We start from the raw sequence: 72,089 nt of genomic DNA on the forward strand, positions 1-72,089 counted from the left end.
ACCCTTCTACTGGGCAGTCATTTATGAGTATAAACTAACCTAGTTAACTACACTAAACAACATGTCCAAATTCACAAAATAACTAGGGCTGGTTTCATTTTAACCTAATAGATATGGTTTATAAACTATAAGCATCTGATCTTAAGATTAAGATCTGATGCTACAAAAATTATAGCAAACAGAACAAACAGAATCAAAATTACCCTAAAATTTTCAAAACATTTTATGCAGCAAATAAATTAGAAGAATTATTTCAAACAGTTAACACCTAGAACATATTTTATTTTTACAAAACAAACTACTATAGCACTGGGGTTGAAACTTTTACAGCTACAGATAAAGCTATGTCTAAGCTATTGTAAATTTATCAAAATTTTATCTTCACAGAAACTATGTCACAAAAATAAACAAAAACAGCACTAACAGATTAAGAGTTATTAATAACTGTAGATATACACAAGATTTTGTTCTGGAATTTGGTGAACAGGTTACACTACTCAAGTGCAATACCTCAAAATATTTTCATAATTTTTCATAAGCAAGAACTAGCATGAATGAATTATCTTTGAACACAAGCATAAATCCATAACTTGGTGTATAGCCTACTACTAATCCTAATACTTTTACTATGGATTACGCATGCAAAAAGGAAGCTAGGGTATAAATTTCAGATACAAATACTAATAGAAGCATCCTTAAATAAATCCTAAAGGGTTTTCTCAACATAAAACAAAGGCACTTAAATGTCTAAGCAAAAGAGGAGTAAAGGACTTGAAACTTTTACACAGATCTATTCATAACACACACAACCTAAGTTTCAAGTTTCAACTACAGCAAAGATATGGAACAAGAGATTCAATTAAAATACTCCTTTCCTAATATTTAATCTACATTAGAAATGACACACATACAGCTCAAACTCACTATATAAAAGTAGTCGAATTTAACTTAAGGATTCAAACAAAACTAGTTTGGCATTTTTCTGAATTTTCTACAATTTTCTACACATTTTTGAAGTTCACTAATTTGAATTTTTGGGAAGGGACTGGAAATTTGCAGAAAGAACCCTAGAAAGATTAAAATCAGAGCAATTGGGTCCTTGCTCATCATGGAAGAAGGGCAGGGACATCGCCGGCCAAATTCCAGCGAGGGGTGGTGCCGGGGGTGGAGAAGGAGCGGCCAGCGAGCACTAGGAGCTCAAGGCGCACCTTCTGGCGGTCTTGGGAAGGGGAAGGGATGACCGGAGGTGGGGTTCCCACGGCGGCCGAGGCGGCGGCGAGGGGGGCCTCATCGGTGAGGGGTTTCTCGACGAGGAATGCGGCCAAGTTTTGGTCCAGTAGCTGCAGCAGGAGGAGAGAAAGCCACTGGGGTGGTTGGATTGGACGGAAAAGGGGCGGAGGGATGGGTTTGACGGGAATAGAAGCTCACCGGCGAGGAGGTAGCGACGGCGAGGTGGTTCCGGTGGGGGTCCGGCCGCGAGGAGTGGCCTGGGAGTGTCAGTGGGGTGAGGGGAAGCTCCCCAGGGGGCTGTAGTGGTGCGGGGAGGGCCGGGGTGAGCTGCCCACGACGGCCAGTGGCTCGCCGGCGTGGAGGCAAAGCGGCGGCGGCGTTCCGGGAGCTCGGGGTGTGCGTGGAGTGCAAAGGCGAGGGAAATGGATCGAGTGTTACCTGCTGGTGCTGCTGGGCAGAAGAGGGAGGGAAAAAGAGCAGGCGCGAGCGCGGGACACGGCGGCGGCGAGGTGGTGGCCGGCAGGAGCTCTGGTGGCCGTGGCACTCGCAGAAGAGGACAGCAGGGGAGGGGAGGAGGACCGGGGAAGGGGGAGGGCGACGCATGGAGCGGCCAGGAGCTGGAGGTGGCGCCGGAGACGGCAGTGCTTGGCACATGGCCGCGGAAGGTGGCGGCGTCAGACGCGAAGCAGAACAGAACAGAGCAGAGCTGGAGGTTGAAGACAGGGACTGACTCATGATTTTCCAAAAATGCAGGGACTCCACTGTAAAGTCTAGCTAACTTTCAAACCATAGCTCAAATGAAAATATGCCCAAAAGCAAAAGTGTAGAGTTCAACAAGATCTACAAATTTGCTTTAAGGTTCAGTTGCAAAAGAGCTAAGAATCTGAAATTAACATAAAACTTGGCAAAGCTTTAAACTTTAAGTAAATCCTATTTAAAATTCTACACTACACTTGCATCCTATGGGTAGTTTCACCTCTATTTGCGGTTTAAAAGTAAGTTCTTGACTTTTGCAAAATAACCTTCATAAGTTTTGATTTTACCTCCCATTCTCACGCATTTAACACTAAAGAACCAAAATTTCTTGCAATTACACATATACGCTTTTCCCTTTGCATTCTATTTTTAGCACACACACACAAAATCAAATACACACGCTTTATACTAGAATCTAGTGTGTTATAATCCTAAGTGCGTGAATGTCACAAAAAAACTCAAGGGATGGAGCTTTATTTTAAAACTTTGGACTCAACTTAAACTTTTCAAAGTTTTTGTCCTAAGTTAGATAAATTTCATGTATTTTTGGACTTAATTGCAAGTTCAGGTAATGTAATGATGACAAACATTTTTACACTTTGACCCCTAGTGAAATTTAAGAGTTACCTTTGTAATTCAAACATTTTACACAAAAGGACTCATATTTTTGAAATAATTACACACAAGTCCTTATTTTCACATGTACACTCAAATTTCACACATTTTAATATATAAATTTTACATCCTTTCCTAATATTTTATGATTTTAACACCTAGGGTGTCACAATCCCAAGCGAAGTAATCTGCATATTCCTTTAGCAAAGCTATCATCAGCTCTCGTAAACATGGGTGTAATTGCTGACAAATGTTGGTCGTGGCTTATCCCCAGGACCAATATCTATTTCTTCGAGTTCGTCAGCCGATGTAACCCCATATCCTAGTTTCCCATCATCTGTTAAATCAACACTGTAGATGGACAAAGAAGATAATAAACAGAATTTCGGCCGATCGTCGAGATCAACCGCTTTAATTCCTTCATTGCCTTTTGAAATTTTACAGTAATAGTATGGCCGGCCGACAAAGCGGGCCTTCCTGCAACTACTATGTTCAACACTCAAAATCAAAGGTTTACACTTTATTCCTTGGGGCTGATTGTGGGAATCGGCCTCATTAAGTGCGTCGGAGCATCTCGTCCTCCGTGACTCATCTACTCTGTAAGGCCAGTGGATAAGACCAGCCTCACCCCATTTTTTGTAGCTTCAATGCGGTCGCAGCCTTCCAAACTGATCCCTGAGATCGGCTCCTGGTCCTCCGCGTCCCAAATGCTCATGGCCGCATGTGAGATCTCAATCGAGTCATCTGCGTGAACCACCTCTACCTCATCTCCATCCCACTGAATTAGACACTGATGCATTGTGGAAGGGATGCAGCAGTTGGTATGGATCCAATCCCTGCCAAGCAAGATATTGTATGTGCTCTTGCTGTTGACGATGAAGAAAGAAGTCAGGACAGTCTTATTCCCAACGGTTAGATCCACACTAAGAACACCTTGAGCTTCTGATGTCTGTCCGTTGAAATCACTTAGTGTGACGTTGGTTTTGATCAGATCCCCAGTCGACCACCCCAAATGGCAAAGTACTGAGTACGGCATTATATTAACTACCGCTCCCGTGTCAACCAATATCTTGTTGACGGGTTGGCCGTTTATGTAACCTTTGAGATATAAGGCCTTCAAATGCTTGTAGTTCTTTGCTTGTGGTTTCTCAAATATTACCGGCCATGGCCCCAAGTCAAGCTGGCTACCGATAACTCCTCATGGGCTCAAGCGTGGAACTCTGCAGGGAGCACAAATACCATATGTGTATCAGCCGATTCCTCACATCGGCTCTTGTCGACTTCAGCCGCCACTCCTTCCTGGGAGGGCGCGACTCCCTTTTCTACACATGGTGGACCTTATCCTCCAAACGCTCAAGATATCTAGCCTCAGCTTCTTCCAGGCTGCGCAACCGCTGAACCCTATGTTTTTGAGAACGATTGAACCCATCAGGGCACCATCGCGGACGATGATATTTATCTTCTTCTTCTTCAAAGTCCACCCTCCTTTGTGGTGATTGTATCTGCTCCTGCTCAGTTGGAACAGGTCCCAAACGCTGAAAAACCGAGACCCCCTTTTCATCTGGTTTCATAGGTCCGCACTCTGGGCAGTCTCTGGTAGTAGGTAATCGACTCATGCCAAAATCACAACAATACCTGAAGAACGGGCAATGCAAATGATCGCGCACGTCTTCATGTTTCTTCAAACACTTTCCAGTATGGCGCTCATACTCCTCTTCCTCTGATTCTCGCCGGAGACGCTGCTGGTACTGGTACTCGTATTTCTTGAGGAGATCAACGGCCGCTGATTCCTGACATGCCTCACCTGCTCCTCTGTGATATATCCCTTTTTTCCTTCTTAGGGCCGATCGCAAGGATCTCCTCTTCATTCTTGTTTTGGTGGTGTGACGCTAACCCTACCATATTGATTCCGAGCGCGAAATCCAATTGCCGCCTCATAGTGCGGTCATAACCTTCCACCATGTTCACGCTCGGGAAGGGCTGGGTATCGACTTTCATGGCGGTTTGGCCCAAAATCAATCAGCCTTGCTCGATAGCCGATTGGATCTGCTGACGGAGTTCCTTGCAATCGCTCGTGTTGTGGGTAAAAGAGTCATGCCACTTGCAATATGATCTCCCCTTCAGTTCCTGCGCTGTAGGAGGCTTATAACCCTCAGGCAACTTCAACTGTTTTTCTTTCAATAACAAATCGAATATCTGTTCAACTTTGCTCACGTCGAAGTCAAAACCTTTCGTAGGTCCTTGTTGTTTCACCCACTTAAAGGACACGGGGTTTGCACCCCGAGTCCATTCTGCGACCGCCACTTCCTGCTTATCCCCAGAGTCTTCAGCTTCCTCTGTGTCGATCACTGCCACTTGACGCTTGAACTTATCTTGGTATAGCTCTGGGTGGCGCTGCTCATGCGTTGTTAGCTTTTGCACCAAATGTGCCAAAGAAGTAAACTCCAACTGGAAAGCCAGATCCCTGATTGGCTTTAGTAATCCCAAAGATGCCAACTCGACCGCTTCCTTCTCTGAAATCCGAGTCGAGTAACACCGGTTCTTCACCTCTCTGAAGCGTCGAATATATTCCACCATGGTTTCCCCACGCTTCTGCAGCACTTGCGCCAAGTCAGCAATTCCTGCTTCTGCAGCCTCCGAGTGATACTGAATATGAAATTGTTCTTCCAACTATTTCCAGGTGTGGATCGAATCAAGGCCTAATGATGTATACCACCCAAAGGCTGGCCCTGTGAGAGATTGTGAGAAAAACCTCACTTGCAAGGAATCCGACACCGAGATCATCCCTAATTGCGCTAAGTATCGGCTCACATGCTCGATAGAGCTGGATCCTTCTACTCCATTGAATTTAGTGAATTCAGGAAGCCGATACTTAGGCGGTAGGGGAATTAAGTCATAATCACTAGGATATGGCTTAGTATACCGATCGCCCTCCTCTTTGGTAGAATGCCAAACTGATCTCTCAGGATGGCACTGATCTGTTCCACCGTCTGTGATCCTGGGGCCGAGTGCGCACTATCATGACTCGGCCCGGTGGCATAGACTGCTAGCCAAGCTTGTTTGTCTGCATCCGTTCCAGGAACTCCTCCAGCCGCCCTCTGCACTGAGTGTACCAGATTATTGCTATCTGGTATATAGGCACACATATATCCATGCGAGATCTCCTTGGGCGGCTCACTGAAGAATTGATGATCTACAGGATCACCTCCCACCTTGTAAACAACATAGGCTGGAGAACCATGTGATTCTGCAGCCGCAAGTGTATAAGGCAATGGTGGCTGGCCTGGAATGGCAATTCTCCCTTGTAACTCCCCAAGTTAGGTCCCGTTGGAGAGTATTGATGCTTCATAATTTCCTGGACCACGCGCAGTGCAACACGCTCAAAAGCATTAACCAAACTCTTGGAATGTCGGTGTAGCGAATGGGCTACCACATAGTTTACTTTCTGTCGTAGAGCTCTGGTACGATCTTCTGACGGGGTGGACAGATCCACTCCATCAAGGGCGCCTTCGGGTGAAAATCCTTTCCACCTGACGCCGTGGTGGCGGGTCTTCTCAAAGGAGCCGATGAGATCGGCTTTGAAGTGAGCTTTAATCTCATCATATTTCTGCTTATGTTCAGCAGGCACCTCCTCATAGGTGATCGGCTCGCCCCTCGTCATCCCACCAACCAAACCCGATGGAGTTGATGAAGATGGTGAAGACGGTGAAGGTGATGAAGATGATGAAGACTGTCCCACCGAGCGTGCCAGAATGTGTTGTCGGTCAAAACCCACCGGTGAGCAGCAATAGGCAACACGAGGAGCAGGGAAGCTCCCGGGACTGTTGGTGGGCCCCGGTCCCTCGGTCAACGGACCGAGATCCGGCACACGTCCTGACTTCTGGGTCGCTAGGCGTGCCACCTGACCTTGTGCCCGATCAGGAAGGTGTTATGCGTTAGCTTCCTGCATGCATAGACATGTATAAACATTAGTCCGAGCCGTGATCGGCTCATCGGATGATTCTCGGTATCGGCTGTAAAGAGCCGATTGTGTTCAGTACCGGATCGGATCTTATAAATACAGAAAATATATCCAGTGGTAATATGAATCTTGCTTCATGAACATCGAGTTAATCCAATCTACGACGGTTAAAGCTCTCACAACATAATCGGAACATCCTGCACGTAATCGAGCCTAACAAATACGGAGGTGACAAAACAACAACCTAAGCAAAGGCCTAAAAACCAACTAAAAGCCGATTCCCGGAACAATCCCTTCTTACGTTATTATGAAGTACCCAGGACACTGCCGGAACATTCAATCTGTTTACAGGGCCTAATCATGTAGATATTGAACTAAATCCTCGATTGACGAAGACCAACCGGAATAGATTGGATCTACTAAACAGATATGAAACAAGGCACTGCTCTTATACCCTAAGTTGGGTACAGGGGGAATTAGGCGTTTACAAGCAACAAGCAAAGCACGATTAACATGTGGAAAAGCTGATGCTTACTCTATAAATGCTAAGGTAACTAGTGTTACTCGCCATCAACAGCACTTCAGAATGAGGAACACGAAAAGTGAATAAGTAAGAACGATGCTACCCCGATCACGCAGAACGTGATCGGGGTCGCACGGCGCTTACCCGAGAAACCCTAGAACAGGGATGGTGATGCGCCGAGAGTTGTTGATGAATGATTCTATATTATTTTTTATTATTTACCCAAGGTACATATTTATAGTCCGTAGACTTGCCTCTCATAACCAATCCAAACTAAACATGACACAAATCTTAACTATCTCTATCTAAACTCTTTAAATATACATGCCTATCTAGATACACGGCCAACCTTGGCCCCAAACACCAGCATAAGGTCTGATTCGCAAGCCCATTATGACTATCCTTCAAGCCCATCTTGCTCCACGGCCCACCTTTTTGGCCCGCCTAAATTATGGCGATAACAGACTCCTACCTTCTAATCCTGCTAGGAACCCCATCCCCTAGGATATATAAAGGAGGGCAGGGATACCTAGATAGGCAGAGAACCAGCAAAGAGCCAATAGAGAGCAGCCAACAGGCAACTCAACACCTAAGCGCAGGGTGCAATATACAACACCCCAAAACAGGACATAGGGTATTACGCTACTCTGGCGGCCTGAACCTGTCTAAATTTGTGTCTTGTGTCCTTGCGTTCACCTTCAAGTTCCAGATCCGGTGATCCCTCACCAAATAATCACCTACCTTAGGGTATCTCTAGGTAGGCCGACGGTAAAAACACCGACACCTTTTTCTTCGTTTCCCACGCGCGGCCTAGCTTCGCCGGCCCAGCTCCTCCGCGCGGCCTGCTTCTTCCTTCACTTCTCTCCCACGCGCGCGGCCCAGGTTCTCCCGGCCCAACACGCCCGCATGCCAGCCCCCTTCCTTCCCTCTCTCCCTCCCGCTGACCGGTGGGTCCCGCCTGTCTGGACCTTCCCCTTTCGTGCGCCCGGCTCTGTCTCGAGCCCGAGTCCGACCATGGTCCGGTGCCGCCCCGCCCGTGCGGCATCTCGAACCCGCACGCCAAGGCTGCAGCCGCCCTATTTAAAGCCCCGCCCTCATGCCTTAGCTCCTCCCCAAGCCGCAGCCGCCGCCTTCACCCAGAACCCTAAGCGCCCGAGCTCTTCCGCGCCACCGCCTCCACGCCTCAGCCGCTCGCTGCTCCATCGCTCTGCCGCTCCCCGGCGTCGAGCAAGCACTCCAGAAGCTTCGCGTTGCGGTGACGTTCTCGCCAGCCGCTTCTTCCCCTCTTCCACGCATTCCCGTGCTCGCATATTGCTCATCGTCGTCCCGAGCTGCCCCTCGCCGCCGGCCGCCGTCTCCGGCCGCTGTCGCCGCTCCCCGAGCCTCTTGCTCCCAGGCCAAACCCAAGCCCAAACCGTGCCCGGAACCGCCGCCGCCCGCCGCCGCATCCCCTCACTGCCGGCGCTCAGCGCTGCCGCCCCCGCGCTATCAGCCGCTCCCTGCCATAGGATCCCGATCCAACAGGTTAGATTAGATCTAACCTGAGCCAAGAGAACCAGATACCAGTCAACCTGAGTCAACTTTGCACTTTAGCCCCTGAGTTTCATAGAAATCAACCCGCGGTCCACGACAGTTCAAAAGTATTCGTAAATAGATCCTTTTTCTTCTGTTTAGACACCTATCTTTTCCAGAAATAGAACCCACCATCCTAAACCCTTCTGTTTTGCTATCTAGACCCTAGATCTAAGATTTAATTATGTTCTAGCCCTCGATTTCTTTGTTCAGAGCCCTTCTAGTTTTAGATCTTCTACAAATAAGCCCCTAGAATTATGTTTTAGCCATAACTTCTCCGTTTTGACTCCATTTTCATCGATTCTTGCGCTCACGCGATCCTTGCGACAAATACAGTAGCTTTATAATGTTATTTTGCTCTGTTTATATTATTTAGTGTACTATTTATTAATTATTGAATTGTTTGCTTGTATGTACTTGTGTGTTACGATAGACGGTGCGCAGTTTGAGGGTCCGCAAGAGCCAAGCTTTGAAGACGTTTTCGAGCAGCAGCAATTCTTTGATGAAGGCAAGTGGTCCTTGATCATACTTCAGTCCCAACAACTTTATAAATACACACATTTACTTTATATGCATGTGTCTAGATTATGATGGATCCCAAATTAAGGATATGCCTAGTTTCTTTTCAACTTCCTTGATTAAACCTGGGTTATTATAGTTATGTTATAGCTATGCTAGTTGCTATTACTTAGACTTTGGTTGGATAACCTGAAAATCATGATAAACTGGTTTGCTCATGTTCTGGAATACTTTATTGATGATAATTAAGATCATTGCATTAATTGGAACATGGAGAACCACCTAGGAAAATAGTGCAACCACAATACTATATAGCTCTGGTCTTAGCTAATTAATTAGAAACTTTAGCCTATGATAATCTTATCGAAAGGACAAGAGGGGTTGCATCGACGGGGTATAGCTCGGTCCTCTTGAGGCTTTATTGTATGTGGTCCTTGGCTAAGGCACTACCTCATTAGGGAGGGTTATGACCGCTTTGACTTGAAACCTTAGCGGATTGTCATAAGTTACGGAATCTTTGTAAAGGCCTCGTAGTGAATTCCTGCCACTCATCTTGGAAGTGTTTAACGGCCTTGCAAACCCGGGCATCAAGGAAAACACGAATTGTGGGTAAAGTGTACAACCTCTGCAGAGTGAAAATTGATCTATCAGCCATGCTCACGGTTAAGAGCGGCTTGGACACTCACATGATAATAGAACTTAAAAATGATCTAAATAAAATTTGATCAACTAAAAATGCTTATCGCAGTCAAACCATATCAGCTTTTCCTTGATTTTGGCCTTGCATGTCATATAATTTACTCCAGTTGCTGAGTACCAACCATAAGTGTACTCACGCTTGCTTTATTAAAACCAATGCTGCTCAGAACAAGATAATTGTCCAGAGTTCCCCAAAGATTTTGAAGAGTACTAGGCGTATGTCTCCCAGTCATCTACGTGTGAAGTTAAAGTCCGCTGCTAGTTATAAATGTTTATTTATTCACTTAAGATTAAGACTGTCGATCATGTAATAAAGTACTATTATACTCTATTTGTATTGTTTCGGGTATACACTTGTGACGTCTATCATATGTGTGGAACTTGATCCTCGCACACATATGAGATGCATTCGGTTACCTTTTCAAAACCGAGTGTGACAGAAGTGGTATCAGAGCAGTGATGACTGTAGGACGTTAGCCTAGTTAGTAATGGTCGAATTTTAAGGCTTATCTTGCTTAGTAACCTAGCTTCTGCTTGCTTGCTTTTGAAAACTGTTTATTTCTTGATTATATCACTATTATCTCATCCTTGACTTCATACTTGCCTCTCAAGTGTGTTGGTGTTTTCCAAACTTAATCTCATTTTAAGGTCACCTATAGCATTTTTTAAATATCCTCTATCTTGCGTTGTCCTCACTTTTGCTACAGATGGCTAGAACTAGGCAAACCGCCCGCAAGAGCACCCATGGACCGCCGCATCCGATCCACCATCCTCAGGAAGTGCCTGACCAGGAGGAGCCCGAGCAGCTGGAGCCCGAGTTTGTGATATTCGAAGACGATGATGACGATTACTACAGCTACCACGAAGGAGGCTGGGTGGACACCGACTCTGAAGAGGAGCCCATGGAGCTGCCTAAGGACCACCCAGACGCCTCAAGTGACAGCGATGAGTATGCTGCAGGAGGAGATGGTGCCGATCCAGGTGCCGCAGGCGGAGATGGTGATGACCACCCAGCCGCACCAGATGGTGGTGACGAGGACCCATATGATGATCCAGAGCCAGCTGAAGTAGCAAGTCCACCACCACCTGAGCCCCACTACGAGAAGCAGATACATCGCCTGGACTTTGCTGAAGGTCCATTCCTAGCACTTCTCTGGAGAGCCATGCAAAGAATCAGCTTCCCACTGAATGCCACGCTATGAAGCTTGCTTGTACAAGAATGCCCAGCAGGAGGAGGAGTGGTTGATGGCAGTGGTGATCAGTGTTCCGGATGAGAGGTATGGCAGCCGGATAGAGTACTACAAGCACTTTGATGACATGCCCAGGAGGACTTTGGACGCAGGGACTAGTGAAGCTGCCAGGAGAGTGCTCTACTATCTCTGCCACGCTTACAGGGATGACCTTCAGGGCACTGAGTTACAGCAGTTCCCACGGTGCATGAAGGGTGCCACTAGTGCAAAGATTCCTGCCCCACCCCCTGGGGAAGGAAGCTTGCTCATGGACACCACGCAGGAGTTGGTCGCCGCTCTCAGCACAGACTTGGATGCTGCCGGAGCAGAGATCCAGGAGGTCAAGAGGAAGCTGAGGAAGACTATCAGGGAGAAGGCGATTCTGGAAGCTCAACTGAGGGGAGATCCAGAGTTACCCCCGGAATACAACAGCGATGAGTCCATTGAGTACCTGCCAGAGTCACCTCCTCGCAAGCGCGTTCACTATGGAGAGCCCGGCTACCGCACTCGCTATCGTTATAGATGATAGATCTAGGAGTTAAGTTAGGAGTATTTCTAAGAGTCTTTTGTAATCGCTAGTTCGAACGGTCTTTATAGTTTGTTTAATTTAGATTAATGTGCTTGTGTGCTTGGTTTTGTGAGAACAATATGATTTTGATCTTTGTAATGATTGCGATAAATTGTGGAGTGATGACCACAATTATATCAAGTTTATAATAAAGATAGATAGTTTAGTAAAGCTTGGGGTTGTCTGTCTTCTTTACTATCTTTATCTTATCCTTGCTCCTACACTTTTTCTATGATTAATTTCATGAGTCTCACTTTTCTAACCGATCATATGGTGAACACCAGGTCTGGGTCGGGAGTTGATCAGCCTACAGTGCCATGACAGGAAACGAACAACAGTACCAACCCCGATCCTCAGCAGAGTCAACAGCACCAGGCGCCACATGCAGGATGGAGCAGTTTCTCACCGCCCAGACTCGGCTGCTTACCAACATGGCGAACACTATCGCCAACATGCACGCTCAGATGAATCAAGCTCCACCACCGCCACCACCACCAGCAAGAGACAGGCACAGGGAGTTCATGAGTCACAAACCTCCCTCATTTTCTTACTCACCTGATCCTCTGCAAGCTGACGACTGGATCAAGACGGTGGAGAAGATGCTGAACATCATCTAGTGTACTAACAGGGAGAAGGTTCTTTATGCTTCGGGCAGATTGGAAGGAACCGCTGTAGATTGGTGGGATGCTTACACCACAGCTCATGACACCCCCAACACCATCACCTGGCAGGAGTTCAGGAACAAATTCATGGAGCAGCACATACCCAAGGGTCTGATGAAGCTCAAGAAGCAAGAGTTCCTTGCACTGAAACAGGGATCAATGTCTGTGAGTGAGTACCGGGACAAGTTCATCCAATTGTCTTGCTACGCTCCCGCAGATGTAGCAGATGACGCAGAGAAGCAGGATCACCTCAGGGATGGTCTGATTGGTCCTATCAAGTATCAGCTGATGGTGCACACTTTTGAGAACTTCCAGAAGATGGTGGACAATGCTATCATGGTGAAGCATGCTCTCAAGGAGATGGGTGAGCAGAAGAGGAAGTTTGAGTCGTTAGGGCAGCTCAGCAGCAACTCCCGCCCTCGTTTCGCGCCCCCGCCAGGGACACCTTTTCGCACTGGAGGGAAAAGTGTCAAGTACGGACAGAATCAATACCAGCGCCCCAACCAACAGAGCCAGCAGCAGCAAGCTCAGCGAGCTGGACAATTAGTGCAGCGTCCCAACTTTCCTCAAAATCGCTAGAACACCACTACTGGAACGCCTATGAGGAACAATGCCCCTGCTCCCACCGGTGGTAATACGTGCTTCAGATGTGTTGAGGTGTGACACTACGCCAATGATTGTCCCAAGAGGAACGTCCAGAATACCCCAGGTCAGTTCAACAACAGTGGATAGAGCCAGACTCCACAGCAGCAACAGCCCAGAAACAACAACCAGACGCCCCAGAACAACAAGGGTCAGCAGAATTTCGTCTGCGGGCGTGTGAATCATGTGGCCACAGAAACCGCTCAGGAGGCTCAAGACGTTGTGTTCGGTATGTTCCTCGTCAACTCGGCCCTTGCATCAGTTTTATTTGATTCTGGAGCATCGCATTCCTTTATTTCTGCTCAATTTGTCGCAAAACATGGCATTCCCGTGCATTCCATGTCCAACCACATGCTAGTTAGCTCGCCTAGGGGAAATATGAAGGCCATGTATCAGTGCCTAGGCGTTAGTTTCAAGATTATGGGCAGGGAATTTCATGCAAATTTTGTGGTGCTGGATTCCAAGGGAATAGATATCATACTCAGGATGGATGGCTGAGCAAGTTTGATGCAGTTATTCAGTGTGCCAGAAGGTCAGTGCTCCTCACAAGCCCAGAAGGTGAACGGTTTGAGTTCATTGCAACACTCCCATCGGCAGCAGACTGTGTAGTGAATCAGTTGAAGACAGATTCAATTGAGGACATCAGAGTCATCTGTGAGTACCCGAATGTCTTCCCCGATGATTTGCCAGGTATGCCACCTGAATGCGACATTGAGTTCATCATAGATCTTTTATGTGTACTACACCTATTGCTAAAAGACCACATAGAATGTCAGTTGGTGAAATAGAAGAACTTAAGAAACAGCTAAAAGAATTGTTAGATAAACAGTTCATTCATACTAGTTCTTCACCTTGGGTGCCAGAAGACCAACCGGTTTGTTACAGCCATTGAAGGTGCCAGAGTGGAAATGGGAAGAAATTGGTATGGATTTCATCATGGGGTTACCACGCACACGAGATGGTTATGATTCCATATGGGTTATAGTGGATCATTTGACCAAAGTAGCTCACTTCATACTGGTGAAGACTACCTACACAGGGGCACGATTAGCAGAGTTATATATCTCCCGAATCGTGTGTTTGCATGGGGTACCTAAGAAGATAGTGTCAGACAGAGGTACTCAGTTCACATCTCGGTTTTGGCAGAAGTTGCATGAGTCGATGGACACGAAGTTGAATTTCAGCTCCGCTTATCATCCAAAGACTGATGGGCAGACAGAAAGGACAAACCAGGTATGGGAGGATATACTTAGGGCTTGTGCTCTAAAACACGGAGGCAGTTGGGATAAGAGTTTGCCATTTGCAGAGTTCTCCTACAACAACAGTTATCAAGCCAGTTTGAAGATGGCACCGTTTGAGGCATTGTATGGCAGAAAGTGCAGAAATCCGTTGTATTGGAGTGAGACAGGAGAAAGTCAGTTGTTCGGGCCTGAAATCATTAAAGAGGCCGAATGACAGATGCAGGTTGTAGGTGAGAATCTGAAAGTGACTCAGTCGAGGCAGCAAAGTTATGCAGATACCTGACGATGAGAGTTGACTTTTGAGGAAGGAGACTATGTGTATCTGAAAGTATCACCTATCAGAGGTTTGCGTAGATTCAAGGTCAAAGGGAAGTTGTCACCTCCTTACATTGGCCCGTTCAGGATCTTGGAACGGAAAGGCGAGGTAGCTTACCAGCTAGAGCTACCTGCGTGACTATCAGATGTTCATAACGTGTTCCAATATCACAGTTGAAGAAGCGTTTGAGGGTACCATAGGAACAATTGCCACTGGAGGAGTTGAACGTGCAGGATGATTTGACATACACCGAGCATCGGGTCAAAATCCTGGACATAGCAGAGAGAATCACCCGAAGTAAGAGGATACGGATGTGTAGGGTTCAGTGGGGTCACCATGCACAGGATGAGGCTACTTGGAAACGAGAGGACGAGTTACAGGTAGAATTTCCCCAGCTCTTTGCTAGCCCAACCGAATCTCAAGGACGAGATTCCTTTTAAGGGGGTAGGTTTGTAACACCCAAATTTTCAAATTAGAAACCTAAATAAATTTTGCTAGATTTCTTTTACGATCCATAAGGTTTTATTCCATCATTTTGATTTTAGAGCATTTACCATGAATTAATAGCAATTTACTAAACCATAAAAAGAAATATAAGGAACTATAGGTTTTGTACATTTCATACCCCATTGCATTATTTTATTATTTATCTTCCATTTAAATTTAAATTTTAAATTCAAATTCAAATGTATTTGAGTGCAATTGTTTTTCTCCCTCTTTTTCTAATTGGGCCCGGCCCACTCTCCCTTTTTCTTTTTCCTCTCTCTTTTTCCCCTTGCAGCCCAGCCCAAGCCCGCCTTTTCTTCTCCTCCCGCACGGCCCAGCTGGCCTGGCCTCTTCTTCTTTCCTTTCTTCACCGCGCAGCCCAGCAGCCCGCTGGCCTTTTTCTTCTTTTTCCACGCGCGGCCCAGCTTCGCCCGGCCCAGCTCCTCCACGCGGCCTGCTTCTTCCTTCTCTTCTCTCCCCCGCGCGCGGCCCAGCTTCTCCCGGCCCAGGACGCCCGCACGCCAGCCCCCTTCCTCCCCTCTCTCTCCCTCCTGCTGACTGGTGGGTCCCGCCTATCGGGACCTACCCCTTCCCCACACCCAGTTCAGACTCGAGCTTGAGTCCGACAGCGGTCCGGCACCACCCCGCCCGCGCAGCGTCTCGGGCCTGCACGCCAAGGCTGCAGCCGCCCTATTTAAAGCCCCGCCTCATGCCCTAGCTCCTCCCCAAGCTTTAGCCGCCGCCTTCGCCCAGAACCCTAAGCGCCCAAGCTCTTCCGCCGCTGCCGCCTCCATGCCTCATCCGCTTGCCGCTCCGTTGCTCTGCCGCACCCCGCTGTCGAGCAAGCACTCTAGAAGCTTCGCGTTGCGGTAAGGGTTCTCGTCAGCCGCTTCTTCCCCTCTTCCCCGCCTTCCCGTGCTCCCAAATTGCTCGCCGTCATCCCAAGCCACCCCTTGCCGCCGGCCGCCGTCTCCAGCCGCTGTTGCTGCTCCCTGAGCCTCTAGATGCGTTCCTCGCCTTGCACTGTTGCACTATCATGTGTGGCCGTTAATACGCCAGGCACAGACGCGCCCGTGACATACGCCGCGCGGCCGAGCGCACCGGGCGGGCGCCGCATGAGCCAGCTTCTAGTGGCTAAAAGGAAACTTAGATCAGCTAGCTTCTGTATGGCAATGCCTAGAATTAAGGAGAGCCTAGAATCAAGGAGAACCTTCCTCATTTGATTGAACCTGTGGCCATATAGGCTTGTAATCGGTGACAGAAGGAGGGTAAGCACTGAGTTATCTCCAATCCTCTCTCTCTCTAATTAAGCCTGCGGTAGAGGGGTATAACCTCACCGGAGAAGACAACAGAGCGCGGCTACGAGCTACGTAGCCGGGGTCCGGCCAGTCAGGGGTTCGACGCCCTTAACAACCTGGTATCAGGTGTTCGGCGATCCTCGCCTGCTAGATCCCGCTCCACTGCTTTCTCCACTACCGCCATGTCCTTTCCAGCCGCCGTGCCGCCACCACCAGCCTCCACCGCATCCACCTCTATGCCGTCGGCCATGGAGGAGCCCACCCTCGCCGACCTCGCCAAGCTGCTACAGAACCTCTCCGCGGAGCTGACGGCCATGAAGGTCGACATGGCGGATCTGAAGAAGGAATAGACCTCCTCATCGGAGGGCAGCGGCTGGACCGAGGGACCGCACCACACAGATTGGCCGCCCAAGTTCCAGAAGATGGACTTCCCTCGCTTCGACGGCAAGTCCGATCCCCTAATCTTCATCAACCGATGCGACTCGTATTTCCATCAGCAACGGACCATGGCAGAGGAGAAGGTGTGGATGGCCTCCTACCACCTCGAGGATGTGGCCCAGCTGTGGTACATGCAGTTGCAGGAAGACGAAGGTACACCGCGCTGGGGCCGTTTCAAGGATCTCCTCCACCTACGGTTTGGGCCACCCCTCCGCTCGGCGCCATTGTTCGAGCTCGCGGAATGTCGGCGCACAGGGACCATGGAAGAGTACACCAATCGATTCCAGGCCCTACTTCCTCGCGCCGGCCGGTTGGATGAGCTCCAGCGTGTCTAGCTCTTCATGGGCGGGCTCCTGCCGCCGCTGAGCCACGCGGTCTGCATCCACAACCCGGAGTCGCTCGAGGCGGCGATGAGCCTGGTGCGCCAGGTAGAATTGATGGAGAATGACCGCAGGACGCCGCCACCGGCCCGTCTCGCTCCGCGCGGCATCTTCCCGGCCCCGGCGCCCCGGCCAGCGCTTCCGGCGCCCAGGCAGCTGCTCGCGTTGCCCGCAACGCCGGTGGGCGCGCCCCAGGGCCGCGGCGAGGGCGCCCAGCGGCGGTTGACTCCGGAGGAGCAAGCCGAACGGCGTCGTCTTGGCCTCTGTTTTAACTGTAACGAGAAATACTCTCGTGGTCATAACAGGTTTTGCAGGCGCATTTTCTTCATCAAGGGCGTCGAGATCGACGAGATCGATGATGCTGCGGACGCAGCAAACCACGACACCGAGGCTCCTTGCTTCTCCCTGCAAGCCCTGGCAGGGGTGCCCGTGGCGGACACCATGCGGCTCGCCGTGGCACTCAGGGCCACGTCCCTCGTCGCCCTCCTCGACTCTGGCAGCACGCACAACTTCATTTCGGAAGAGGCGGCGCGGCGCTCCGGTCTGCCGCTTCTTCAGCGCCCTCGACTCACGGCCATGGTTGCCAATGGCGAGCGGATCACCTGCGTTGGTGTCATCCGTGCCGCGCCCCTCCTCATCGCCGGTGACCCATTTCCAGCTGACCTCTTCGTCATGCCGCTGGCCGGGTACGACGTCGTCCTCGGTACCAGGTGGCTCGGCACGCTGGGGCCCATCGTTTGGGACCTCGCCCGCCAGCGCATGTCGTTCCAGCACAAGGGGCGCACCGTCTCATGGGCCCGCGTGCCCAACTCCCCCGGTCCGGCCTTGAGCGCCACAACCGAGGGGGGTCCGCTCCTGGAAGCACTCCTGACCTCGTTCGGTGAGCTCTTCACGGCGCCCGTCGGCCTGCCCCCCAAGCGTGCGCACGACCATCGCATCATCCTCAAGCCCGACGCACCGCCGGTGGCCGTGCGTCCCTACCGGTATCCCACGGCCCACAAAGACGAGTTGGAGCGGCAGTGCGCCGCCATGATGGAACAAGGGATCGTCCACCGCAGCGACTCCCCGTTCTCGTCGCCCATCCTCCTCGTCAAGAAGCCCGACGGCTCGTGGCAGTTCTGCGTCGACTACCGAGCCTTGAACGCGCTCACGGTCAAGGACGCGTTCCCGATCCCTGTGGTCGATGAGCTTCTCGATGAGCTCCATGGCGCCCGGTTCTTCACCAAGCTGGACCTTCGGTCCGGGTACCACCAAGTGCGCATGAGGCCGGAGGACGTGCACAAGACCGCGTTCCGCACCCACGATGGCTTGTACGAGTTCCTGGTGATGGCCTTCGGCCTCTGCAACGCGCCAGCCATGTTCCAGGCCCTGATGAACGATGTGCTCCGCCCCTTCCTGCGCCACTTCGTCCTGGTATTTTTTGACGATATTCTGATTTACAACAACACTTGGGCTGATCATCTTCGCCACCTCCGCGCCGTCCTCGGCGAACTCCGCCGCCACCAACTGTTTGTCAAGCGCACCAAGTGCTCCTTCGGCGCCTCCTCCGTCTCCTACCTCGGGCACATCATCGCCGCGGCGGGCGTGGCCATGGATCCGGCCAAGGTGCAGGCCGTTCACGACTGGCCAGTTCCCCGATCCGTCCGAGCAGTACGCGGCTTCCTCGGCCTCGCGGGATACTACCGCAAGTTCGTCCACAACTATGGTACGGTCGCGGCGCCGCTTACGGCCCTCCTCAAGAAGGACGCCTTCTCATGGGATGACGCCGCCACCACTGCGTTCGCGGCGCTCAAGGCCGCGGTCACCACGGCCTCCGTGCTCACCATGCCCGACTTCGCCAAGCCCTTCACCGACGAGTGCGATGCGTCGACGTTCGGCTTCGGCGCGGTCCTGGTCCAGGAGGGCCACCCGATCGCCTTCTTCAGCAGGCCTGTCGCCCCTCGCAACCGTTCCCTCGCCGCCTACGAGTGCGAGCTCATCGGCCTCGTCCAGGCCGTACGGCATTGGCGGCCGTACCTCTGGGGGCGACGCTTCGTCATCAAGACTGACCACTACAGCCTGAAATACCTCCTCAACCAGCGCCTTGCTATGATTCCGCAGCATCACTGGTTCGGTAAGCTGCTCGGGTTTGATTTCTCGGTGGAGTACAGATCGGGCGCCACGAACACCGTCGCTGACGCCCTTTCCCGTCGCGACACTGCGGAGGGTGAGCTGCTCGCAATCTCGGCACCTCGTTTCGACATCATCGAGCGGCTCCGCCACGCCCAGGCTACTGACCCGGCCTTGGTCGCCATCCATGACGAGGTCCGGGCGGGCACCCGAGCTGCTCCATGGGCGATTGTGGGCGGCATGGTCGCCTTTGAGGGGCGCCTCTACATACCGCCCGCCTCGCCGCTATTGCCAGAGATCCTGGCCGCAGTCCATGACGACGGCCATGAAGGCATCCACCGCACGATCCACCGGCTCCAGCGTGATTTTCACTACCCCAACATGCGTCGTTTGGTGCAGGAATTTGTGAAGGCATGTATCACCTGCCAGCAGTACAAGTCGGACCACCTCCGACCGGCCGGCCTGCTACAGCCCCTGCCGATTCCTTCCGCTGTGTGGGCTGACATCGGCATCGACTTTGTGGAGGCGCTGCCCCGGGTGCAAGGCAAGATGGTCATCCTCTCCGTCGTGGATCGCTTCAGCAAATATTGCCACTTCATTCCCCTGAAACACCCCTACACCGCCGCGTCGGTCGCACAGGCCTTCTTCGCCGACATCGTTCGCCTTCATGGCGTTCCGCAGTCCATCGTCTCGGACCGCGACCCGGTGTTCACCTCGGCGTTCTGGCAGGAGCTCCTGCGCCTCACCGGGACGAAGCTCTACATGTCATCCGCGTTCCATCCCCAGACGGACGGCCAGATCGAAGCTGCAAACCGGGTCATCGTCATGTACCTGCGCTGCTTCACCGGCGACCATCCTCGGCAATGGCTCCGCTGGCTTCCCTGGGCTGAGTACACCTACAACACCGCTTATCAGTCCTCGCTCCACGAGACGCCATTTCGAGTGGTCTATGGTCGGGACCCCCCATCCATCCGCTCATACGAGCCCAGCGAGACTCGCGTCGCAGCCGTCGCCCAAGAAATGGAGGAACGCACGGCTTTCCTCGCCGACGTTCGCTATCGTGTCGAATAAGCACAGGCCATCCAGAAGCGCATCTACGACCAGCATCACAGACCGGTGTCCTTCCAGGTCGGTGACTGGGCTCTTCTCCGCCTCCGACAGCGGGCAGCAGCGTCCCTCCCACGCTCGGCCACGGGGAAGCTCAAGCCACGCTATGTTGGTCCTTACCGGGTGGCGGAACTGATCAACGACGTGGTTGTGCGGCTGCAACTGCCTCCCGGAGCTCGTCTACACGATGTGTTCCATGTCGGCGTCCTCAAGAAGTTCGTCGGTACTCCGCCAGCAGCTCCTCCGGTCCTCCCTTCGGTCCTTCATGGTGCGGTGATGCCCGAGCCTACCAGGGTGACAGGAGCTAGGATGGCGCGCGGCGTGCGTCAAGTACTCGTGGAATGGAGGGACGAGCCTGCAGCCTCAGCCACTTGGGAAGATTTCGACGACTTCCGTGCCCAGTTTCCCGCCTTTCAGCTCGAGGACGAGCTAGATTTCGAGGGAGGGGGAGATGTCATGTGCGGCCGTTCATACGCCAGGCGCAGACGCGCCCGTGACATATGCCGCGCGGCCGAGCGCACTGGGCGGGCGCCGCATGAGCCAGCTTCTAGTGGCTAAAAGGTAACTTAGATCAGCTAGCTTCTGTATGGCAATGCCTAGAATTAAGGAGAGCCTAGAATTAAGGAGAACCTTCCTCATTTGATTGAATCTGTGGCCATATAGGCTTGTAATCGGTGACAAAAGGAGGGTAAGCACTGAGTTATCTCCAATCCTCTCTCTCTCTCTCTCTAATTAAGCCTGCGGTAGAGGGGTATAACCTCACCGGAGAAGACAATAGAGCGCGGCTACGAGCTACGTAGCCGGGGTCTGGCCAGTCAGGGGTTCGACGCCCTTGACATGCTCCCAGGCCAAACTCGAGCCCAAACCGTGCGCGGAAACGCGTTTACGCGATTACTCCGACGAACCGCCGCCGCATCCCCTCGCCGCCGGCGCTCAGCGCCGCCGCCCCCGCGCTGTCAGCAGCTTCCAGCCGTAGGATCCCCATCCAATGGGTTAGATTAGATCTAACTCAAGTCAAGAGAACCAGATACTAGTCAACCCGAGGCAACTTTGCACTTTAGCCCTTGAGTTTCATAGAAATCAACCCGCAGTCCACGGCAGTTCAAAAGTATTCACAAATAGATCCTTTTTCTTCTATTTAGACCCTGTCTTTTCCAAAAATAGAACCCGCCATCCTAAACCCTTCTATTTTGTGATCTAGACCCTAGATCTAAGGTTTAATTATGTTCTAGCCCTCGGTTTCTTTGTTCTGAGCCCTTCTAGTTTTAAATCTTCTACAAATAAGCCCCTAGAATCATGTTTTAGCCATAACTTCTCTGTTTTAATTCCATTTTCATCGATTCTTGCGCTCACGCGATCCTTGCGACAAATACAGTAGCTTTATAATGTTATTTCACTCTGTTTATATTGTTTGGTATACTATTTCTTATTTATTGTATTGTTTGCTTGTATGTACTTGTGCGTTACGATAGACGGTGTGCAGTTCGAGGGTCCGCAAGAGCCAAGCTTTGAAGACATTCCCTTGCAGCAGCAATTTTTTGATGAAGGCAAGTGATCCTTGATCATACTTCAGTCCTAATAACTTTATAAATATACATATTTACTTTATATGCATGCATGTGTTTAGAATATGATGGATCCCAAATTAAGGATATGCCTAGTTTCTTTTGAACTTTCTTGATTAAATCTGGGTTGTTATATTTATGTTATAGCTATGCTAGTTGCTATTATTTAGATTTTGATTGGATAATCTGAGAATCATGATACACTGGTTTGCTCATGTTCTGGAATACTTTATTGATGATAATTAAGATAATTGCATTAATTGGAACATGGAGAACCACCTAGGAAAACAGTGGAACCACAATACTACATGGATCTGGTCTTAGCTAATTAATTAGAAACTTTAGCCTATGATAATCTTACCGAAAGGATAAGAGGGGTTGCATCGACGGGGTATAGCTCGATCCTCTTGAGGCTTTATTGTATGTGGTCCTTGGCTAAGGCACTACCTCATTAGGGAGAGTTATGATCGCTTTGACTTGAAACTTTAGCGGATTGTCATAAGTTAAGGAATCGTTATAAAGGCCTCGTAGTGAATCCCTGCCACTCACCTTGAAAGTGTTTAAGGGCCTTGCAAACCCGGGCATCAAGGGAAACACGATTTGTGGGTAAAGTGTACAATCTCTGCAGAGTGAAAACTAATATATCAGCTGTGCTCACGGTTAAGAGCGGCTTGGACACTGACATGATAATAGAACTTAAAGATCATCTAAATTGAGTTCTTTGTTCATAATGTTGATTATCTTATCTCTTTTATTTATTTAAGGGTTGGTATATACTTACATTTAGTTAATGCTTGCTAAATAAAACTTGATCAACTAAAAATGCTTATCGCAGTCAAACCATGTCAGTTTTTTCTTAATTTTGGCCTTACATGTCATATAATTTACTCCACTTGCTGAGTACCAACCATAAGTGTACTCACGCTTGCTTTATTAAAACCAATGCTGCTCAGAACAAGATAATTGTCCGGAGTTCCCCAAAGATTTTGAAGAGTACTAGGCGTATGTCTCCTAGTCATCTGCCTGTGAAGTTGAAGTCCACTGCTAGTTATAAACATTTATTTATTCGCTTAAGATTAAGACTGTTGGTCATGTAATAAAGTACTATTATACTCTATTCCGTTATTGCATTGTTTTGGGTATACACTTGTGACGTCTATCATATGTGTGGAACTTGATCCTGGCGCACATATGAGATGCATTCGGTTACTTTTTCAAAACCGGGTGTGACATTCGAGCTATATATTTTGAGTACTTCTGGGGGTAAGTCAACCCCCACGACTGCTTCCCCGACTCCCTCTACACCGGCTGGTGCGACTCCGACTACTTTGGAGGGTGCTTCGAGTACACTTGAGGCCACTCCGAGTGCTAATTCGCCTCCTAGCGCAGCTCTGAGTTCTTCCCCGACCTACGGCAGTGATGGCACGTGCCTCAACAACGACCACGATGATGCCCCATTGCGCTATCTCACAATGAAAGACTTGCTCAGTGAGCCGCACCTAGGCCTTGAGCAAATATAGTTCGAGGAGGCGGAGTTGATGGTCACTAGCACGGGGGAGCCATGCTCCTTTGCTGAGGCGGAGTGGGAGGAACCTTGGCGGGCGGCAATGCGCGATGAAATCAACTTGGTTGAGCGCAACAATACTTGGGAGCTGGTCAATCTCCCACCTAGGCACCAGGCCATTGGGCTAAAGTGGGAGTTCAAGCTGAAGCGTGACGAGACAGGAGAGGTGATCAAGCACAAGGCATGACTAGTGGCGCGCAGCTTTGTACAGCAGGGCGGCGTCGATTTTGATGAAGTCTATGCGCCTGTGGTTCGCATGGAGTCGGTGTGAGTGCTTTTGGCCCTTGCAGCAGAGGAGGACTGGACTGTCCACCACATGGACGTCAAGTCGGCCTTCCTAAATGGAGATCTGAAGGAGGAGATCTACGTCAAGCAGCACCCAGGTTCATCGTCCTAGGGGAGGAAGGAAAGATGTTGCGGCTGTGTAAGACCCTCTATGGCTTATGGCAGGCGCCGCGGGCCTGGAACGTGAAGCTTGACTCGATGCTCAAAGCACTCGAGTTCAAACAGAGCACGCACGAGCACGCCATTTACAGGCGAGGTGGTGGCAAGCACGGGGAGCCACTGTTGGTCGGTGTCTACGTCGACAATCTGTTGATCGCCGAGTCATTTGAGCGAGCTATCGACAAGTTCAAGGAGGAGATGAATGGCCAATTCCAAATGAGTGATCCCGGGCTTCTCTCCTTCTACCTTAGCATTGAGGTGCATCAAGAGGGCGGGCACAACACCATGAGCCAAGCACAGTATGGCGCCCAAGTCATGAAGATTAGCGGGATGGAGGGGTGCCACCCTGCCCAGACACCAATGGAGGAAAGGCTGCGCCTGAGCCGCGACAGCACCGCTCCAGAAGTCGACTCCACCGAGTACCGGCGCCTAGTCGGAAGTCTCCGGTATCTCCTCCACACGCGACCAGATCTGGCCTTTGCGGTTGGGTTTGCAAGTCGTTTTAGGGAAAGGCCGACTAAAGAGCACATGTAGGCGGTGAAGCGCATCCTCCGCTACGTCAACAGCATGCTAGACTAAGGTTTGCGCAACGAGAAGTCGACCAAAACAACTCGGTTGGTTGGCTACAGCGACAGCGACCACGCTGGCGATGTAGATAATCGCAAGAGCACCAGCGGCAACCTCTTCTACCTTGGTAAGTGCCCGGTGAGTTGGCAGTCGCTCAAGCAACGTGTAGTGGCCCTGTCATCATGTGAAGCAGAGTACGTTGCAGCCACCGCGGCAGCAACTCAAACGGTTTGGCTCGCGAGACTACTCGGTGAGGTCATGGGGAAGAAGGCTGGATACGTTGAGCTCATGATGGACAGCAAGTTGACACTGGCGCTGAGCAAGAATCCCGTCTTCCATGAGCGAAGCAAGCATATCGAGTTGAGGTACCACTTCATTCGCGACTGCATTGAGAAGGAATTCGTCGAACCGACTACATCAATACCAAGGATCAGCTCGCTGATATTCTGACGAAGGCACTTGGACGAGTGAAGTTTTAGGAGCTGCGATCCAAGATCGGGATGATCCAAGTTCCCTCGAGCAAGGTACACAAGGCTTAGGGGAGAATTATTGAGGGCATTAACCCTTGTGTGCAGGTAGTATCTAGAAATGAATTACACTAGTCGTAGATAGTCGTAGATTGCAGCCAACCTACCATTACTGTCTGCGTACAGCCTGTGGACCAAGGTCCACTCTCCTTATAACTTGCGCCCGGTCTGGTACTCGACGCCACTTCATTATACCATATTCTATTAGGACATCTATTTTTAAATTAAAGATCACAGGCAGCAATAGGCATCCAGTTAGAATTCTAGTGCAAACAAGCTCAAAGTTGCATGTTCTTCACCTCCCGGCTTAGGCGAACTGCTCCCAGCTTGAGCAAAATAGTCGGTTGTATTTGAGAAACCACTCGGTGGACGCGGATTTCAAACATCCTCTCTCTCCTCGACCCTCGATCTTCCCTCCCGACGCCTCCTCGCAGCGATTTGGCCTCCGGCGTGATGCCCCCTCGCCTCCGGCGTGACGCCCCTCGTCCCAGCTCCTCTGGCCCTCGCGCGGTCTGGCGCGGCTGAGTCACGCGTGGCGCGGCGGCCCCTCGCGCACACGGCCTCGGCTCGTCGCGTGGCGTGGCGCGGCCCATCGCGCACGCGCCCTCGGCTCATCACGCGGCGCAGCGCGGCAGCCCCTGGCGCGGCCCGTCGCGCACGCGCCCACGACCCCTCGCGCGGCGCTGAGTAGGGTTCCCTCGCGCGGAGCGGGGTCCCCTGGCGTGGCGCCGGGCGGGGTCCCCTCGCGCGTCCCGTGCCGCAACGCCGAGGGGGGTTCCCCGCGCGTCCCGTGGCACGCGGCGGGGCGGTCCCGCGACCAGCGCTGCCGCGGCGCGCCGTGGCGTGGCTCAGGTTTGCACGCGGGGCCCGCGGCGAGCATGCGGCGACGGCTGGTCGGCCGCGGCGGCGCGGTCGCGTTCCTAGCGGCTCGACCGGGGAAACGGCCGGGGAAGGGTCGGGGAAGACCTAGGATCTCACCATGGACTGATTTTTGCGGTCATTTCGGGAGGAGGACGCCGACGTGTGGCCGGAGCTCCGGGCGGAGCTCCAATGGCGGCTGGGCTGTGCGAGGTCGATTCCAGCCGGTGAACGGCCGGAATAGGTCGGGTGAGTGGTGGGGAAGGTGGAGGGGGTGGCGAGGAGGCTCGGGCCGCGAGGAATCGGAAGGGGATGGGACGCAACGGATTTTGGTCGGCAATGGAGGTTCTGCTCGGCTTGGCGTGAGGAGGAAGAAGAATTGCGAAAGAATGGGAGGGCGCCAGGGGAGGGGATGAGGCCGTGGAGGAGTTGGTGGCCGTGTGGGCGAGGGTGGCGAGCAGCGGTGTGAGGACAGCCGATCGGCGTCATCGCACGGCGGTGCAGTGAGGCGCGCGGACGTCGGCGGCATGGGCGCGGCGGATAAATGGGCGAGGAGCGAGCGAGACAGAGGAATTAGGCACTGACAGGCGGGACCAGGGGTAATATCGTCTTTTCAAACCACACTTAAGGCTATCTCCAACGATACACGGTAAAAGGTTCTGTTCTCTAAAATACGGGACACTGTAGCACCTGAAGCACTCCAGCGACATCCGCTATCGGGTGCTGTAAAATGGAGGAGGCGCTCTGCCTCCCGCACAGACACAGGCGGTTGCGGCGTCCTCCATCGAGCGCCGCGGCTTCCGACGCATGCCCGCCCGCGGCAACGAGCCGAGGCGCCACCACCGCCCGCCATGGCCGCAGCGCCGGCGGGGCGCGGGAGGGCCGGCGGGGGGCCGCAGCTGGCGGGGCGCGGGAGGGCGGCGGGGGAGGGGAGGCGCGGGGCGGCGGCGAGGGAGAGGAGGCGCGGGCGGCGGCGGGGGAGAGGAGGCGCGGGGCCGGGGCGGAGGGCGCCGTGCGGCGGGGCGGGGGCGCCGGGGCGGCGTGCGGCGGGGTGGAGGGCGCCGGGGCCGGGGCGGAGGGCGGCGGCGGGGGAGAGGAGGCGCGGGGCCGGGGCGGAGGGCGCCGTGCGGCGGGGCGGGGGCGCCGGGGCGGCGTGCGGCGGGGTGGAGGGCGCCGGGGCCGGGGCGGAGGGCGGCCGAGGAGGAGGCGCGGAGGGCGGCGGTGGAGGAGGAGGCGCGGAGGGCGGCGGTGGAGGAGGAGGCGCGGAGGGCGGCAGAGGAGGAGGCGGCGGCGGGGCGCGCGGAGGGCGGCGGAGGAGGAGGCGCGGAGGGCGGCGGTGGAGGAGGAGGCGCGGAGGGCGGCGGTGGAGGAGGAGGCGCCGGGGCGCGCGGAGGGCGGCAGAGGAGGAGGCGCGGAGGGCGGCGGCGGGGCGCGCGGAGGCGCGGCGGGCAGGGGCAGGGCGCGGGCGGCGGGGCAGGGGCGGCGCGGGAAGGGCGCGGAGGCGCGGCGGCAGGGGCAGGGCGCGGGCGTTGCGCTCGGGGGAAAGCGGCCGTTGAAACAAATGATAGAAAAATAGGATTGTGGGGTATAGAGGATGGAAATAGAGGACGTTGTTGGAGTTAAATTTGGTATAGAGGATGAAATTGATATGGAGGATGGAAATAGGGGATGGGATTTAGAGGATATCGCTGGAGATAGCCTAACAGCCCATGGATGGAAATATGACAGAATAGCCCTGAAGGGATAAATCAAATTTTAATGATATTGAATGAACTTCTCAAAATTTTAGGCACAGAAGGGAATCATCAAAATTTTCTATAGTAGTGAGAGAATTGGCTCAAAAATATACTACTGCACGTGTAAAGCATATACAGATGTGCCAACTGAATGAATAACCTAACGATATCAGCCAAACAAATAATGACAAACACAGGTATTCTCATGCAACTACAGTCAACTTTGCGCAGCTAAGAACACTAAGCATGGATTGTATTGCTTCGGCAGAGCTGTTTCTGTCTTCTGATTTCTAAGATCTACCGCACATAGCATCGTGGACAAGCTTGATATCTATAATGATCCTTCCTTTTACCTCACACCTTGATGGATTGATCGACTATTTGTTCTTTCATAACTGTTTTCCCCTGTCTAGTCTCTCTCCTTCTTTCTTTCTTTTCTTTTCTTTTTGCATAAACCACCTTCCACGCTAGCATGGGAATCACACGACCAATCAATCATCATAAAACCTGAATGAAATAGAGAACAGATAAAATGAAACATGAAAGGAAAAAATAGGTGTATCCCATTGTGCTATATTTACCTTATAATTAAAAACAAAACACTATAGAAGCGCCCGATAGAACTTCACCTTGCAGACGGTTCTTACCTTCTGCATTGCATCATCTTCCTGCTCATGCATATTTCATGAAATTGAAACAGACATGAATTATCAGAAACTCAGAGTCATAGTATCACAAGCTTAACCAATGTTTTATCTTATTCAATGATAAACAAGCTAAGCCACTTACATATTCTTTATAAAAAAAGCACTTACATATCCTCTCATCTATTCCTACAGCATGGTTAAAGAAACATATGGTATTTCTTTAATCTTGTGTATGCAATTTGCCACGATATCACATGCCCAACCCTCAAGATTACAATATGATGAGCATACCCTTAAAACATGGGATTTTCATCTGTAATTATAGCCCACACAAAATAATGAAACACCATGTTCGTACAGAACAAATAAGTCTCAATCAACAACAGAAACATGGCGAATCACCTGAAAATAATTGAAGAGGATTGCTTATTCAATCCAAACAGCTAATAAGAACTCGGAACGATTTATTTGTGGTCTTGTGAAATTAACTGCTTCCCAATTCATAACTGAAAACAATTAACAATGTTCTTATGAACTCTACTCCAACCTTTTTTTAGAGTGACTCTTACTCGAACTGAATGGTGCTGCTCAATGGTTGGATGTCTATGTAGCCAAGAATTCTCAAAAAGCAAAAGCAATTTAATTGCATTCAAAGCTCCGCCCGACATTATTTCTCCTGATTTTGTGCCTGTCAGTGATCATCTAATTCCACATAAGAGATTATCTAGCTTCTTCATGTAGCACAGACCAGAATAAACATTGACTTGCAAAAGAGAGTTGCCTACAAAGCATCATCTGATAGGCTTGTAGCTGATTCCAACCTTGGAGATTCCAACCGTGGACCTTAAATAGAAAGACTTCAGATGGTTTATATCTCCAGCTTTTCAAGTGGAGCTTTATTTTAAACGTTAATTGCATCGATTGACGATTGCCAGTCAAATAGCTGATTTCAGATTTTGATTTTAAATCCAGATCAATTAAATCTGAACCACGTAGTTTATTGAAAACCTATTATCCAAAACCTTTGTACGGGTTGCCAAATGGATTCTGAACCCTTCACTCCAAGTCCCCATGCCTTATTTCAAAATGCATCTTCAACGCCCCCACCGGATGCATAAGATTAAGCATTTCTCATTTACATCCCTCAACCATGTATTGTTAAACAACTGATAAAAGTAAATAGAATTCCCAGTACTGGTATGCTGGTTGAATTATGATAAGCTGACTCTGATATAGCATCAAAATAGCACTTCTCCATGAACCCAGAAATACACAGAGGCAACATCTGCCAAATATTTGCAGGACAAAGATAAAGAAATAATCATAAGGTACTGAAAAGGCTGTTCTGTCTGGGGTAACTAGAAAGACTTAGTACTCTGCATTTATAAAGCAACCAGAAGAGAATGGATGATTACGTAGTATACCTATTCTAACTGATAATGTTCATTACAATTTGGATACAAGCATCAAGGAACACGAAATAGCAAGCTGAATCATGATGAATTAAAAGTGGCACCATTCAAGTTTTAATTACTTACTAGGTCCGTGCCCGTGCGTTGCTACGGGTATTAAAAACATTTCATAGCACTACTTAGAGCATACTTAGAGCATGAGGAAAACATTACATGGTTAGGCTTATTGATATCCACACGCAAACCTCTGCACAATAGTTTTAAAATTTAACAAACCAAGATACACCATGTCTTTGCACCAATCCGGAGTAGTTTTCAGGTCATGTCCAGGTACATGTTTTTGACTCACGGTAGAGCATAAATTGCACTAAGTTTGTAGATTGTAACCATGATATAAAAAACTTCATAACGGTTCATATTATAATATAAAAAAAGTATCACAAAAAGTAGGGGCAAAACATTTCTAGTGCAATACATAAGAGCATGGGTAGCATTGGTACGTTGTTGAAATTCTCTCATTGCTAAATGTCATGTAGCCTGCACTTCAGCCCTAGGTGATATGCAATCTCTGGAGCTCATTTCATTTCATAGTTGCTGTGTTCGTGGCCACGTTCGATACGAATGTCGATACGACATGGGATCTGGTTCCCAGATCTCGATGCCTGAGATACAATCTTGGTGTATTACGTGACTCATATGTTTGTTATGTCTGATAGAAATGTTTGACAAAGTTCACAGATGTTCATTGCTTACATTTTTATTTTGCATAGGTAGTAGTGCAAATATATTGTTTGATTAATTTCACTTTTTACATATAGCTTGTTAATTGTTTATTTGAGAGTTAAGAACTGTCAGAATCTGATGGTTGTCACAAATTCCTTAGCATCTTTTTTTTCTTTGAATCAATTCACATAAAAAGGAAATCTAAAAAATATTTTTTCTCTCTACAACTCATCAATTAAACCGCAGAGGTTTTCTCATTTCCAGTTGCAGCTCCAAAGTATATCAATTATAGCATGAATTCAAATCTCCTTTCTAAAACTCCATGTCTCATCTCTTTCAGAGTTCCAGTCTTTCAGATTGCAAGCAGCAGCAGCAACTGGTCAACACATATGAGGCTCAAAGAAACAATTTAGATAAAGCACCCTTGTACAACAGGAGAACAGATCTAAGATAAGATCGATGTCCTTCAAAGTAAAAAGGATGAAATCAGTGTGCAATTCATTCAGAAATAGCAAAAACTCTGAACATTGAGAACACATGCAAAACAGGGAGGCTGCAGAACCAAACTGCCCACATGAAAATCACTCAATACTGAAAACATTCCAGGGGTTATGGTAAAATAAGGAACTTTGGATAGCTCCAAAAATGGCATATGTAACAGACTAGAACCACAACAGCACCTCATGTAGATCGATGTGCCCCAGGGGCAAATAATATATATCAAAAGGCATGGGAATGAGAAACAAACAAAACCTCAAAAGGTTTTGTTTTATTTTTAGTACTTCCGAAAAGCAGAATGTTATCACAGAAAAGAGGAGGTTATGAGGGCACCATCCCATGTTTAACTGCAGATCATGTTTGGCCTAATCAGAAAAAAATGACAAATGCAGGTACATCCCTAGTGATTCAGCAATCGTATCAGCAGTCCAAGAAGTATCCAGGAGCAAGAGGAGCTGCACTTTCACATATCAAGCACCAGTTTTTTTTCCCACAAGATTCAAGGTTGAGATAGTGCGTACAAATGGTCACGTATTAAATCAGAAATATAAGTATATCTACTATTTACCAAGACAAAGTGGTTCTCTATCAGATTTTTTAAAAACACTACTACTGATAGAGGAGCTTACTGACCTTCGCGTGGTGGGATATCAAAGCTTTGGTAAGTGGTGACACACTCGGAATTTACCCAAATACATGTACAGGTTAGACATTTTGTTATATTCTAAAACTATTACCACCTGAACAAATGTTTGATAGCTGGATTCAGAAATTCAACATATATTCTAAAACTATTACCACCTGAACAAATGTTTGATAGCTGGATTCAGAAATTCAACATATATTCTAAAACTATTACCACCTGAACAAATGTTTGATAGCTGGATTCAGAAATTCAACATATATTTCTGCAAACAAAAAAAATGGTCACAGAATTAGGAACAACATACATATTCAGAATTTAGTGAACATATGGATACTAATTTCATGCTGGTACCATTAAAATGGACAAAACACTTGGCAGCTCTCTGATGTAAGAGCAATCATGCAAAGGTGTAATGGTATAAAGACATGCAAAAAGGTATTGGCATAAGACTGCTAGTAGAACAAAATATACTTTTCAATCATCAGATATCAGAGGCGAAGCTAGATATAAATTAGCCCTAGGGCACAGCTCAAGTAACTTTCTCAGCCTCTACAACTACATAAGATATCAACAAAAACATGAGAGGCAGAAGAAAGATGCGGAAAACAGGATGGAGAGCTCACCTTGGACATCAATGACGACAGCCGTACTCGTGTTGACATTGACATAAGCACCTGCATCTCGCCCCGTTCCAAGGGAGACCTGCACGGGCGGCCGTCTTCCGATCGGCGCGAGGGCGAGCACTGGCTGCGATTGATTGGATGGGGCGAGCACGAATCAGACTTTTTTTTGGCGAAGGCGGCATCGCGAGCGCAATCAGCCCGCCTAGCTCCGGTGGGTTGGCCGGCCGGCCGGCCGTTGCAGTTGTGGACGCCTGGCGACGGTCACGTACCAGGGGCCGCGGTACCGGGAGCGACAGCGACGGCTCGGAGGGCTCGGAGGACGTGGGGGCAACAGCAACGGTGGCCGCGACGGCTCGGAGGAGGCAGGTGTTGGAAATCCACCTCCCCCCGAGTGGTTTCTCAAGCACAACCGAGCGGTTTGCCTTGACTGGGAGGGGATGAACACACTCACACCTTTGAGGTTGTTTGCACTAGAGCTCCGACTGGATCCCGGTTGCTGCTGTGAGTTTTGATTTAAGTAGAAGTTCCAAGAGGACAAGTTATAATAAAGGGGCGTTGGCTACAAGACCAGGCGCAAGTTACAAGCAAAAGAGTCTTGGTGCACGGGCTGCATGCAAGCAGTAAATGCGGCGTGCTGCTGCCTACAACTAGTTTGTTTTAGCCTAGATACTGCCTACACAAGGGTTAAAACCCCAACAATTCTCCCCCTAAGCCTTGTGTGCCTTGCTCGAGGGTACTTAGATCATCCCGATCCTAGATCGCAACTCCTGAAACTTTACTCGCCCGAGTGCCTTCGTCAGGATGTCAGCGAGCTAATCCTTGGTGTTGATGTAGTCGGTGTCGATGAATCCTTTCTCAATGCAGTCGTGAATGAAGTGGTACCTCAACTCGATATGCTTGCTTCGCTCGTGGAAGACGGGATTCTTGCTCAGCGCCGGTGCCAACTTGCTGTCCATCATGAGCTCCACACATTCAGCCTTCCTTCCCATGAGTTCACCGAGTAGTCGCGCGAGCCAAACCGCTTGAGTTGCTACCACGGTAGCTGCAACGTACTCTGCCTCACATGATGACAGAGCCACCACTCGTTGCTTGAGTGATTGCCAACTCACCGGGCACTTCCCAAGGTAGAAGAGGTTGCCGCTGGTGCTCTTGTGATTGTCGATGTCGCCGGCGTGGTCGCTGTCGCTGTAGCCAACCAACTGAGTTGTTTCGGTCGACTTCTCGTAGCGCAGGCCGTAGTCGAGCGTGCCGTTGATGTAGCGGAGGATGCCCTTCACCGCCTTCATATGCTCTTCAGTCGGCCTCTCCATAAAACGACTCGCAAATCCAACTGCAAAGGCCAGATCTAGTCGCGTGCGGAGGAGATACCAGAGGCTTCCGACTAGTCGCCAATACTCGGTGGAGACGACTTCCGGAGCGATGCTGTCGCGGCTCAGGCGCAGCCTTTCCTCCATGGGCGTGGGTGGCACCCCTCCATCCCGCCAATCTTCACGACTTGGGCAGCATACTGTGCTTGGCTCACAGTGATGTGCCCGCCCTCCTGATGCACCTCAATGCCAAGATAGAAGGAGAGAAGCCCAGGATCACTCATCTGGAGTTGGCCCTTCATCTCCTTCTTGAACTTGTTGATGGCCTGCTTAGATGATCCGGTGATCACCAGATCGTCGACGTAGACACCGACCAGCAGTGGCTCCCCGTGCTTGCCACCACCCCACCTGTATATGGCGTGCTCGTGCGCGCTCTGCTTGAAGTCGAGTGCTTTGAGCGTCGAGTCAAGCTTCGCGTTCCAGGCCCGCGGCGCCTGCCATAAGCCATAGAGGGCCTTACACAGCCGCAGCATCATTCCTTCCTCCCCTAGTACGACGAACACGGGGGGGCTGCTTGACGTAGACCTCCTCCTTCAGAATTCCATTCAGGAAGGCCGATTTGACGTCCATGTGGTGGACAGTCCAGCCCTCCTGAGCGGCAAGAGCCAGAAGCACTCACACCGACTCCATGCGAGCCACAGGTGCGTATACTTCATCCAAATCGACACCGGCCTGCTGAACAAAACCGCACGCCACCAATTGCGCCTTGTGCTTGATGATCTTTCCCGCCTCGTCGCGCTTCAGCTTGAACACCCACTTTAGCCCAATGGCCTGGTGCCCAGCTGGGAGTTTGACCAACAGCCAAGTCTTGTTGCGCTCAACCGAGTTGATTTCATCGCGCATTGCCACTCTCCAGGCTTCCTCCCGCTCCGCCTCAGCAAAGGAGCATGGCTCCCTCGTGCTGGTGAGCATCAACTCCGCCTACTCGAATTCTACTTGCTCAAGGCCTAGGTGCGGCTCACTGAGCAAGTCTTCCATTGTGCGATAGCGCAATGGGGCATCATCGTGATCGTTGTCGAGGTGCGAGTCGTTGCTGCCGTAAGTCGGGGAAGAACTCGGAGCAGCGCTCGTAGGTGAATCAGCACTTGGAGCGGCCTCTCGAGTACTTGGAGTACCCTCCCGAGCATTTGGAGGGGCCTCTCGAGTACTTGGAGTACCTTCCCGAGCATTTGGAGTGGCCTCACGAGTACTTGGAGTACCCGCACGAGCACTCGGAGTGGCCTCACGAGTACTTGGGGTACCCTCCCGAGCACTTGGAGGGGCCTCACGAGTACTCGGACTGCCCTCATGAGCACTTGGAGTCGCACCAGCGGGAGCAGGGGGGAGTCAGGGAAGCAGTCGGGGGTGGGGGGGGGGGCAGGGTCGCCTCACCCCCAAAAGTACTCAAAATAGAGTTCATAGTACTCGGAGACATACCAAGGGAAGTTGGAGAAGCACTCGAGGGGGTAGCTGACTCCTCTGCAGCTTCCACCAGGTACTCGACGACGAAGTCGGAGTTGCACCCAGGGTTACCATCTTCCTCCTGCGACCAGTTCCAGCCGTGATCTTCATCAAACACTACGTCGCGCGTTGTGCGCACACGCTGTCTCTCTGGGTCCAGCACCCGATAGGCCTTGACTCCTTCCTCGTAGCCGATGAAGACGTCTAGGGTCGACCGGTCTTCAAGCTTGCCACGATGCCCGAGTTCCTTTACGTACGCCAGGCACCCAAAGGTGCGTAGGAACTGGACCGCCGGCATGCTTCCATGCCACGCCTCATATGGCGTCTTGTCAGAGAGGGCCCGGGTGGTCGAGCGGTTGAGGAGGAACACCGCCGTGCTCACCGCCTCTGCCTAGTAGATGGCTGGCATGCCTTTCTGCTTCAGCAGGGCACGCGCCATTGCCACCACCGACTGGTTGCGCCGCTTCACCACGCCGTTCTGCTGCGGCGTGTGGGGCGCAGAGTGGTGCCGCTCCACACCTTGGCCAGCAAAGTACTCGGCGAAGGACGCCGTTGTGAACTCGCCGCCGTTGTCGGTGCGGAACACCCTCAGCTTCCTCCCGCACTTGTTCACCACAGCCGCCTTGATCTTCTTTATGGATTCCGGTGCACTGCTCTTCTCTGCGAGGAAAGCAGCCCACATATACCTCGTGGCATCATCCACCAGTAGCAGGATGTAGCACCGGCCTCCTGGAGTTGCCGGCGTGATGGGGCCGCACAAGTCGCCATGTACAAGTTCGAGCAGTTTGTCCGCCTTGTACTTGGCTTGCTTGGGGAAGGGGGCGCGCCAGTGCTTGGTGGTGACGCAGACGTCACACAGCTGCTCAACGTGAGCCAGCTGCGGCAGCCCCCGCACCATGCTCCTCCGCCCCATCTGCTGTAAGGCGCCGAAGTTGACATGCCCGAACCAGTCATGTCACCGCCAGGCATCGTCGCCACGGCATGTGGTGAGGCAGACTGGCCTCGCGACCTCCAGTCGCAGCACGGACAGCCTGTTCCCGCTGCGGGGAACCCTTGCCAACAGCCAGCTCTCACGATCACGGATCCGCAAGACACCATCTTCGATGTGAATCTTGGACCCGATCTTGTCAAGTTGCCCAATTGAGATGATGGAGTTGCGCAGCTTCGGGATGTAGTAGACCCCATCCAGGCCCTTGTGTTCCCCGTTCCTCCCGGAGAAGATGACAGTGCCACAGCCATGGATGGCCATGACCGACCCGTCACCGAACTTGACCGAGCCGCGCATGGCCCGATCGAGGTGGGAGAAGACGTCGCTCCGCCCTATCATGTGGTTGGTGGCCCCTGTGTCCAGGTACCACCCTTCCATCAACTCATCTTCCCCGCCCTTTCCGAGGTAGGCTTGAGCCCGAGGCTCCTCGATGCAGGTTGTTGTTGTAGCCGTCGTCGCAGGCAGGGGAGCAGGCTCGCGGCCGACCCCTAGTCGCCCGAGTACTCATCAGCCGCCTTCTTGACCATCTCGACTACTTCCTTAGCCTCCTGCACAAAAAACAACTCGGTTTGTGGCTCCTCCGAGTGGTTTTCCACACAGACTTGTGCCATGAAAAGGCACGGCTCTTCTTCCGCCTGGGCCAGGTGCGCTTGCCCCTTCTTGGGCTACTTGCACTCATGTGCACAGTGGCCAGCACGGCCACAGTTGTGGCAGGTGTCGTCGCGCGGTGGCTTCCTCATCTCACCGCCATCGACTGCTTTCTTCTTTGGAGCCGGCGGGCACCAGCCACTGGCTCCTGCTGCCTCCGGTCCTGGACGAGCCCTCGCACGACTCACGATCTCGCCGACGCAGTGCATCAGCATACAACAGCTTGCCCGAGTCGGGATTCGAGTCGGCGCGGTCCATGCGATCCTCCTGCGCCTTCAGACACCCAGTCACCTCCTCTAGTGAGAGAGAGGAGATGTCCAGCAACGTCTAAATGGATGTCACCAGGTGGTCGAACCGAGGTGGCACCGACCGAAGGAGCTTCTCCACTACTCGCTACTCCTCCATCTCCTCACCTAGTTCCTCCAAGTTGATGACGAGGTTGGACAGGCGCAGAGCAAAGTCATCCACCTTCTCGCCGCTGCGACACGTCATGGCTTCAAACTCCCTCCGCAACTATTGGGCCCTGCCCTTCTGGACTGTCGCTGCCAACGCACATCGTCTTGATGGCATCCTATGTTTCTGCAGCCGACTGCTTCTTGGCCACCCGCGACACCATCTCTGGCGGTACTGAGAGGATAAGGACCTCTATCCATGCAATCTTCCTGAAAGTCGCAGTAGCCATACTCGATGGCGTCCCAGAGGTTGCGGGCTTGAAGCATCACCTTTATGACCAGGCTCCAGTGGGTGTAGTTGGATCTCGTCAGCGTCGGGTACTTTGCGCCACTCGACTCCTTCACCACCCTCTGAACGGCTGGCCACTCCCCATCCCGGTAGCGCCGCCCACGCGGGGAAGGGAGGGACGCCTCCGGTGGCGACGCAAGGTTATAGAGTCATTCGCAATGACCCTCCACCCCCCCCCCCCCATCTTTCTCACCGACCGGCATCTTCTCCTTCTTCACCTGCCACTGGTCCTTGGGCGTCAGGTCCTCCTTCCCATGGAAACCTTTTTCGCCCTCGATCGGCTTCTTGCTCTCCCTCGAGCCATGCCTAGACCCAACGGGCTTCCTGGATGGAGCCATTGATCCAACGGATACTTAACCTAGGCTCTCGTACCAATTGTTGAAAATCCACCTCCCACCAAGTGGTTTCTCAGGCACAACCGAGTGGTTTGCCTTGACTGGGAGGGGATGAACACACTCACACCTTTGAGGTTGTTTGCACTAGGGCTTCGACTAGATCCCGGTTGCTGCTATGAGCTTTGATTTAAGTAGAAGTCCCAAGGGGACAAGTTACAATAAAGGGCGCTGGCTACAAGACCACGTGCAAGTTACAAGGAAAAGAGCCTTAGTGCACGGGCTGCATGCAAGCAGTAAATGCGGCGTGCTGCTGCCTACAACTAGTTTGTTTTAGCCTAGATACTGCCTACACAAGGGTTAGAACCCCAACAGTGGGCGGGGAACGACAGGCGGATGTGGAGTAGAGGGCGGCGCAGCTGTGGATGTGGGCAATCAGAGGGAGACGCCCGGTAGGCGGCGGATCTGAGGGGCGGCGGCGGCTCTGCTCGGTTGCCCATGCGGGGGTAGCGAAGGAGAAGAGGAGACGGCGCGCGGGACACAGGCCACGACAGGCCCTCAGCGACGGATCACACCCAAAAAGAAGGGCCTGCTGAGGCAGCTCGCCAGTAGCATTTATGTCGCGCCGCTGACCTCACCAACAGGTCGTGGATCGCCCCACCGTGAAGATGTGATCACACCACCATCCCCACCAACAGATCGTGGATCGCCCCGCCGCCCTCATCACACCTCCCTGCTGATCGCGCCGATGGGATCGCGCCGCCGTCCTCATCGCGCTTCCCCTGCTGATCGCGCCTCCCTGCTGATCGCGCTGCCGTGGTGATCGTGCCGCCATGCTGATCGTGCAAACCGCACGACGCTCGGTGTTTGGCAGCCGCGTTCTCAGCAACGGCGTATGGGACGGAGATGATGCTGGAGAGTGAGGGCAATGGAGGCTGGAGGCGGCAGCGGCGATGGGGGAGGGCGAGGGGGAGACGGAGAGGAGGGGGAGGGCGAGGGGAAGGCGGAGAGGAGGGGGAGGGTGATGGGAGAAGGATTTTTGGCGAGACAACGGTTAGTGGAGGGGCGACGTACGAGCAAAAAAGTGTCGCCACTTGAGGTTTTTTAGTTGCAGAGAAAACCAACTCAAGCCAAAGTAAAAGGAGCAGTACATTACATAGTATTTCAAAGCAGACATGGAATTCTCAGATATAATATGATCAAAACATGATATCTAGTCCAATATAACTAGAATGTACCCATCAAATCGAGATACATGACCATGAAAACACCTATTTAGATATGTACCTATTTACATATTTGATAAAACCATTTTTGTTAAGGAGTACAGTAAGCTCGTCTCCTTTTTCTCCCTCTCAAATATGCATGAGATCTGCATATCACTGTATTAAGAGGTGAGAAGACCAAAACACAACAGCACATGACCTTACCAAAACATCGACCAAGAATGACCAATGCGATCTTATAAAGTAAGCTCATCGGTAGTGAGGAACAGGAAGAGGAGAGCATTCTCTTTACTACTCATTTTGCTGATATAACACAAGGAATGATGTCCGAAAAGTTTTTTAGGATTGAGCATACCTTGAAGGTCGATTAAGAAAGGTCTTCCCACATAAAGATGTTGCATGAAGCAACAACACGTGTAGACAAAAACAAAGTAAAATATGCACAAGTTGGAATCTCAAAGCTGACATCATGACTCTTTAGTTATAGAGAAACTTGAGAACATACAGAACCCATACCAGCAACAGATCTCATTTGCTTCCATCTTCATTGTGTGTAGTTTGATCCCCTGAAACTAAATACTTATCTACAAGTATTTTGATATCTGAAGATATCCTTCCATCTTTAGACAGCTCCTCAACTGCTTTATTTATAAAGCCTGTCATTTTCATATTACTACTGTGCACATCTTTTTGGAGAACTTCTTTTAAAAGATCACATCCTTTGCTGGCATGTCCATGTGATATCAAAAAATTTATGAAATGTAATAGGGAAAAAATATCTAAGTCATAACCTTTCATCTTCATCTCTTCATAGTACCTCAGTGCAGTCTCCATTCGATCACACTTGCACAATCCATTTACAAAAGCAGTATATGCTATGTCATTTGGAGCGCAACTGTTTTCCCTCATTTTGCACCACAAAACAATGGCTTCATCAGGTCTTCCAGCACTACAAAGTCCATCTATCAAGCTTGTATATGTAACAACCGTTGGTGGCTTCTCTTCATCACTCATTTTATTTAAGCAAGCGATTGCTTTGTCAATCCTGCCCGACTTGCTCCAAATATCAATCATAAGATTGTAGGTAACTACAGAAGGAAACAGACCCTTACTCAACATTTCTTCCATAATTTCTTGTGCCTCATCAAATTTACCTGATTTACGGAATCCGTTTATCAAGATATTATGTGCTACCACATCAGGAAGATAATATTTGGATGAAATGTCACGGAAAAGCTCCAGTGCATTGTCTATCTCTCCAATTTTACACATTCCATTCATGGCTGCAGAGTATGTGACAATGTCAGGAAGAAAACCCATTTTAGGCATTTCATCAAGAAATTGCAAGGCTTCTGTTATCCTGCCACTGAAGCAAAGCTGCTGCACCATCTCTGTGCAGTTCTTAATCCATGGTTTGTGCCCATTTGTCCGCATCTCCCTCAGTTGATCAATGGCAGCACTAGGGTCTTTTCTTCTAGAAATGCCATAAAACAAAGAATTGTATGTGAACTCCGAGGGTTTCAAACCAAGATCCTTCATTTTGTTAAACATCTGATATGCTTCATCAAGTCTATCTGATTTGCACAATTCAAGTATCAAATCATTAAACATCAAAAGCTTTCCCTTGCAATTGAGCCCAATCATTTCCTTGGTGAGAGCCAAAGCCAGATCCAGTTTCTTAAACTTACAAAGGCCGCACACAACAATGTTAAACGAATCACAGTTCGGTTTAACACCTTCACTGATAACAAACGGATGCAAACCACTAGTGTTATCATTACTAACCCTTTGACCACCATGCATCATGGACCTGAGCAACTGATAAGCTGCTTCTATGTCTCCACTATTAACAAACCCTTCTAGAACTACGTTATATATTGAGACAACAGTACCGGGTTTCAGATGCTCTGCATTTCCATTGATGAATGGAAATACAGTAGTGAAATGTCCTTCACTACAGAATGTCTCAATTATCTTTTTGAGTAAACGGACATCAGGAACGACCCCATTCCTCTTCATTTCCTCAAACAAGTGCACTGCCTTCCCAATCTTGTTTCCCTGACACAGACCCTCAATTAACACACTGTACATCGCCAAATCCACACGGAATCCATATCTGGCCATCTTGTCAAACATCTCCATGGCCATGTCGACCCTGCCCTGCTTGGAAAACCCATGGACCAGAACACTCAATGTCTTCTCACTTGGCATCATCCCCAGTGCCTCCATCCTCCCAACCAGCTCAACTGCGCTATCTACCTTCCCCCACTTGCTGAACGCCACCACAAGCATCGTCAGTACGTGTTCATCAACCCATCCCCTGTCACTCATCCTCTGGAACACGGTGTTTGCCTCGTCAGGACGGCCCGCGTTGCAATAGCACTGCAGGAGTGAGGTGAGCGTGTACCTGTCAACGCTCTCATCACCGCACCTCGCTACCATCTCGCGCAACCTCACCTCAACATCATCCGCGCGACCAGCCTTGGCGAGCGCGTTGAGGAGGCAGCTGTACGTGTATGAGTTCGGGGTGCAGCTGAGTGTAGTCCTCGCCGCATCAAAGACGCGGGCGGCAGTGTCGGGGAGGCCAGCGGCGCCAAGGCGGCGTAGGAGGAACCCCAGCGCCCCGGGTGTCATGGGGCAGCGCGAGGAGACAGCTTCGCCGGCAAGGCGGTCAAGGTGCGCGCGCTGGTGTGGGGGCAGGATGGATGCCATGGCGTTGAGGGAGTAGCAGGAGTGGCGGAAGCCCGGCTGCTCGGCGGCCCAGCGGAAGAAGTCTAGAGCATGACGCCAGGATGGGAGGCGGAGGATGACAGACTCCGCGGCGGGCGGCGAGAGATGCGCGGCGAGGCGGCGGAGGCGGACCGCGTCGCGGGTGGAGCGCGGGCGGGAGAATTCGTCGAGCAGGTGGTGGGCGAGGAATGACACGGAGGAGGGGGCGTGCGTGGATGGGGAGGCGGCTGCTGTGGTGGTGGTGAAGGGCTGGATAAGGAAGAGCGACGAGCGTGCGCGGCCGAAGCGGCCGAGAGACATGGGAATGGCCGGCGTCGAGTTTGGGCGATGGATTGGCGGCGAGAGCGGGGGAGGGTGCCGGGGGCAGCTCTAATCTGATTCGTGCAGCGCGATGCGAGTATGCGACAAGCCGACAAGTTAGGGACTTTGGGGAGAGATGTTTTCAAAACTGCGAACAAAACTCGATTGCTCCGTAAACATTTGGTCGATCATGCGAAAATGAAGAAGGTGAATGGTGTGGTCCGCACTTTCTCTCCTCACTCTTTTAATTGGTTTAGGATATAAAATGGATTAGTCCGCCACCATCTTATTCCTCACAAAGTCATAGATATATGGTCAATTTAATCCATAAAAATTCATAGTATCACATCGTGATAAACCATTGTATGCTCAATTGATTGAGCTAAGGATTTACCATCATGAGATAATGGGTAATAACTTCATATAAACCGATCATAATTTTATCTCTCACCACGCACACTCCTATCTATTGTATATTTTACTACCGTAGGATCCATGTTATGTTGAATTATTACAAAAGGCAGAATAAGATAAAATAACAACGTGAGCGCATGTAAAGTGTTTTAAAATTTAAAAAATCATAGTTTTTAAATCGGGCATCCAAATTTAAGAGCTTTAAAATATAAGTTTCAATAATCATTTTTAAAGAGACATAATTGCTTATAAGAATAGAAAAATATCAAACCGATTTAGTTAAAATGCCCAATTGATTTGCCAAATTGCATATCAGGGAGTATGGAAATAACATCCATCTCTACTAACAATGGCCTGTTTGGTTTAGTAGGATTAAACTTTAGTCCGGTCACGTTAGATATTGGACACCAATTAGAAGTACTAAATATAGTCTAATTACAAAACCAATTGCATAAATGGACGTTAATTCGCGAGACGAATTAGTCCATGATTTGATCATGTTGTGCTACAATAAACATATGCTAATGATGGATTAATTAGACTTAAATAGATTCGTCTCGTAAATTAGTACCAACTTATACAATTAGTTTTACAGTTAGCTCATGTTTAATTCCTCTATTTGGTATCAAACATCCGATGTGATCCGGACTAGAACCTGGATCCAAACACCCCTAAAAAGGAGCTAACGTGACACAGATTTCAATGTCTACGCCCTCCTGCGACCCTGTCGTCCCTCCTTAGTCTGGGCATTCGGGCTACCCGAATTTTTCGGGTCGGGCTTTTCGGGCTTTTGGGGAATTCGGGTATTGGGAAATGCTACCCGAAATCGGGTTTTCAAAAGCTAAGCCTGAAATTTCGGGTACCCGAATATTTCGGGTTCGGGTTCGGGTAGCCCGATTTGGCCCGAAATTTGATATCAGGTTAGAAATCAGTATTACATGTACGGATTTAAAGCATGATCAATAGTTAACAATAGCCAAACAAACGAGTATTAAAGAGCATGCAAGACTGCAAGTCAACAAAAATAAGAGGACGGAACGAGCTCTGGCTGGCTTAGTGGGCTGAGGTCAAAAGTGGGCACGTTGGATTCCTGCTTCTAAAATATTTCGGGCTATTCAGGTAATTCGGGTACCGCGGCCTACCACCCAAACAAGCCCGAAATTAATTCGGGTTTCACGGTTCAATACCCGCGGGAGCCCATTGGGTATCGGGCTTCGGGCTAAATGGGTTCGGGCTCAGGTTTTTCGGGTTTCGGGCTTCGGGCTCGGGTTTTATGCCCAGGCTATGGACATATTTTATTTTTATTTAATTCAGTGTTTGAAACGTAAAGAAAAAATAGAGAAGAGGAGAGAGAATCTCTATATATAGAGGAAATTTGTAGCGTTCTCTATTTTAGAGTACCATTTAGAGAACGCTGCTGGAGCAATAGAGAATGGAATCTCTCTATACATACAGCATAGAACGGTTTACAGAAAGCCGCTGGAGACAGCCTAAGTCCCTCCCCCGTCGTCCATTCTCGGGTGTACATCAGCCGCCCGATGGTCTTCACGTGCGATCTGACGCCTCCCAGACCCTCCCCCGACCCGCCTCCCACCCCGCACGCCTCTCCCGTTGGTTCCATCTCTTCCGCCTCGATGCCCTCTCCCTCACTACAGCACGCTGCCTACCCACTCGCTCCGCCCCAATGCCCACACCCTCTCCATGCCGCCGCCGCGGCGCCCAGTGCCTTCACCCTCCACTCACCCCCACCAATGAGGACCCTGTTTCTCCCCTCCCTCCCTCCCGCGCCCGGCCTCGCCAAGGTGCGCCGCCGCGTCCCCTTTCTCCTCTGCCGCCGCCGCACCGCTGCGCCACCTCGGGTCGTCCGTCGTGCATCGTCGCCTAGCACGGATCGGCACGGCACCGCTGCGCCGCCTCGGGTCGACAACGCCATCACCGCCGCGGCCTTACTCGGGTCGAAGTCAAGCATTGCTCCACGCACCCGGATCCCGCGACCTCCAATCATGCGGATCTACGGGCCGGCGCGCTGCCGCTCTCCATGCACGGATCTCCGACCTCTCTCCGCCCCGGTCACCCGCCTATAGCGCCGCACACCCGGATCCGGCAACCTCCAGTCACGCGGGTCAACGGGCTTCCTCGCAGCCGCTCGCCGCGGATCTCCGACCACTCTCCGCCACGGTCGGCCGCTCGCGGAAGCGTCGCCCTCCAGTCAGGCGAAACCGATGGAGGCGGGAAGAAACTGCACCATGCCCGATTAGTGCTGCCCCCCTCCCTTGTCGTTGTTGCCACATAGCTGTTGTACCTCCTTGTGCCCCACCGGCCACCATATGCCTCCTCCCCGCGTATGCTAGCCCCCGTCCAGACGTTGGCTCCACTTGCGCTTCCGAGCCCCCCAAACCCAAGGCCCCAAAGCCCCAACCTTGCAGCTAATCCCTCTGTCAGCCCTCACTTTTGCCACTACGCCTACCTGGAGGGGTTCCGTATGAATGGTTTCAATTGATTCTCATGTTGACGATGATGGTGAAGGAGATATGTTCCATCAGATGGTAAACTTGTATTCACAAAGAGCGCGGGGAAGGCGCGCTGGTGGTAGTGCTGACAGACTCTACGAGCTGAGAGCTGCTCTCGTTCTGCACAGAGGATGCCGGCCAGTACTTTGCTCGATATGTTGTTGAGCAGGTAACCAAATCTTTTACAACCTGATCAGGCAATGACCTGAATTGCTTACTTTATCTGATCATGATTGCGCATACTATATCAGGAGGCAGCCTATGCATTGCTTGCAGGCAGACATGATCACCACAGTGCTGGCACATATTGATTTCATCTCTACAATCATTCAGATTATATACTTTAAGGAGTCATTTATTTTTCGTGCTGAGAAATTAGTACATCTAAAAAAATGTGCTTTATTGTAAGGTTAGGTTTCTAAATCACGTAATTAATCTGTATCTATCCGTAAGTTTCTAGCTCGCTGGTCATTTCATGCGACAGGGCATCCCTATATATGTTCATTCAATAAACTACTTATGAGTCATGAAGTTGCTACTGTGACCCACAGCTTCTCAATGCCACAAAACTGGATTCTCGGTTCTCCTCAATTTTGGCGCCAAGGTGAGTGCGATTGATCAGATGATAATGATATACAGTTTTGCATATTAAGTTATTAACACAATTGTGTTTTGGGTTCAAGTTTATAGTGTGATTGACCCTTGCTGTGCGATATTTGCACAGGTGCAGAAGAAGGGGATGATGAATTGGCCAATATCATTTCCTCCAGCAGGTGGATTATTCACTCTATTAATCTATTTTAAACTGCTTATTGCTTGATTCAAATTTTGTCTGAAGTATATATATGATTGGAATACTACTGTGACATTTTGATTCATTGATTTTTGCTCTTAGAACTATTGCTATCCTAGCAATATGCTACGGAGCAGTGAATTTTCCAAGTTTAGGTGAAATTCAGTTTAACAAAATTCTACCTCGAATGGTATGTTCTTGTGCTCACTGTTATGTCAAGAAACATATCTTCTTTTTTCTCAGAGAAACACATCTTTTTTCGTAAACTAAGCATTAGTCATTTTTCATTTTATTAGTGATTTATCAATCTGATCCTAAATGTCTGCATGCATCCAACAGGTCTGTTTCCATGATCTTTTAGCTGAATCCTGGACTAGCTTGCCTTTTGTTGAGCCTTGGACTATATATACATCATGATATCACTCACGTTCGCATCCTTGTCATTCTCGTTCAGATGTGGACTTCTGAAGTGAACTCCGTGATACCGACTTAAAAAGCTTCTCTTGGCCTGTCTGCATGTGATGGTGTATTATCAGGTGAAAAGGAGAAGAATGACTCCTGTTTGAATCATTATGGACATATTTGGGTAATTATGTTAGACCAACTCCCATGAATCATTATGGACATATTTATTTAATAATATGGATATTTGCAGCATATTAAAGTTCTAAAAGGCTTGTTAGTTCTAAAAGGCTTGTTGCTGGGGATGCCTTCATTTTCCTCAGGTCTGCTGCTGTTTCCTGCCCATCTAGCATGATAGCAATTCTCCAATCCAGTGCTAACTTTCTGTTGTGCCTTCTGCAGGGGAGAAAATGGTGAACTTCGAGTTGGTGTTAGGTGGGCTATGAGGCAGTTGTCTAACGTAACTTCGTCAGTCATATCTAGCCAAAGCATGCACCTTGGAGTCCTTGCAACTGCATGGCATGCCATCAACACTAAATCCATGTTCATTGCATACTACAATGCAAACCTAGGTATGCTGACATGTCCGCGACAAGCTGATTACATTTCAGAGACAAAATATACTGATTTATCTTAGTTATCTTGCATGAAATTGCAACTTGCAATTTGTTCTAACTAAAGATAGTAAACCCTGTGTCTGGTCTCTAAATGTCAATGTTAGGATGAGCCCCTCAGAGTTCATCATACTATATGATCAGTATACGGAGTCATTAAAGAACAATTATTCTATTGGCATGAGATTCAGGATGCGGTTTGAAGGGGAAGAGGCACCAGGGCAGAGGTAATTATATTGCCTTATTGGCCTTCTGTAGTTACGTAGTTTCTTGTCGTCTGGTCTCAACATCGTCCGTGGTGGTTATTTGCAGTTATTCAAAGTAACTATTTTTGATATATCATTATCTTGTCTTGTAGGTTTACTGATACTTGCAGCATATTAAAGTTAAACTGAAATATAAATTAGAAATGCTAGCTCTAATACGTGTAAAATTTTGTGATGTTAAATACTTTTTCCCCTATGGAGTAATGATGCTTCTACTTATTAACACTTATTTAAAAAAAGAAATGAATCAAGCATCACTGGCAGTGATTAGAATTTTTACTCAAGTATAGGCTGCAGATAAATAGGGTAGGCAAGCTTTTCCTTTCCTAGGTTAGTTCTTCATATGTCTATACTCTATAATTTGTACACATAAATAGAAATCAGAAAAAAAATAGAATTTGTAAATGATCAAAAGTGCGAGCACTGCATCGACTCCATAATCCCAGTCAAGGAAACTCCAGCCTGCATATATACCTGCATGTGCCTTAAAGAAAATTTGGTGCTGTTGGTGTAGTTGGTATGTGAATTCTTGATTGAAATCGATGAAGATTGGTGAGCTCAAGAAGTTGGTGGGACTAGGGAACATTAGTTACTGTTTGTGCTTTTGGATGCTTCAGGGCACAATGTTTCCTTCAAGAATGTAAAGAATCATAATCTTGCTACGATATCTCAAAACGTATCTTTGGATGCTGAGATTCATGTAGGAATAGACTTCAGTTGTTTAGGATTGCTTTCACTTTAGGACAAGTATCTTTAGCACAATGTTTAGGATTGTTGTCAGCAACAAGAAGCGGCATGGGTTGTGTAAGACTATGAAAGGACAAGTATTATGTGAATGTTTGCGTGTGAGTATCAATGGATTTGAAAAATATCATTTGTTGTCCATACTTTACGTATTGATGTGAAATTTTTTTACCGCCCGTAGCAACGTGCGGGCACGAACCTAGTCTACCTCTAACATAGTAGTTGCCTTCACACTTATATCACACCATCACATATATATTCGCAATATGAACATGAATATTCACTTAATTCAAGTCAGGTGAATAAAGGCGATTTTCTATAAAGTCGTAAGCAACATTTTCAAAAATCATAAATAAATTAGTGTACACTAAAAATATTTTCTTACATAAGAAAATATATCATTGAACATAGTGATGAAAGATCTTATTTTGAACTCTTATTGAAACAAGTGTTGTGGTATAATCGGATTTTAATTTGGATGCTCAATTTTGAAACTAAGACATTTTTTAGTTTTGAAATTGTGTGCATGCACACACCTGTCCTCTCTTTTTCTTCCCCTCATTTATACATGCATGCGCTGACATCATTCATACTTTTTTTATTCTCTCTTTTCCAGCATGCATCCACTAACTTCCCTGATTTCTAGTTCTAATTTGTGTTGTTGCTTTGTTGCGCGTGCTTGAGCTAATCGGCTCCGCAAAAGAGGAAAGCTAGCCTTGCAAGAGTTCCTCTCCTTTCTATAAAAGGAGTGGTGGTGCGACCGTCTCATATTACGGCCAATTGTAAGTTAGCTACATCTATTATAATGAAGCAATTTCTCAGACTAAACATCCATGACTAACCTTACATTATAATAGTATATGTACTGCATAATATGATTTGAAAATATTTGTAAGTACTCTTAGCAATAAAAGAGATGACCTCATCATTTTGCAAAATACTTTTAGCTCTAGAAAAAATTAATATCATAGTTCTGAGAATTATAGCTGCAATTATAGTTTTTAAAATATTAAAACTTCATTTGATTTATTTTTCTGAAACAATGATTTTACACGATTTATGGTTGTTTTTTTAACAAGTCCATTGTTTAATTTGTGAAAGGTTAAGATGTCGCCTAGAGGGATTGAATAGGCAAATTCTGCCATTTTCAAAACTCAAACTCATTGTCAATAGCAAACCGGCCATAACAATTTCTCGAACTGATCAGATTGGTTTTAGATAGAGAACACAATAACACAGTTTAACCCCTCTATGAATTCTAGCATAAACCAAACTTGGAGTGCAACTTCTTTGATGAATTCTGACAGATTCGACTAGTTCCTGCACAAAGAAGAAGCAAATCCAAGTAAGTTGAAGCGTAAGCACAAGTAAATGCAAGAAATGGACACGTGAGGCAAACCAAATTGGAGACACGAAGATTTGTTTGCTCCATAATGAATCCTACATCTCCATTGAGGGGCTCTTTTGGATATGAGTCTCGCCCTTCCCTTGAGCTGGGTCCTTTTCGTTGTGGGGGTAAGATCGCAACTTTCACAAATTTGTGGTTACTCATCCACAAGCTTGAGAGCTAGCCAGCAATGTCTAGCCGTCTAACACAAGCACTCAAGGTATGGATTGCTCTCTAGTGCTCACATACAATCACTCTCTCAACTAAACTCAAGGATTTCAACCAAATCAAGCAAGTCTCACAAGGGGAGGTTGCGGATAGCTCAACTTGGGTTTGAAAGACTTCATTACACTCAAAACATAAAACAACCAGCAGACTTCAAAGGAGAAAGCAAGGGGTATAAATACCAACATTAAGAAACTAGTCATTATACACTACACCAAAGCAGCTCAATTTCGTGGGCCACCTCTAATTTCGTCGCCTAAGGCAAGCCGACGAAAATTACCAAATTATTTCGTCGGCTTGTATAAGCTGACGAAATTAGACGTATTTTCATCGGCCTGGCCCGGGCCGATGAAACAAAGTCTATATTTTCATCGACCTGTGTGGCAGAACCGCCTGAATTATTCCGATTCAAGTGCGCGGACCATCGCTATATAGGCGATAGGATCTCAACGCACTTCAAACGGAACAACTCATTGGTCTGTCGGGTCACCGCCCGATTCAACCACGGTGACACAGGATCGACGTAGGTTTACCTCGCACGAAGGCGAGTCCAGCCTTACAACAGCTCGCAATTTTTACACCACAAAATAATTAAATATTATTACACAGAGGTTTATTTTGTCCTAACTAATACAAATTTATACAGGCATTGTTTGAAAATTTCAGGTTTTAACTGTCATTGTTCAGGGGGCAGCGGAAAAGATAAAATAACGCGACGATATACGTCGCAGCGGTAGGCACCATACTTAGCCCCAAGCATGGCGTCATTTCGATGGGTCATTGCCGGCCGGGGACGGATCCCATTCCACGGACCAGCCAAGCGGAACAGAGCAGGGCTAAGGAGAACTAGCCACAGAGTCCTCGAATGGCATACCTGAAAACCACATTACTAGCAAGGCTGAGTATACTAATACTCAGCAAGGCTTACCCGTCAATTGGGTATACTTAGCCCATAACTAGACCATGAGAGGTTGAAAGGCTCTAGGTTTTCTCTTGCTGAAAAGCAACAGAGAGTATGTCTTCACTTTCATATTTTAGCTTTCAGATTCTAGTTTCTTTTAATCATTCTAGGTAAGCATCTATACTAGTGAAGCAAGGTAGGTATTAAAACATTCATCAATATTATTATTCCATCAAATATTGCTCTTGTTACTCTATGTGGCAGAAGTATCAAGCAATCTCAATCACCGCGAGAAACGGACGATTCTGAATCGAATTTCATAACCTTGCAAGGGATCCTAATTCACATGCTCGGAAACTTTCCTTTCCGGGCAACCTTCCCATCTTATTCCGGGGCGTGGATTAGGGCCACCACAAGCGACTGCAGGACCATACGCACATCCAATATGCAGGACGTACGTCTACAGCGTGACTGTATGACCGTACTCCTGTCTGCTATGCAGAACGTATTCCCACACGTCGGTGCGTGTGTACAACAAGACCAAAATTCGAGTGGTGGGGTAAGTCCACTAGCCGGGCCAATCAGGTATTAGGCTTACCGCGTACCATATTTACGGTATGTGGCTAGTATTTTCAAACACTTGACCACCACTACCAAACTCTGCGGTTTTATCAAACTTAAACCAACACAGACGGGAACCATTCCAATTCATGGTGCTGCACATAATCCCGTCCGTGATCCTTACAGTGATTGCAAAATAGTAAACAACCAACTCCTATATCGCGCAAGTGACAGGAAATCACTTAACTTCTGCCGGTCCTACTACCAGAGCATTTACTCGATAAGGACTCGGAAACATTACATAGGTTCCTAGGTTCATGCAACTAGAGTTTCATAACAACTCCTAACACTTAATGCACAAGATAGATATATAGTAATATAAGTGCATAATTTAAAATATTAGGTTATGCACCGGGGCTTGCCTTCTTGGATGGGGCTGGGGTTAGGAATGTCAATAACTTCCGAACTTTGGTTCGGGGCTTCAGTAAGACCTTCAGCAACGTTCACTTGGTCTTCAGAAATACCCTGCTCGGGTTCCTGGATCAACTCGTAGGTTCCGTCTCCAAGTGTCGTCGACTCTACATGATATGCAATAATTTGAATTAAGTGATTATTAAGTTAATAACTTCACTTCATGATAAAGTTGCAATCCAACAATTCATAGTCAAAGCATCACAAAACAAGGATTGGAATCCCAAGAATTTCAACCTACTTATGGTATATCAAACCAATTAGCTCTATTAGCATCATAATTAATTTCTATAGCTTCAAGCATAGGAGTGCTGAGGTTAGAAATTTAATTACACATACCTGAAGCTACTACAAGACTTCTGTTAATTTTTTTTCATATTTTTAAACCTAACAGAATAGAAGTATAAAAATGCACAAATTCAAACTTAAGATAATAAGTTTTTCTTTTAGCTTGAAATCTACAGAGGTTCTGGCCTTGAATTTTGATAAATAGGTTCACCTCTATCAGATGAGCTTGTCATAAATTTTTACTATATTTTTGAAAACAGAAACTAAGTTATTTGAATTAAATTCAAATTTTAAGTTTAATTCAAATCCTGAGGCAAAACATTGCTATAAAAATTATTTAAAATTTACATGCATTACTCAACATTAGAACAACACATGGTAAAAAGATCTAAGTAGAAAAGCATAAGTAGCATGCTTGAATAAAATTTACTTTATTTCAAACCTACTTTGCACAAGTTTAAATGGGTTCAAGTTAGAGTACAGTACTGGTGGTGAAATTTGCACACAAGTTCACTCATATCACAAACAAGTTGCATACCAAAAATCACATGAAATAAAGCTAGCATGCAAGAGATACATACAAGATTCCCTTTTGTTAAACTTTAAAATAACACTTAAAGCATTAAGTTTCAAACTAAACTTTAGTAATAGAAGTTGTAGAACTATATCCTCGAGTATAACAAAACTGGTTTGACAATTTTTGGATTTTTCTACAAATTTCTACAGATTTTCAAAGTTGGCTGATTTGAATTGAGGGGGGTACTGATATTCTGCAGAGAGGACCCTAGAAAGAAATGAAAGCTTGCAATTGGGTCCCTGGCCGGTTTGAACCGAGGGACATCACGACGGCGATCAAATTCCGGCGAGGAGGACCATCGGCGGCGAGGGGGAAGTGGGGGAAAATGTTCAGGAGCTCACGGCGGGCTCGGGGGTGGCCGGAATCGAGGAAGGAAGGTGCGGAGACGGCGGTTCGACGGAGAATTGAGCCGGCGTGGCGAGGTCCCGAGGCGGCGGTAGCATTCCGGCGGCCGGAGTGCAGGAAGGCGGCGAAGAAGTGGCTAGGAAGCTTCCACGCGTAGATGTAGTGCTGATGGTGAGCTCGGTGAGGACCGTGAGGGGGCGAAGCGGCGGGACGATGGTGAGACCGAGCGGCGGTAGTGAACCGGACTGCCGGCGCGGCGTTCTGATGGCGTGAGCGCGAGTGGATGGAGAAGAACTGGTCAGGGAGCTTCGGTGGGATGTATTGGTGCCGGTGGAGCACGGGATTGTGGGTGTGGGGCGGCGGAGATGGCTGACAACGGTGAGCAGAGCCGGCGGCGGAGCTGTGGCGACGGTGCCGAGCGGAGAAGAAGCCGAGGAAGCGAAATGCGACCGCGCGAGCGGATAAAAGTAGTCGAAGAGGGCTCCTAGTCATGCTACGGGACTAAGAAGAGGCACGGGCGAGTCGGAGCAGCTGCTGGCGACCGGCGACGTGATGTGGCGACTTCGGGCGACAGCGGCACGACGTGGCGGGGTAGGAGGAAGCCAGCAGAGGTCGGGCGAGCGGCGGGAGGGTGAGTTGGAGGGCCAGGTGGTGGATTTAGAGTGGCGAGGGGCAGCTGTCAGCGCGGGAGCTTGCCGGCGAGGGGCGGCGGGCGGTGGAGCAGAGCAGCAGAGAGAAATAGGGAGGGAGGGGAGAGAGGAAGACGACGAGGACTTCTCTATAATTTTCCAAAAGAGCAAGGGGTGCACTGTAAAGTAAAATTTTCTTTGAAACCATAGCTCAAATGAGAATATGCCCAAAAGCAAAAGTGTAGAGTTTAAAAAGATCTACAACTTTGCTTTAAGGGTCAGCTTCAAAAAGAGTTAGGGTTTTGAAACTATTTTGAAATCCGACAAACTACAAATTTTTACATAAAACCTATTTAAAAATCACATTCCAATTGAAACCTTATGGTATTCTTCTTCTTACAGTGGTTTAAAAGTAAATTCCTACCTTTACAAAACTAACCTTCATATAATTTGAAATTGCCCTACCTTCAAGCACATTTAGAAAAAGAACCCTAATTTTTCGATAATTACAAAAATACCCTTTAACTTGTATTTAGATTTTTAAACACATTCACAACAACAAACACAACTTCACACTAAACCTATTGTGTCTTGCTTCCTAAGTACCTGAATGTTACAGCCTGGCCCAGGCCGACGAAATAAAGTCTATATTTTCATCGGCTAAGCTGAGACCGACGAAAATACTTCTAATTTCATCGGCTCAAATCAGGTCGGTGAAAATAGCGGTGCCCTAAGTAGCTGCCTCCCCATGTTTTGTTTGTCTTGCTTACCCGCGCCCGCGCCCGCGCCGCCACCGCCCTTGCCGCCGCCACCGCCGCCGCCGCGCCCGTGCGCCGCTGCCGCCGCGCCCGTGCGCCGCCGCCGCCGGCCCACCGCCGCCGCCCCCGCGCCCCCCCGGCCGCCCCGCGGCCGGCCCACCGCCGCCGGCCCCGCAGCCCACTATCTACCGAGGGGTAGCCAACAGTGCGTTCAGAAACTCTGTGTCCACAGTCCAGTGCCACCGCTGCTGCGAAAGTGAAAAAATCTCAGGGACCCAGCGTTGTTGCGTGCTTCCGTTCCACGCCACCGCTGTTTCCCCGGCTGCACGCAGACATTTTGATCGACCGGTCACGTTCGCCGCCGGCCCTGCGGCCCACCGCCGCTGCCCCGCGGGCCCCAGGCCGCCAGCCCCGCATTGTGGTATGGCTTAGCAGTTGTGTTTAGTACTGCTGTTTGTTTCATAGGTTATGCTGCATTTTGCGATATCTGCTTACATTGAGATATTGACCCTCTATTTTGGCAGTGTGAGTGCTTCTGTATTCTTTCTCAACCCCCGCGCGCTGCATTTTGCCAGCCGAGCGCATCCTCCGGGTATGCCTGCCCCTTCTCTTTCCTGCTAGTTTTGAACTGACAGAATAACTATTAAACTTAGTGATGCATTGTTGTCCATTACTCTAAGGCCAGAAACTGTATTACTCTAAAAATATTTGTGTTACATATGCTTGATAATTTTTGTTTGCTTAGTATCGTTAATGAAGTAACATTTCTCACTTTCATTAATGAAGTAGCTAGTTTGAGAAAATGAGAGATGATCGAAGTTGGATGTTTGATGGTTGGAGAAGTAATGGAATGCCTACGCGAGAGTGGATGGTCAACACACAAGCTTTTGTTGATCATGTATTTTTCTTATCTCCTGGCAGTGGTTTGGCAAAGTGTCCATGTAACAAGTGTCAGAATTGTTCTCGTCAAGTCAAGATTGATATGGAGCGTCACCTCTGCAAGCTTGGTTTCATGCCGAATTGTGGGAGGTGGTACGAGCATGGGGAGTCACAGGAGCAGGAGGCATACATCCTAGTTGATAGCTTTGAGGAAAACAAAGATAGGATGGATGCAATGATGGATGATTTTGTCCAACAGGTTGAGAATGCTGCTGAGGTATCGGAATATTTTGGTCTGCTTGCATCATCAAAAGAACCATTACATGGGGCCACTACTTTATCACAGCTTGCTGCTGTGACACGGTTAATGGCTATAAAGTCCAAGTACAACTTTTCAGTAAGTTGTTAAAATGATCTTGTTGACTTAATTTTGGACATGCTTTCGAAACCTCACAAGTTCCTGAAAGACTTTTACTACTCAAAGAAGCTGTTAGCTGGTTTAGGGATGCCGTATCAGAAAATCCATGTGTGTGAGAACAATTGCATGTTATTTTGGAAGAAAAATAAAAATCTCAAGTACTGTTTGTTTTATAAGAAGTGCAGATACAAGAAGATGGTGAACAAAGATGGAAGTGTGCAGATAACAAGTGTGCCCGTTAAGGTGTTACGGTACCTACCTTTGAAACCAAGGCTTCAACGGTTGTACCTATCTCAAAAGACTGCAAAACATATGAGATGGCACAAAGAGGGAATTCGTAATAATACAGGATGCATGAGTCATCCATCTGATGGTACGGCTTGGAAGGCCCTCGATCATTATAATCCAAGTTTTGCAAGTGACCCCCGGAATGTGCGTGTTGGGTTGGCCACTGATAGCTTCACTCCCTTTAACTCAAATGCTGGCCCCTACTCATGTTGGCCAGTGATTACAATTCCATACAATCTTCCACCATCATTATGCATGAAGGATGAGTATGTGTTCTTGACGCTCATTATACCTAGGCCTGACAGTCCCGGTAAGCGTTTGAACATGTTCATACAACCATTAATTGATGAGCTGCATGACTTGTGGAATGGAGTTAGGACATATGACAGCAATAGGAAGGAATACTTCAACATGCGAGTAGCATTTCTTTGGTCTATTCATGATTTCCCTGCATATGGAATGTTCTCGGGATGGAGCACGCACGGTCATCTATATTGTTCGGTATGCATGGGTGATACAGATGCTTTTCGTTTGAAATATGGTGGCAAATTCTGCTTTTTTGACTGTCACCGTCGGTTCTTGTCTCATGATCACCCGTTCAGGAGTCAAAGAGATGTCTTTCGCAAGGACACAATTGTTACTAAGGGTCCACCCAAGTGTTTGACCGGTCAGGAGATTGTAGCAAGCCATTGTCGATTAATTGCCACAGATGATGGGTTTGAAGGGGTCAAAGTGGAGCATAATTGGACTCATATAGCTGCCATTTGGAGCCTTCCTTATGCTACTGCTCTGATCCTTCCACATAATCAAGATGTAATGCATCAAGAGCGCAATGTTGTAGAAAGTACAATTAGCATGGTTTTTTATTTCAAAGATAAGATTAAAGATAATTTGAAAGCTCGGCAAGACTTAGTTCAAATATGTGTTCGGCCAACCCTTAATATGAGACCCAATCAAGCTGGACATATGGGGAAGCCACGTGCTAAGTATTATCTTAAGCCTGCAGAGAGGAAAGAGGTTCTTTTGTGGCTCAAGAACCTAAAATTTCCTGATGGATATGCAGCTAATCTGAAACGGGCAGTGAACATTGTAACTAGAAAAATGAATGGTTTGAAGAGTCATGATTACCATATCATCATGGAAAGGTTGTTGCCTGTGATGCTACGTGGGTACCTCCCTGAAGAAATTTGGATAATGTTGGCTGAGTTAAGTTTTTTCTACAAGCAATTATGTGCAAAAGAAATTAACAAAAACACAATGAGAAAACTGAGTAAGGAAATACCTGTCTTAGTATGTAAGATGGAGAAGGCGTTCCCGCTTGGTTTCATGAATGTAATGCAACACTTGTTAGTGCATTTGCCTTATAAAGCTGAGGTCGGTGGCCCCGTACAATATAGGTGGATGTACTTTGTAGAAGAGACTTAAAGAGGCTTAAAGCAACCATCGGAAATAAAACACGAGTGGAGGGATGCATTGCTGAGACATTCTATCTCAAGGAGATCTCATACTACACTATCACATATTTTGCAGAAGAAAATAACATTAATACTCATATACCGCGATACCACACCTCGCATGGGACACCGAGGAGCAATCTCAAGTTGTTTCAGTGGACTGGTAAGGCCGTCGGTGCTAGTTTGGTTTATGAAATGTGCATACAAGAATGGAACACTGCATTGTTGTATATGTACACAAATATGGAGGAGATGGACAAATATTTCGTGTAAGTACCATCGTATATCTCATATGTGATCCACGTTTAGCGATGTACTTGTGCTAAATAAAGAATATGTAGGTTGTTTGCTCAAGAACAATGGAGATATGCACGACAACCAACTGCGAAAAAGCTTAAAACCTTACGGTGTGAGGGTTTACATGGTGGTCCCAATTTTGTCACATGGTTTAGAAAACATGTAAGCATTGCTACTCTAACTACCTTATTTATATAACTCGTTATGAGTTAACAAAATTTTAAAACTTGTAGTGCATGAAGCATAGTAGTATCCATGATGATCTAAGACAGCTTTCACATGGAAGCACGACTGCAAGGAGTTATGGTTGTTATGATATAAACGGATTTCGGTTCTGTTCAACCAAGTTTGAAGCAAAAAAATCCACATGCCACCACAACAAATAGTGGAGTTGTGACCACCACGAGTGCCTCAAATAGTTCTATCACAGACTATTTCGGTGTCATTCAGAATATAGTGGAGCTGAAGTTTGAAGGTTCAAAAGATTTAAGAGTTGTGTTCTTTTACTGCGATTGGTTCAATAATAAATTAGGTTCTGGGGTAAAGCATAACAAAAAACTTGGTTTAGTGGAGGTGAACCATAAATTGCAACTTTCAGGTTACAATCCATTTTTCCTCGCACATCAAGTTGAGGTGGTATATTATATGTCGTATCCATGCCGTTCGAAAAGTTTAGAACCATGGTGGATTGTTCAGAAAGTATGTCCTCCTAGTCGATTGCCTATTCCTGGATACGAAGGTTACGATGAATGTGAGCTTGATCGTACTGTTCCTGAAGCATATTAGGAAGATGAGTGTAATGGACCCTTTGAAGTTGATATTGGGATGGCACTTGACAAATTAGATGGTGACACCAGTGATATAATAGTTTCCGAGGTCCGTAAGAAAAAACGACCACGTCGTGCAACCAAAGTAATGTTGACAACATATGAAACGAGGTATGGTACTAGTCATGGTGACTCCATAACTGAAGAAGATAACCCCGAGGACTTTTAACATGTAATGTGATGTAAAAACTAGTTTTTCTTAGTAGTGTATTATTTGCTAATTGTTGTTATGAAACTTGTTATCTTCTATTTACCATTGCTTTATATGATATTAACTATCCATAATCCATTTCTTTCAGGATGAGGTCATTTGTGCACTCTTTGAAGGGAAAGAAGGATGTCTCCTCATCTTCAAGGAGTTAGGCAAAGAAGAATGATGGCTCCACATCTTCGGATAGGTCTTCTCTCTTTAGAGGCAGCAGTTCTCACCTCAGTCAAAGAAGTGCAATTCAGCGATGTCTAGACGAGGCTCAGCAAGTAAGTCATATTTAGTTTGCATGTGTAATTTAATTTCTTTAATCACACTAAATATCTACTTGTCTTTGAACAGCAAGAAGGGGAAGGTAGGGGTGCGGAGGAGGAAGAACATGTTGCGAATGTGGATGGCGATGGAGATGGAGGTGGAGAGGGAGATGGGTGCGAGGACAGAGAAGAGTGCGAGGAGAGAGATGGGAGGATACTGCTGCTCAACCTATGTTCAAGTACTTATGATCATTTCATTAAATATTTTATATGAGCTAGCTAACTAATACGATACATTTAGATTTAGAGGCAACATTGTGATGACTCCTATAGCAATCAATCCGGCAAATCGTCGACAGATTAGGCCACATGGGGATTGGTAAGTAATCTATTTTATTGTTGTGATTGTTCCATTTAATATATTATATAGTTTAAGTAAGAAACATGATGGATAACATGTTCTAATTGTAGGCAGTGGGACGACATTTGTTGGGAGGGAAGAAATAGGTTAAGACCTGTGAATGTAACATTGGGAACACTTTGTCGGTTTCACTACCCAGGAATGGTCACTATTGGAGGTGTGCTTCAGCTTGCATTGAAGTGGGAGCACTATAAGCTGCAATTGGATGATCAGGGCGTCACGACTGCAGCGAGGGTTTGGAATGAGTTCTGGGTACTTTTTTATCATAACTTGTATAACTACTATCTATTTGATTCATTTATAAGTTGTCTAACTAATTTATTTTTCCTTTTTAGAAGAGGTATCGTTTACCAGAGGGGGAGGAGCAGTGCCTACAAGCTAGGGCTCGTTCTGTGTTTGACAAGGCACCGACGAAGGTGGTTAGGGACATGATGTCCAATGCTCGTATACAGTGTGTTTCCTTATACTAAAAAAATAAAGCTGCAAGACATGAACAAGAAACTGGGCGCTTTTGAGATATATCTCCGAGAGGATGAATATCTTCAAGTTGATATTAGCGGTTTGCCTTGGTTGAGAAAGTGTCTAGATGCTTGGCGAGCACTTTGTGCTTATTGGGCTTCACCCAGCTTCGTGGAAAAATCCAAAATGAAGAGAGCTAATCGACAAGAAGGCCCACAGGTTACATAAAGATATGGGGCTGATGGACACCTTCGTTTCGCTCGTCGAATGGTAGGTGTTTATTATTTCAATTTGATTATTATGTACTTACTTGCAATATCACAATTTTATCTTTGGCAGGAGGCACAAAGTGGGGTGGCCCCAAGCTATATTGAGACATACATTCGAGGCCACTACTGTGGCAGAACCGCCTGAATTATTCCGGCTCAAGTGCGCTAGTCATCGCTATACAACCATTTTTGACTTAACGCACTTCAAACAGAACAACTCATTGGTCTATCGGGTCTCCGCCCGATACAACCACGGTTCAACAGGATCGAAGCAGGTTTACCTCGCATGAAGGTGAGTTTACAATTACATAACAGCTCGGCACCGGCGGCTCGACGTGGCAGGGCGAGGGGTGCCGGTAGAGGTGGCGCGGGCGGTGGGAGGAGCAGCCAGGCGACACATAGAACGGGAGAGAGCGGCGCTGGGCAGCAGAGCCTCGGGAGAACGGCCGGCGAGGGCGGCGGGGGCGGCGCAGAGAAGAAACAGAGGAGCCGGGGCTGGAAGAGGATGATGAGGACTGATTTGTGATTCTCCAAAAGTGCAGGGACCTCACTGTAATATCTTGGTAACTTTCTAACCATAGCTCAAATGGAAATGGACCCAAAAGAAAAAGTTTAGGGTTCAACAAAACCTACAACTTTGCTTTAAGGTTCAGTTTCAAAAGAGTTAAGGATTTACAAGTAAGTTAAAAGTTGGGCAAAAGTAAATTTTAAAAATAACTCTTTTTAACTACCACACTCAAAATGAATCCTAGAGGTAGTTTCACTTCTATCTATGGTTTAAAAGCAAGTTCTTGCACTTTTTCAAAACAACCCAAGCAGAACATGACTTTACCTCTCATTCTTGCACATTTGCACAAAAGAACCTTTATTAAATTATAATTATATAAATAACCCTTTTCCCTTAACCTTTAAATTTTTAAACATCACAATATTTCGCACACAACTTTATACTAAAATCTAGTGTGTGTCAATACCAAGTACCTGAGTGTCACAGCCTTCCCCCCCTAAACAGAATCTCATCCCGTGATTCTGGAACAAGATGGAATTGGATGATCAAGTTTAGAGGTTGGCTTGAAGGAAGTCTGGGAAATTATGTTGAAGATAAGATTCAGTTTCCCATGTTGCTTCTTCTTCCATGTGATGGTTCCACTGAATTTTGTACATTTTGATGGTTTCCCTCCTAGTGCTTCTTTCTTTGGCGTCTAGGATTTTGATTGGATGTTCAACATAGGATAGATCGGGCTGGATGTCAATGGTTTGAGATTCTATGATCTCAGTAGGAGTTTTAATGCACTTCCTAAGCTGGGATACATGGAAGACATTATGGATGGCTGCTAGTTGAGGAGGAAGTTGGAGACGATAAGCTACGGGTCCGCAGATTTCGGTAATTTTAAAGGGTCCGACATAACGAGGAGCAAGTTTCCCTTTTACGCCGAACCTTTGAACACCTCGGGTAGGAGATACTCGAAGATAGACGAGGTCTCCGATTTGGAATTGTATCGGTCTTCTTCGGATGTCAGCGTAGCTCTTTTGTCGAGATTGGCTGCCTTTAGATTAGTCTTCACCTTATCCTCTGCTTCAAGGACCAGGTCGGGCCCAAAAATCTTACGTTCGCCGGTTTGTGACCAACTCAAGGGAGTTCGGCATCGGCGACCGTATAATGCTTCGAACGGAGCCATCTTAATGCTTGCCTGATAACTATTGTTGTAAGAGAATTCTGCCAGCGACAAGCATTTGTCCTAGTTCTTATCATACTGAAGTACACAGGCTCTAAGCATATCTTCCAGAATCTGATTTACCCTTTCAGTTTGTCCGTCTGTCTGAGGATGATATGCGGAGCTTCGAATTAACCTAGTTCCAAGAGCATATTGAAGTTGCTCCCAGAACCGGACGATGAATTGTGCTCCCCGATCAAAAATGATCGTCTTGGGTACTCTATGAAGATGAACGATTTGATCTAAATAGATCTCGGCATACTTTTTAGCATTATATGTAGTATGCACGGGAAGGACATGGGCAGTCTTGGTCAATCGATCAATGATTACCCAGATGGAGTCATGTCTTTGAGAGGTGTTAGGTAAGCCGACGATAAAGTCCATACTGATATCCTCCCATTTCCAAGAGGGAATGGGTAGAGGTTGAAGAATACCAGCAGTTTTGAGATGACTGGCTTTAACTCTTTGACAGATGTCACACTCCAAGACATACTTTGCAATTTCTCACTTCATTCAAGTCCACCAAAAGTTCTGTTTTAGATCCTGGTACATTTTAGTACTGCCAGGATGCATAGAGAATTTGGACAAATGAGCTTCATCCAAAATGTGCTTACGAAGCTTATGATCCTTAGGTACAACGGCACGTTCGTTGAACCATAGAATCCCTTTGGAATCTACTCGAAAGTATTTGTACTTTCCTTCTCCTTGTGCTAACTTTTGTTTAATGATTCTAACCTCTTTATAGCGCTGTTGTGCCAAAACAATGTTATCCCAAAGTGTAGCTTCAATTGAGAGATGATTCAGGCTGCCTTGAGGAATAATCTCAAGATTGAGCTTCCTCATCTCCCAACAAAGCATCTCATTAAAAACTTTCATTGACAAGTAAAAGCAATGCGCTTTGCGGCTAAGTGCATCCGCAACGATGTTGGCCTTGCCCGGATGATAGTGTACTTCCAGATCATAGTCTTTGATGAGTTCTAGCCAGCGTCTTTGCCTCATATTTAGATCTGCTTGCGTGAAGATATACTTGAGGCTTTTGTGGTCAGTATAGATATGGCACTTTGTACCCATCAGATGATGTCTCCAGATCTTAAGTGCATGGTTGACAGCTGCAAGTTCCAGATCATGGGTAGGGTAGTTCTGTTCATGAGTCCGGAGTGCTCGCAATGCATAAGCAATCACTTGGTTGTCCTGCATAAGCACACAACCAAGTCCGATTCCCGAAGCATCACAATAGATGTCGAAAGGTTTGGACACATCTGGTTGAGCTAGAACTAGGGCAGTGGTAAGATGTGTCAGACCCGGGGCTACCGGGCTGGGCATGTAGCGTAGTCTACGGAGGTTTAAGGGATTAAGTCCGTCTTATCTCTTATTCATTTTGTTTATCTCTTGTTTATCCCGTTTAAATAGGAGATAGGGCTAACCAACACGGAGAGGATCTACTCGAGATTAGTTCTGGTGTGATCCCTCGGTGGGGGTTGGTTAGCATCTTTGTAACTCTGACCTCTCGGGTATATAAGGGAGGTCAGGGACCCCTTCAAAACGGGAGATCATTAGGTCATTCTACACCAAAAGGAATACAAACCATCATACAGGACGTAGGGTGTTACGCTCCGTGCGGCCCGAACCTGTCTAAGTCTTGTGTTCCTTGCACCTTCGAGTTCCTGATCTCGGCGTTCCCTCACCCAAAACTTACCACCTTGGGTCTATCCCTCGGTGGGCAGCCGGTTAAACACCGACAGCTGGCGCGCCAGGTAGGGGAACGCGTCGAAGATCCACCGGCGAGCTCGATGGCTTCGTTTAGATTCGTCAGGTCGGTTCCCTCTCAGGGAACGACGTTTGTTTTTGGTTCATGGGTCTGCATCGCAGATGGTGCAGGCAGTTTCCGGCGATTCCTTGTCGACATGAAGCCAAGGACCTCCGCTACGGATTTCCGCAGCGACCTCGACAAGTTTGTCGACGACCTCGACAACTTGCCGCTCCACGCTCCCGCAGCACAGGGCAAGGTGGAGTTCGCTTCAGCCTCGACTTCTTCTGGTGTTGCGGCAACTCTCCCTGGTTTGGACTTGTTCCAACCTAGGGATTCGCTTAGCCGATCTCAGCTCGGTTCGTGCGAATCAGCCACTGGTCTTCAGGAGGCCGACGCCTTTGGGTCCCTTTCCATGTTTGAGAAGGACCTGAACTTGTTACTCCAGATCGGAAAACTTGAAGCCACCGCATGTCGGGGGGCTTCGGGTTGTTCCGGTTCTGGTGATCTGGTGGTCACCTCCTTGCCGGGGGGGCACGTGGTGCACTGGAGGGGCGTAACGCTCCCCAAACCACTCGAAGCAGAGGATCGACTCGTGGCTCACCTCGAGCCCTTGCCTTTTCAGGAAGGCAGGCCGTTGGCCACCGCGGCGGAGGGGACGACTGAACTAGTCGACGAAGGTTCTCACGAGCTTTCCTCCCGCCAGGTGCTGATGGCCGAAGAAGGCGAGGACGGTGGGGATTTTCTCATCGACAATTTTGAAGCGATCTCCGAGGATGAGATCACGGCCAGTGTTGGTGACGAGAACGACACCGATCGAGAAGCGCGGAGGGCCAGAAACAGGGCCCGCACAATCCGGCGGAGGAAGGCCAACGAGCGTAGGCGATCTATGCATCACGAGCTTGATCCTGAGTTCGCCGCCGTCAGCGAACGGGGGTTTCGGACTCCGGTGGCCAACATCGCTAGGGTTACGGCCATCCTCGAGCGCAGCCATGACCCGGAGGTACGTCAAGCACTCTTGTACGCGCAGAGGGCTTGGATCCAGTTGGATCAACACAACCCGGCGCCTACCATCAGGGAGGAGCGTGTGGAAGAGAGTCGAAGTCAGGCCCACAGCCGAACGGCTGGCGGCCGTCCTCGACGTCAACCCAGCAACGACAACGCTTGCGGGAGCCAGACCCCTGGCGGGAGGCAGCAGCCACCGCAAGGGGGTCAGCCACGACAAGCCCATCATCGACTCCTTCCGGAGGATCTGCGCCAACACATCAATGAAGGCCGCGATGCGCGCACCGTGATTTCTTCCAGGCGCAAGACTCGAGAAGAAGTCGAGAATGAAGGTACTGGCTGCAGCGATCGATTTCCTGCTTTTTCTGCTCGTTTCAGCAGCTACAAGTACCCGGAGGGCTTCAAACCGATCGGCATCACCAAGTACGACGGCAAGCAGGCTCCCCAGCAGTGGCTTCGTTGCTACTCCACGGCCATTGACGTCGCGGGGGGCTCAAATATCACCAAAGTCGTCTACTTCCCGATGGCTTTGGACCCTGCGCCGCTCACCTGGCTGGAGAGTCTTGGCAGCAACACAATCGACTCCTGGGAACGACTTAAGAAGGTCTTCATCGATAATTTCCAGGGAGCAATTACCCGTGCAGGTACTCAACACGATCTTGCCCAGTGCAAGCAGGAACGTAACGAGCTTCTACGGTCCTACACGCGTCGCTTCTTCGACGTCCGCGCCACCATCGCGAACATCTCGGAGGAGGACATCATCGACTGCTTTTACAACGGCATCACCGACCCGAGCATATACAGAGATTTCGGGCGGAACAGGCCGAAGACCATTGCGGGCCTTCGTGATATGATGCACGATTGGTCCGAGCAGGAGGAGAAGATGCGGGAGCGGTTCCCGCGGCGCCATGATAGCAATCTGCGGCGCCCAAACGACAACCGCAGCGACAAAGGCCAGCGGGACTTTTCCGGGCCACCCCGGAAACGAAAGCCAGATGATGTCATCGCGGCTATCGATCGTCCTTCGCGGGGCAAGAAGTCGACGACGCAGGAGGAATTTGAGAAACTCCTGCAGAAGAAGTGCCCATGGCATCCGGGCGCCAGCCATGCCGCCATTGACTGCTACCACCTCCGGAGGACGTTCAGCAACACCGGTGGTGGAAAGAAGAATAAGAAGCCTGCTGACAAAGAACCCGAGGATGACGATCACGATGACCAGGGGCGTAACCCGAAGTTTCAGGATGCCTCAAAGGTCATCAACGTTATCTTCGGCGGTGATGAGGATTTCGGTTCCAGGAGGGACCAGAAGCTGCTTCTTCGGGAGATCTTGTCCGTCGAGCCGGCGGTACCACGGCCGCTCCGTTGGTCGGAGGTCCCCATCTCGTTCTCTCGCGACGATCAGTGGACGAGCTTCTCGAAGCCCGGTAAGTTCCCATTGGTCCTGGATCCTGTGGTGGCAGAGGTCAAGCTTACCAAGGTCCTCATCGATGGCGGAAGCGGGCTCAATCTCATCTTCGTCAGTACTTTGAAGAAGATGGGCCTGGATTTCAAGGATATGCTGATGCCCAGCAAGTCTCCCTTTTACGGGATCGTCCCAGGTAATGCGGCGCATCCGCTTGGCACGGTGGTCCTCCCAGTCACCTTTGGTACGCGGGAGAACTATCGTACCGAGTTTATCAAGTTTGAGGTGGCTACTTTTGATTCCTCTTACCATGCAATATTGGGTCGTCCGGCACTAGCTAAGTTCATGGCAGTGCCGCACTATGTTTATCTGCTTCTTAAGATGCCAGGACTCGGTGGAGTGCTCACCCTCCGTGGCGACTTGAAGAAGTCATACGACTGCAACCAGGAGGCGATCCAATATGCTTCGACTACTCGTGTGCCAGATGCTTCGGGAGAAGTACTCGCGGCCGCGCAGCAGCTTTCCCAGTCTGGGCTGGAAATTCCCTCCAAGAAGGCCAGCAAGTCGAGCATCCAGTCGACTGATGGCGCGGCCCTCAAGACGATCCAGCTCCAGGAGGGAAATCCATCTAGACCGCCGTCATTGGCGCGGGCTTAGGCGACAAATAGGAACTCGCGCTCGTCAGCTTTCTTCGGGCTAACCGAGACATATTCGCATGGAAACCTGTGGACATGCCAGGGGTGCCCAGGGAGTTGATCGAGCATGCTTTGAATGTAGACCCGAAGGCCATGCCCAAAAAGCAACGCCTCCGGAGGTTTGCTCAAGACAAGCGTGAGGCCATTAAACGAGAGATCGCTAAACTCCTCGTGGCTGGATTCATTAAAGAAGTAATTCATCTAGAGTGGGTAGCGAATCCCGTGCTTGTAAAGAAAAAGAACAATGAATGGAGAATGTGTGTCGACTACACCGATCTCAACAAGCATTGCCCAAAAGATCATTTTGGGCTGCCGCGCATTGACCAAGTCGTCGATTCGACGGCTGGGTGTGTCCTTCTTTGTTTTCTTGATTGCTACTCAGGGTATCATCAGATTGCGCTCAAGGAGGAGGACCAAATCAAGACTGCATTTATCACCCATACGGGACTTATGCGTACAAAACAATGTCTTTTGGGTTGAAGAATGCAGGAGCAACATACCAACGCGCGATCCAGATGTGTTTCGCGGATCAGCTGCACCGGAATGTTGAGGCTTATGTGGACGATGTGGTCATCAAGACCAGGGACTGATAGCCTGATCGAAGATTTGGAAGAAACATTTAGTAGTCTACGCAGATATCGGTGGAAACTCAATCCCACCAAGTGCGTCTTTGGAGTACCTTCTGGGAAGTTGCTTGGGTTCATCGTCAGCAACCGGGGCATCGAGGCCAACCCTGTCAAGATCACGGCCATCACTGATATGGAGGCTCCGGCCACAATCAAGGATGTGCAGAAGTGACAGGTTGTATGGCGGCCCTGAACAGGTTCATCTCCCGACTCGGGGAGAGAGGACTACCTTTCTTCAAGCTCCTAAAACCCAAGACAAGTTTCAATGGACGGAGGAGGCCGAGCGAGCTCTACAAGACTTGAAAATCACCTCCAGTCGCCTCCAATCCTTACCGCTCCGCTACCGGAAGAGGATCTACTACTCTACATTGCGGCAACAACCCATGTTGTCAGCAGCGCTATTGTAGTCGAGCGAGGCGAAGAAGGCCATGCGTTCGGAGTGCAGAGGCCCGTCTATTTCGTCAGCAAGTCCTCTCCGAGTCAAAAGTACGGTACCCAGCTGTTCAAAAGCTCTTATATGCAATTTTGATCACATCAAGAAAGTTGCGCCATTACTTCGACGAGTACAAGATCACTGTGATTACGGACTTCCCGCTGGCGGATATTCTCCATAATCAAGATGCCACGGGACGCATATCTAAGTGGGCAGTGGAACTGGGGGCTTTGTCAATCGACTTCAAGCCACGCACTGCCATCAAGTCACAGCTCTAGTCGACTTCATGGCTGAATGGAGGGAGAATCAAGTCCCAACCCCAGTGGACAAGCCAGAGCACTGGACCATGTATTTTGATGGGTCCCTCAAGCTCGACGGTGGTGGCGCTGGTGTCTTGCTCATCTCCCCACGAGGCGAACAATTGAAGTACGTCCTTCAGATCTTATGGAAGGTATCTAATAAGAAGCCGAGTATGAAGTCTTGCTTCACGGGCTTCGTTTGGCGATATCACTAGGGATCAAGCGATTACTTGTGTATGGCGATTCTCTTCTTGTCGTTCAGCAGGTCAATAAGGAGTGGGACTGCAACAAGGAAACAATGGATGCATACGTCAGGAAGTGCGCAAGCTGGAAGGCAAGTTTTCTGGCTTGGAGGTTCACCATGTGCTACGGGAGCACAACGTTGGCGCGGATATCCTGTCCAAGTTAGGGTCAACGCGCGCTCAAGTCCCGCCGGGAGTCTTCATCCAGGAGCTTGATCAGCCATCCATCAAGCCTTCTCCGCAAGTAACCATCGACTCGGGTTCCCAACACCCGATCGAGAGGTTCTGATGCTGGGGGAGGACTGGCGAGCGGCTTTCATCGACTTCATTCAAGACCACGGCTACCAGCGGGAATTGACGCTAAGAGTGCGGAAGCGGCGCGCGTCTTAAGAAGAAGCAAGGGTTCGTCCTGGTCAACGGCAAGCTCTACAGGCGTGGCGCTCGGTCAGGAGTTCTTATGAAGTGCGTCACGAAGGAAGATGGGTACGACATACTACGAGAGATCCACGAAGGCGTCTGCGGCAACCATGCGGCGTCAAGAACGCTGGTTGGGAAAGCATACAAGGCCGGCTTCTGGTGGCCCACTGCAGTAACCGACGCGGAGGGTCTCGTGCGCAGGTGTCAAAACTGCCAATTTTTCAGCAAACAGACCCATGTTCCTGCTCATAGCCTCATCACTATACCACCGTCGTGGCCTTTTGCTTGTTAGAGTCTCGACATGATCGGGCCCTTCACGACGGCGCCAGGCGGTTTTACTCATGTTCTGGTGGCTATCGACAAGTTTACGAAGTGGATCGAGTACAAGCCAATCGCCAAGCTCACGCCAGACCGGGTCGTTGACTTCATCTCAGATATTTTGCACCGGTTCGGCTTCCCCAACACTATCATCACGGACTTGGGGTCAAATTCACGGCCAACCATTTCTGGGAATTCTGCGAGAACGCTTACATCGAAGTCAAATATGTCTCAGTTGCACACCCGCGGGCCAATGGACAAGTCGAACGGGCGAACGGCTTGATAATCGACGGTCTCAAGAAGCGACTATACGATGAAAACAGCAAGAAGGGAGGCAAGTGGGTACACGAGCTGCCGCATGTAGTCTGGGGGCTTCGGACTCAGCCGTCCAAAGCCACAGGCCAAACACCTTTCTTCCTCGTATATGGATCCGAAGCCATTTTACCAGCCGATATCATGTGGAAGTCCCCAAGGGTTGAAATGCACAATGAAGGCGAGGCGGACGAAGCGAGGCAGTTAGAGCTCGATTCTGTGGAAGAAGCTCGTTGCACCGCCCTTGTCCAGTCAGCCAGGTACCTGCAGGGGATCCGCCGATACCATGATCGCAACGTCAAGGAGCGGTCATTCAGCGTTGGCGACCTGGTTTTACGTCGTATCCAGGACGAATCTGGCCTACACAAAGTCAATCCAAGGTGGGAGGGCCCGTTCGTCATCAAGCAGGTCACACGGCCAGGATCGTATCGACTACAATGCCCCGAGGGCCAGGACATCCCAAACTCCTGGAACGTCCAACACCTGCGCAAGTTCTACCCATAAGCAAATACCTGGTGATATCCGAATTCCTCAGGGGCTTGGACGATCTCCTTTTTTCGATGCATATTGGAGGCTATGAGCCACAATATTCGGGTTGAACATTTATTCTCCGGCGCACGACGGCCACGGCCACGAACCAACACTCGTGTAGACTGGCCGCTCGTCGTGAATAAAGTTGTGACTACATTCACAATTTATCGACTTTACTTTTTGTCGAACCATCTGCTCCGGCTACAACTCCTCGATATATCGAGTTCCGCCGCGACCTTGGGTGGTCGCACGCGACCGAAGTCGCACCTTGTCCAACTCATTTGATCCGCTCGACTGGCTCAAAACAGCACGTTGGACAGGCTCGCATGAAGAGCTACCTCAACTACATCCTGAGTGGCGGCACTCAGAACAGTCATGTTTTTGCCAAAAAAAAAGGCCAAAACGCGGCAACGACCGCACCTGCTCCTAATAAGCCCGATCCGTCCGCCCGGGTCTCACACAGCTTACGGAGCACGCTCATAAGCAGGAGCGATTTTCGACTACACTCAGAGTCGCCGCACTCGAGCTAGTCCTAATTTTTTGCCCTACGCACGGCAAACCCGTGACGATGCTCGCGTTCCTCCTAACGAGTCTAGGCCTACAATTTCGGGTTGTGGGCCACTTGTTAGACGAGTTCCCACACGGAGCTACGGCTACCTTCAGGGTCGTTGCACCCCGGGGTAGTGTCTGCTACTTGCGCCTTGTAAGCCTGGACATTCGCTCAGCATAGGCGCACACACACACAAGTAGAGACAACGACATAAACATATATACAAGAGAACGAGTACTTGTTCCTCATACGCTAATCCTGCAGTACACTGTGTACAATTTGTTCTGCTACAGGTTGGGCTTCACGCAGGTACTCTTCAAAACGCTCGTCCGAGCAGTCTGCCGCCATCCCCTGCGCAAAAATGTCTAACTGCGCATTGGGCACGAAGGACTTTACATATGCAAGGGCGTTGCTCACGCAAGCGACTGGAGCTTCGGATAAAAACTTGAGCATTTTCTTCGGGGCTTCACGGAGCCGTCCCAGCAGGGGCCGCAGGCCTGCCTCGCCTTCTTCTGGCGGGTCCACCATGTCGACCAGTTCCTGGGCGGCTCCCTGGAGGTCCTCCAGCTCCTTGCGCCGCTGCTCGTCCTTCTCGCCCAGCGCTTTGACTTGCTGAAGGCAGTCGACGAACTGACGTTCAGTGTCGTCGATCACCTTCCGCAGCCTTTCGACTTCATCTGTACGACGATACAGCACATTCTTCACGTCAGTAAGCAGCTCCTCTTTGTGTTTTATTACTTTCCTAAGCTCTGTGGTGAAGATGTTTCAGCAAGCAAGTGAAATCATTAAGGAAAAGTACTCGAGGGAAACGGGGGCCTACCTTGGTGCGCCTTCTTTTCTGCCTTGAGCTGCTCCCGTACTCTGCTTATTGCTCCTTGACCCATTGTTGGAGCTCGGAGTTGGCCTCTTCAAGGTTCTTCAGGTCATTCTTGAGCAGCCAGGTCTCTCGAGTCCTTTCCTGCTTCAGCATATCAAGCTCGCGCTGCAGATAGCAGTTCTTCGTCTTCTCCTCGGAAATGCGCCTGTGCAGGGCACCTAACTCCCGCGCGTCACTCACAACCGCGCGGAGTTTCTCCGACTTCTTCTGGGATTTGGTAATCACATGCTGCGCCAAAGGAGGAGAATGAGTACTAAACAACTCGCCAATGCACACACCCGGAACTTTACGCGAGTACTACCATGGAGAAGTTGTACAACTCCTTGAAGGTGCTCTTGAAGGTCTCCAGGTTCTCGGCCGTTAGCAGAAGACCATCCACCAAGTCGGTGGTGATGATGTTCTGGTACCCTGGCCCGGTCCTCAGCACCTCACGGGGACTCTCCGTGGGCCCGGCGGCATCCCCGGACGGCGGCGGCTGGACACCTGCAAGCATACGAAGTAGTCACCATATTGTCCTCGGACCCTGGCATCAAGCCGCGGGCGGGTAAGCGCGTACCTGTACCACTGGTAGGAGCGGCACCAGGGGCCACGACTTGTTCCCCGCCACTGGGCCCGGCTCCCTCTTGCCCGGACCCGGGAGGCGGCAAGTCGGGGAGCCCCGCACCCGTTTCCGGGGCCGCGACTTATTTATCGCCACCGGGTCCGGCTCCTTCTTGTTGAGACTCGGGAGGCGGCAAGTCGGAGAGCCCCGCATCTGCTTCAGGGGCCACCTCCGCGGGTACAGGCCCCCCAGGCGCCGAGGGCTCGGGGGCTGCTGCAGTCGAGGCAGGCGCTACAGCCCTGCCCGGTTCCAGCTGGAGTTGCACCGCACTTGCAGCCCTGCGACATCGACAACATGGTTATCCACGCAGGCGCGGTCAAACTTTTCAAGCGATCGAAGCAAAACTTACAGTGTCGACTTCTTCTTGGTAGCCTTCTTCACCCGCCAGGCCCGCCGAGGAACGCTCGTCGCCGATGGCGAGGCCTGGCCGGCCGATGGAGGGGTTCCCGCCACGGCAATTGTCACCGCCGCGACGTCGGAGGGGCCTGTCCCCACCCTTTTGGGTTCAGATCCGGGTGGTGGAGCAGGAGGACTGCAAGGGGGTGCTGTTAGTGTTCGGCATCATTGGAACTTAGTAACTGGCCAAAACAGCAACTCCGTACCTGGAGGACTCGATTTCTTCGGCCTTGCGTTTGCGCATCTGCCGCTGACCTTTCGGCACCGGTGGCAGAACACCGGCCAACTCCAGGCTCTGGTCGGAGGAGCTCTCCCGGCGCGCTCCCCCCTC

The 72,089-nt window shown here is 49.3% G+C and overlaps 1 protein-coding gene, 1 long non-coding RNA gene and 1 pseudogene across 3 annotated transcripts; 2 read left to right on the plus strand and 1 right to left on the minus strand.

Annotated features, from left to right (window-relative positions):
* Positions 1-30,670: 30,670 nt before the first annotated feature.
* Positions 30,671-42,025, minus strand: LOC112887809 (putative pentatricopeptide repeat-containing protein At5g08310, mitochondrial). Its single transcript, XM_025954077.1, has 2 exons — positions 39,420-42,025; positions 30,671-31,800 (listed from the first exon to the last, which is right to left on the minus strand). Exon 1 carries the CDS (start codon positions 41,931-41,933, stop codon positions 39,432-39,434), a length of 2,502 nt encoding a protein of 833 aa, XP_025809862.1. The 5' UTR covers positions 41,934-42,025; the 3' UTR covers positions 30,671-31,800; positions 39,420-39,431.
* A 2,808-nt stretch (positions 42,026-44,833) lies between these two features.
* On the plus strand, positions 44,834-47,824 carry LOC112885444 (annotated as a pseudogene).
* Positions 47,825-49,007: 1,183 nt separating this feature from the next.
* Positions 49,008-59,717, plus strand: LOC112886738. Of its 2 annotated transcripts, XR_003227419.1 has the most exons (8): positions 54,026-54,239; positions 54,343-54,410; positions 58,281-58,458; positions 58,532-58,682; positions 58,745-58,822; positions 58,915-59,116; positions 59,200-59,593; positions 59,663-59,717. It is a non-coding gene; the product is annotated as an uncharacterized LOC112886738 (long non-coding RNA). The 2 variants fall into 2 exon arrangements; XR_003227420.1 differs by lacking the exons at positions 54,026-54,239; positions 54,343-54,410 and adding an exon at positions 49,008-49,191.
* Positions 59,718-72,089: the final 12,372 nt, after the last annotated feature.

Source organism: Panicum hallii, chromosome 3, assembly GCF_002211085.1.
Source record: "Panicum hallii strain FIL2 chromosome 3, PHallii_v3.1, whole genome shotgun sequence".
In the NCBI taxonomy this organism is placed as follows: Eukaryota; Viridiplantae; Streptophyta; class Magnoliopsida; order Poales; family Poaceae; genus Panicum; species Panicum hallii.

Coding starts and splice junctions, on each gene's coding strand:
- LOC112887809 (XM_025954077.1), bottom strand. CDS start 41,933: ATGTCTCTCGGCCGCTTCGGCCGCGCACGCTCGTCGCTCTTCCTTATC.